The sequence below is a fragment of the Acromyrmex echinatior genome, chromosome 19 (genome assembly GCF_024713525.1).
Source record: "Acromyrmex echinatior isolate Ae372 chromosome 19, ASM2471352v2, whole genome shotgun sequence".
Classification (NCBI taxonomy): domain Eukaryota; kingdom Metazoa; phylum Arthropoda; class Insecta; order Hymenoptera; family Formicidae; genus Acromyrmex; species Acromyrmex echinatior.
The window spans coordinates 7660682-7732770 of NC_141870.1; the positions used below are offsets into that span (position 1 = coordinate 7660682).

At 36.7% G+C, this 72089-nt stretch overlaps 4 protein-coding genes, 2 long non-coding RNA genes and 1 pseudogene across 6 annotated transcripts in view; 3 read left to right on the forward strand and 4 right to left on the reverse strand.

Annotated features, from left to right (window-relative positions):
* The window catches only part of LOC147906719 (uncharacterized), a 3786-nt gene extending 2636 nt beyond the window's left edge, over window positions 1-1150 (forward strand). Inside the window, exons 1-2 of the mRNA XM_087415976.1 lie at window positions 1-568; window positions 925-1150. The exon at window positions 1-568 is cut by the window's left edge and continues 2636 nt beyond it. Of these exons, the coding sequence (XP_087272102.1) occupies window positions 1-568; window positions 925-936 (580 nt within the window). The 3' untranslated portion in view covers window positions 937-1150. The remainder of the gene's footprint in view (window positions 569-924) is intronic.
* A 5680-nt stretch (window positions 1151-6830) lies between these two features.
* On the forward strand, window positions 6831-8529 carry LOC147906720 (uncharacterized). Its single transcript, XR_015548301.1, has 2 exons — window positions 6831-8328; window positions 8390-8529. It is a non-coding gene; the product is annotated as an uncharacterized LOC147906720 (long non-coding RNA).
* A 1049-nt stretch (window positions 8530-9578) lies between these two features.
* On the reverse strand, window positions 9579-14631 carry LOC147906721 (uncharacterized; annotated as a pseudogene).
* A 571-nt stretch (window positions 14632-15202) lies between these two features.
* On the reverse strand, window positions 15203-19450 carry LOC105144697 (uncharacterized). The gene is made up of 3 exons (XR_015548297.1): window positions 19301-19450; window positions 18376-18611; window positions 15203-16486 (listed from the first exon to the last, which is right to left on the reverse strand). It is a non-coding gene; the product is annotated as an uncharacterized LOC105144697 (long non-coding RNA).
* Window positions 19451-31664: 12214 nt separating this feature from the next.
* Window positions 31665-47825, forward strand: LOC147906722 (uncharacterized). The gene is made up of 5 exons (XM_087415924.1): window positions 31665-32350; window positions 32930-34775; window positions 34856-35043; window positions 42231-42476; window positions 46855-47825. Exons 3-5 carry the CDS (start codon window positions 34998-35000, stop codon window positions 46893-46895), a joined length of 333 nt encoding a protein of 110 aa, XP_087272050.1. The 5' UTR covers window positions 31665-32350; window positions 32930-34775; window positions 34856-34997; the 3' UTR covers window positions 46896-47825.
* A 6934-nt stretch (window positions 47826-54759) lies between these two features.
* On the reverse strand, window positions 54760-57580 carry LOC147906723 (uncharacterized). The gene is made up of 4 exons (XM_087416251.1): window positions 57365-57580; window positions 56470-57152; window positions 55532-56419; window positions 54760-55291 (listed from the first exon to the last, which is right to left on the reverse strand). The coding sequence occupies exons 1-4, from the start codon at window positions 57578-57580 to the stop codon at window positions 54760-54762; spliced, it is 2319 nt and encodes a 772-aa protein (XP_087272377.1).
* A 3661-nt stretch (window positions 57581-61241) lies between these two features.
* LOC147906724 (uncharacterized) lies at window positions 61242-64197 on the reverse strand. Its single transcript, XM_087416162.1, has 2 exons — window positions 62020-64197; window positions 61242-61960 (listed from the first exon to the last, which is right to left on the reverse strand). Exons 1-2 carry the CDS (start codon window positions 62115-62117, stop codon window positions 61456-61458), a joined length of 603 nt encoding a protein of 200 aa, XP_087272288.1. The 5' UTR covers window positions 62118-64197; the 3' UTR covers window positions 61242-61455.
* Between the last annotated feature and the right edge of the window lie 7892 nt (window positions 64198-72089).

Here is a 72089-nt window from a genome sequence, read left to right on the forward strand (position 1 = left end):
ATTAAGTGAATTGTCAAATCTAAAAATGAATAAGGACGAAAGTGTAGATGCGTACGTTAATAGAGCGGAGGCTTTGAGAAACCAATGCAGACAACTCGGTAAAAACATAGAGGATTACGAATTGAGGATGTATATTATACGAGGACTAAAATCTGAATTCGATCAGAATGTACGAGTGTTTGAAACACAGAGAGAGCTAACCATAAATGACATAAGATATGCGTTAAAACAAGAGGAAATACGAAGAGACAAACATAAAGATGAAAAAACATCGAAAGAAGAATATGTAAGAAAAGTCAGAGATAAATCAAGAAATAACTATACATGCTACAATTGCGGAATGAGTGGTCACAAATCAAGCGAATGTCGTAACAGGAAGAAGTGCTTTAATTGCCAGGGATACAATCACATCGCGTTTGATCGCAGAGAACAGAAGAGAAACGTTTCACGTGGAAGAGGATTTAAAGGAATCTCAAGAGGAAGAGGAAGAGGACGTAGTCAAGGATATAATAAAAGTACATTAAAAACTACAGATGAAGCGGTATTAACTGTAAGAGATCGATCACACGTGAGTACAACAAAAATAAATAAAGAGCCTGAGCATGAAATAAAAAAAAAGGGGACAGAAGGTTATATATGGCTATTAGATTCAGGTGCAACAAGTCATATGGTAAGCAATAAAGTCGTATTAGATAATATAGAGGACGATACAAGAGACGTTACCTTGGCTGACAAAGAAGGAAAAAAACTAACCTCAGATGGTCGAGGTGAAATAGTAATAAAACAGAATTTTAATAAAGATAGGATACGGTTAAAAAATGTATTATGTGTACCAGACATTAATATAAATTTATTATCGGTAGCAAAAATCACCGATCATGGTTACAAAGTAGAATTTGATAAATATGGAGCCATTGTTTACAGGAACAAGGATGAGATAAAAATGACAGCCGTCAGGGAGGAGAATGCGTACTATGTCAAATCGTCTGTGATAAAAAATGAAACAGCAGCGAGAACTGAAGAAATGGACATTTGGCATAAGAGATTCGGACACACAAGCAAGAAGATCATCGAAGAAAAGAAGATCTAGTGACAGGATTAAAAGAAACAGACAAGGAGATAAGTCAATGTGAGACATGCGTGGAAGGAAAAATGTGCCGTAAAGCGCATCCCAGATTAACACGTAGAAAAACCAACAAAATAATGGAACTATGGCATATAGATCTAGTAGGTCCCATAAATCCGTCGTCATATGGCGGTAAGAGATACATATTTACCATTATCGACGACTATTCGAGAGTAATATTTATCGATTTTTTAAAGGAAAAAAATGAAGCTGGTGAAAAATTAAAGAAGCTAATTTTACTGAAAGAGAATCAAACTGGAATGAAGTTAAAGGCTATCAGATCTGATAATGGAGGAGAATTCGTAGGAAAGAACAAGAGTGATTCAGCCAGAAAGGAATAAAACACGAATTAAGCCCGGCAAGAACACCCCAGTGTAATGGTGTGATAGAAAGAGCTAACAAGTCAATAATAGAAATGACAAGAACAATGATGACAGACTCACAAATGCCGCTAGTTTTTTGGGCTGAAGCAGCGTGTACAGCAGTGCATATAAAAAATAGAAGCAAGACATCAGTGCATGGGAAGACACCCTATGAAATTTGGAATGGTAGGAGACCGAATGTAAAATATATGAGGAGATTCGGATGCGTAGCATATTTATTAAACAAGGAACCACAAAGAAAGAAGTTTGATCCCAAAGCTATTAAAGGAATATTTATTGGATATGCAATGAACAATACGTACAGAATATACATTCCCGAAAATGGAAAAGTAAAAGCTGATTGTGATGTAAGGTTTGATGAAACTAGGAACGGATGTGAGTTATTAAATACTGAAAATTCTAAAGAAATTAAGAAAGAAGAATTAATAGTTATAGGATTAGAGTACAAAGATGAAAAAGAAACTAGAGAAGAAGAAGGGATCGAAGAAAATGAAGAAAATGCAAGAACAGAAGATGAAAGCAGTGAATATGAAGACGCAGTTGTAGGAGACTCTTCAGAAAATGAGAGCGATGACATCACATCAGAGAATGAAGATATGGAAACAGAAATATAACAGATGGAAAAGAAAAATAGAGGAAGACCAAAAGGGACTACAAAAGAAATGATAGAAGCTCGAAAACAACAAATAAGAGAGGAACAAAGGGAAGAAGGGGAATACAGAAATCTTAGAAGGTCTGAGAGAATCAAAGGGCAGCAGATGGCATTGATGACAATGGAGAATGAAGTACCGAAGAATATTCAAGAAGCGAAACAATCAAGTGAATGGGTACATTGGAAACAGGCAATATTTGAAGAATTAAAATCAATGGAAAAACATGAAGTATGGAACACTGTAACTAGACCTAAAAATAAGAAAGTGATCAAGAGCAAATGGGTATTCAACATCAAGGAAGATCCAAATGGACAGCGACGATATAAAGCGCGATTGGTGGCCCAAGGGTGCGGACAACGTCCTGGAGTGGATTATGATGAGACGTTCGCTCCTGTGGTAAAAACTGAAACAATGAGATTGCTATTCAGTATATCTGCCCAAAAACAGAGAAAAATGAAGACTTACGATGTAAAGACCGCATATTTACACGGGAAGTTAAAGGAAAAGATTTACATGGAACTGACCAGATGGGATCCAAGAAAATCACGAAAAAGTGTGTAAATTAAAAAGAAGCATTTATGGTCTCAAACAGGCCGGAAAATGTTGGAACGAATTTCTAACAGAGATTATGATTAAATGCGGAATGAAATATTCTAAAGAAGATCCGTGTTTATTCTATGCAATAGAAAAAAATAGATTCGTATATTGCGGTATTCACGTTGATGATATGATAACAGTATCGCGATAATGAATTCGAAAGAGGATTCATGAAAAAGATTGAACAGTATATGGAAATTAAAGATCTCGGAGAAGCAAAAACTGTACTCGGAATGGAAGTGACCCAAGAAGAAGGCAAGCTGTATGTAGATCAGAAGAATTATATAAAAAGATTACTTGAATTATACGGGATGGAAGAATGTAACATCGTAAGATCTCCAATGGATTTAAACGTAAAAATGCAAGAGTACAAAGAGAGCGAAAGAGTTGACGTCCGAATTTATCAAGAATTAATGGGACGACTGATGTATTTAAGCGTCCATACCAGACCAGATCTGTCTTTCGCATTAAGTTGCTTATCACAATTCAATACTGACCCAAGAGCAATACACATGACAGAACTGAAGAGGATCCTTCGATATTTGAAAGGAACTATCAATTATCAACTACAGTTTGGGAAGCAAGGAAAAATTAAAAAATTAGAATGCGAAACCGATGCGTCGTGGGACAGAACAGAAGATGCCAAATCGTTCAATGGAATCTTACTTTATTGGAATCGAGATTTAGTACATTGGAGATGCAGGAAACAAAAGAGAGTTGCATTATCTTCCACAGAAAGTGAATTAGAGGCAATGTTAGAAGGAGTAAACGAGCTTACATGGACTGCCAAACTATTGCAAGAGATTGGATTATCGAATGAGATAAAGTGTAAACTGAAATGCGACAATTTGAACGCCGTTAGACTAGCTAATGGTGGAAATTTTAAAACAAAATCTAAACTAATGAATAGAAGATGCCATTACATCCGAGAGACAGTGAAAGAACAGAACATTCTCGTTAGACATGAGCCAAAAGATAACATGAGAGCAGATTGTTTGACTAAACCTTTAAGTGGCCCCACTTTACTGAAAAATGTAAAGAGATTTATGTCAACCATGGATCAATAAAACCAAGGCGGCTGATTGTGAGAGGTTGTTTTTATTATTTACATGTAAGATTTTTATGTTAATAGGTGTAGATAAGCAGACATAAAATTCACTAGGATTCAGAGACCAATAGGAAACGATCTTAAGGATAGGTAGATGGCAGTACGAGATCGTGACTCGATATTCTATGTTGGCAACTCTGGACACGCCTTACTATATATATATTCCTTGTATTTACACACGAGAGCGTTGTATCGTACATCCAAAGCCATTAAAGAGTTTACTATATTAAGTGGTTAATTAAAAGACAATTATTTATCGATAGCCTCCTATCCTCACATATATTAAGTGTATGTCAGTGTAGTATTAAACATGAAATATCGAATACAACAACTGAACGTCCCTGAACTTCTAATCTCTTGTAATATATGCTATGAATTGAATTTTTTATTTATTGCTCCATTAGAAGTAGAAACATATAAATCTTAGTGTCTTAGATGATTCACTCAATTTATTATAATATTAAGAATTCACAGAGATAAAAATCCCTCTTAATCGATTGTTAACAGTAATGGCAACACATATATACACAATATCTTGAAAAGATCAAACATGTTTTTAATGATAGATGTTTTAGTTGATTTGTAGATATCTCTTTCATTCTTAGAGACAGATGTTGCCGTTTCGAGATGTAAAAGTCGTACAAGATTACATTACGTTCTGATTTTAAAGATTGATGTTTCTTCTATAAACGCAAATTATGTAAAAATCTCTCCCCTCCAAAATAATCCGACATAGTAAAGGTAATCGGAAAATCTGAAGAAATTTTTACAAATTAGGAACTTATATAAAAAATATACAAATTCTTTACACGCCTTTAAATATGAATGTCATAAGTTTATATTGTTAGAAAGGCACATATATTTTCATTAAGCCATTTATAACAATTTAATTTAACACATATAAAAAATAAGAGCATAAAAAACCACAGCACAAGTTATAGTTTGTGATATTTAATTATTATTACATTCATTAAAACATTAAACGTTTCGGCCACAATCTGGCCATCTTCAGTAATTCAATAATATTCTTAAAACGCAGAGTTACATCTAGTTGACATTAAATTCAACAGTCGAGAGTTGTAATTAAATAAACATGTTCTTTTGTATGTGAAGATGCTTCATGCAGTAATGTTACACGGTCAATTGTCATATCAAGAAAAGTGTAGAACAAGAATTTCCTGATTCTAAATGAAATTATATATATTAAAATCTCCTAGTCAGAATATAAAGAAAAAGAATCATTACCTGTTTTACAGCAAAAAAACCAAACGATGAATCTCGAATATTTCTTTTACACAGTTAGAATTTTGTCGTGACATTATGTGTTGTTATTTGTCCTATCATATATTTTACCACTATTTATATATCTGAGTCAAAATTTTTAGAAAGTTCTAGAATTGTTTATTAACAGAAAGAGACATCCTATTTTTTAGAAGAGGAAAATAAACCTCAGGCAAACCTTCCGTGTCACTTTGCTTATTGATACCACTTGATTGTTTTTTTATATGTATCATTTCCGAAATTCTTCTTTTCGCTAAAGATTGTTCTCTATCTAAAATTCTTATATTATCCCAATCTAATTCATGCATCTCATTCATACGGTGGCGTGAGACCACAGAAATTTCGGAAGAAGATTTTCTTATATCAGCCTTATGTTCTTTAATCCGAGTTTTTAATTTCCTTTTGGTTTGGCCAACATAAGAAGATTCACAGTTTAAGCAATTAATTTTATAAACTACTCCGCATTGGTCATCCTTAGGCAAAGCATCCTTTCCTGTCTTAATAAATGTATTCAATTTATTCATTGGTTTATAAGCTATATTAAAACCGTACATATGTGAAAGTTTTTAAAATTTTTCCGAAACTTTGCCCAAATATGGTAACGTGAAAAATTTTTAGAAGTAACCTTAGAGTCACATTCATTATTAATTTCTTTAAGATTTTTATCTAAATTAGTTCTTTTTTCCAACGTTTTAATTCTATTATTTATTGTAGAAAATATAAACTTTAAAGGATAACCATTACTCAGAAACGTGTGAATTAATTCAGAGATGTTTTTTTCATGAAATATAGGATGGGATAAGAATAGAATTCTATCAAATTGCCCAATAATAACTCCCCTTTTATGTTCTAACGGATGATTCGAAAAATAATTCAGATATCTCCCAGAATTGGTAGGTTTTTTATAAATATCGAAGAAGATATTTCCTTCCTGTCTCATTAATTTAACATCTAGGAAATGTATGCCGTTATCATCGCCAAAGTCCACAGTAAATTTAAGCCTTTCGTGATATGAGTTAAACAATTCTAGAACTCCTTCAACTTTTTCTTTGTGTATAGCTAATAAAATATCGTCCACATAACGAAAATAAAACGATAAACTAATGTTATTCTTGGTAATGATTTCTTGTTCAAAATCTTGTAAAACAATGTTCGCCAGTATGGAGGACAAAGGAGAACCCATTGGCATGCCAAAAATCTGTTTAAATATTTTATTATCAAAACTAAAAAATGTAGAATTAATTATAATCATAATAGCTTTGATAAATTCATGTAAAGGAATCGAAGTCTTATTCTCCATAAGATTCCACCTGCGTTCAATGCTTTTTGATACTAATTCGGTCGGAATATTCGTGTACATGGAGACCACGTCAAATGATATAATACTAAAATTTGTATCAATTGCTTTTCCATTGAGTTTATTTACTAAATCAAAGCTGTTTTTAACGAAACTGAAATTATTTATATTATTATTGTCAATGATTTCCTTTAAGAAAGTCGCCAGTGGATAAAAAGCACTATTAATGCAACTGACAATCAATCTCAAAGGGTGACCTTCTTTGTGAATTTTTGGCAAACCGTAAGATCTCGGAAGTTCGCCGTCCGAAACGTACAATTTTTTATATAAATTAGAATCAATGTACCCCTTATTTTTCCAATCAGTCATTGACAATAATAATATAAATAATTTCAGTTTCGTTAAAAACAGCTTTGATTTAGTAAATAAACTCAATGGAAAAGCAATTGATACAAATTTTAGTATTATATCATTTGACGTGGTCTCCATGTACACGAATATTCCGACCGAATTAGTATCAAAAAGCATTGAACGCAGGTGGAATCTTATGGAGAATAAGACTTCGATTCCTTTACATGAATTTATCAAAGCTATTATGATTATAATTAATTCTACATTTTTTAGTTTTGATAATAAAATATTTAAACAGATTTTTGGCATGCCAATGGGTTCTCCTTTGTCCTCCATACTGGCGAACATTGTTTTACAAGATTTTGAACAAGAAATCATTACCAAGAATAACATTAGTTTATCGTTTTATTTTCGTTATGTGGACGATATTTTATTAGCTATACACAAAGAAAAAGTTGAAGGAGTTCTAGAATTGTTTAACTCATATCACGAAAGGCTTAAATTTACTGTGGACTTTGGCGATGATAACGGCATACATTTCCTAGATGTTAAATTAATGAGACAGGAAGGAAATATCTTCTTCGATATTTATAAAAAACCTACCAATTCTGGGAGATATCTGAATTATTTTTCGAATCATCCGTTAGAACATAAAAGGGGAGTTATTATTGGGCAATTTGATAGAATTCTATTCTTATCCCATCCTATATTTCATGAAAAAAACATCTCTGAATTAATTCACACGTTTCTGAGTAATGATTATCCTTTAAAGTTTATATTTTCTACAATAAATAATAGAATTAAAACGTTGGAAAAAAGAACTAATTTAGATAAAAATCTTAAAGAAATTAATAATGAATGTGACTCTAAGGTTACTTCTAAAAAATTTTTCACGTTACCATATTTGGGCAAAGTTTCGGAAAAATTTTAAAAACTTTCACATATGTACGGTTTTAATATAGCTTATAAACCAATGAATAAATTGAATACATTTATTAAGACAGGAAAGGATGCTTTGCCTAAGGATGACCAATGCGGAGTAGTTTATAAAATTAATTGCTTAAACTGTGAATCTTCTTATGTTGGCCAAACCAAAAGGAAATTAAAAACTCGGATTAAAGAACATAAGGCTGATATAAGAAAATCTTCTTCCGAAATTTCTGTGGTCTCACGCCACCGTATGAATGAGATGCATGAATTAGATTGGGATAATATAAGAATTTTAGATAGAGAACAATCTTTAGCGAAAAGAAGAATTTCGGAAATGATACATATAAAAAAACAATCAAGTGGTATCAATAAGCAAAGTGACACGGAAGGTTTGCCTGAGGTTTATTTTCCTCTTCTAAAAAATAGGATGTCTCTTTCTGTTAATAAACAATTCTAGAACTTTCTAAAATTTTGACTCAGATATATAAATAGTGGTAAAATATATGATAGGACAAATAACAACACATAATGTCACGACAAAATTCTAACTGTGTAAAAGAAATATTCGAGATTCATCGTTTGGTTTTTTTGCTGTAAAACAGGTAATGATTCTTTTTCTTTATATTCTGACTAGGAGATTTTAATATATATAATTTCATTTAGAATCAGGAAATTCTTGTTCTACACTTTTCTTGATATGACAATTGACCGTGTAACATTACTGCATGAAGCATCTTCACATACAAAAGAACATGTTTATTTAATTACAACTCTCGACTGTTGAATTTAATGTCAACTAGATGTAACTCTGCGTTTTAAGAATATTATTGAATTACTGAAGATGGCCAGATTGTGGCCGAAACGTTTAATGTTTTAATGAATGTAATAATAATTAAATATCACAAACTATAACTTGTGCTGTGGTTTTTTATGCTCTTATTTTTTATATGTGTTAATATTATAACCACGTTAGTTTTAAGATAAATTTAATTTAAATTAAGTGTTTATTTATCTAGCAACTTTGAAAAGAAAAAAATGATAATTTCTTGAGACTATTAGAATCTCTGGCTATAAACGACTACGCGGTTTTATTTTAATAAGAAAAAAACATATACTTCAGAAATGAATAAATTTAAATGAATAAGAACTGCAAAAATTTGTAATTTTTATTTACAATTCTAACTTTAGACTCATAATTAATAATTTTAAAACTTTTAAATATCAACTTGTACGTATTTAAAAAAAAACTGATAAAAATCTGTAAACTTTCAAGAATGGTCACTTCTATTGTCAATATTCAGAATTTTCTTGACTGCAGAATCTTTAGCCTGCTTGAAAATCGGAATATACAAAAAATGTTACGAGTTTCAGGTAAACCGCGGAATTCTTTTCAGCTCGAAAACCGTACAAGGCATTCATTCTGTCCTGCGAGAATTGTACTCTGCGAATCTCACTTTTCCGACCTGACTTCCTCGCAACTCCGACCATCTTTTGTCTTTATTCAATATTCGGTGACCAACAAGGATAAATGATACTCGAGGCATAAAGTTTGAGAATTTTGAAAGGCAACTCGCCTTGTTTCCAGGGTTGCCAAATTCTATCGACTCGAGTAGAGATCCGCAAGAAAAGAAAATAATTATTATTTTATATAATAAAATAGTTTTATTTATATTTTATAATTTATAGTTTTATATATAATTAGTTATATATAATTTATGGTATTTATTTCTTTATATATTTTTTATAATATAATATATATTATATATTTTATTTATATTTTATATTTTATATAATAAAAAACGTGATTAAAATAGATTGAAATTTTTTTCTATCCGAATGTGTATTTTGAATAGCGAATACTTTCTTTGGATTTAATTGGATTCAAATGGATTCAATTAGATTCAATTGGATGCAATTGGATTGTAAAACTGCATTTTCTATTCCAAATTATGAATTGAACAATATTCACAATGCACGGAAAAAGGTAATATTATTTTTAGATTGAAAAGCATAGAGATATGCTCCATGCAATTCTTATAAATGAATAAAAATGCATTCAGGATTGAAAAGCATTCATTTTAACATTCGTGAATCAATATTTCTGAAAATCTGAATCCATTTCAATTCACTTCATTCTCGTTTGCTAGGAGATTATACTGTATATATGAGTTCTTTACTTCTCTTGGCGTCTGCGTAGTAACGTCTGATGCCATGTTGCACGATTGAACGTGTTGAGGCCACGCCTTTTCTCTCTCGGTTAGAAGAAGATCAATAGCGAGTGCGGTATAAATATGGCGTGCTTCAAAGTCTACTCTACGTTAAAATATCCAAATGCCAAAGCATGATGCAAGCATTTAACATATTCAGTGTGCATCCCATTAAAAATATAATGGGTTTATTTATAATATGGATTTATCGCTTGAAATTCTCAAAAAAATTTGCATTTAAAACAAGATATATATATATTGTACACACACACACACACACACACACACACACACACGCACGCACGCACGCACGCACGCACGCACGCACGCACGCACGCACGCATATACTTGCTGGAATATACTGCCATCCCTTCGCCTTTCTTAATTGCCAATATCTACTACTATAAAACGATAATTGGCATTTGCAAGTGCCATGAGCACAATACTGTGCATATTTTTGTCATTATAAAATGTTGAACCATTATGTGGCGGAGCCTATAATATAAATAAAACAGTGTAATTTACAAAGGCAAAAAATCGTTTGCTGTAGTACATCAATTATATATACCTGAAATCCAATATGCTTTCCATCAATTGCGCCTATATAAAATCCTATATATCCTGATATTCTTTAGTTTTTTCTATCTATATTTCTTCTGTACTGTTCTTCAGGGGAAATTATTTCTTTTAAGCTATTCCATATAGCTTGACAAGTTTCTGCCACAATTTTAGATACCGTACTTATTCCAATTCGAAACGCAAAAGAAAGGGAAGGCATAATATCACCCGAAGCCAAATAGCGTAAACATATCTCTAATCGAGTAATAGCTGGTATTGGAGTTCTAACAACATTTTTGTTTCGTAATATTTGATTCAATTAACTTTAGTAATTCATTAAATGAATCTTTGTCCATTCGTAAATATTGAATAAATTTCTCAAGATCTATATTTTTCATTTCTTTAATTAGATTGTTGCTTACCCCTTATTTACGTCTTCTTTCTTCTATATATTGGTGGTAACCATACTTTTCATAAATTTGCCTCCTTTTTTTCTCTCTTTTTTAAAATTTTATATAAGAAAGGTTTTAATTAATTTTTCTCTTTTCATTTCTTTCAGCAATCGTAATTGTGGAATTCTTTTCCATATATAATCCGTATATATTTTGTGTAACAACAATTTCCTCGTTCTTTCTTGTAATTAATTTTTCCTATTAACAAACATATGTATGCATTAATTGTTAAAATATCTCCAATATTTTGCATATATACTACAATAAATACTTTACCATACTGACGGATCGATGTAATATGCTATCCACTTTTGTCATTGAGGTTATTCCGGTCCGTTCAGTTCCGTTCAGTAAATATATTGTATTTCTCATTATGTGAAACCCAGCTATGAAAAAATGTAACGAAATTCGTTCTGATTGGTTAATCCCCACCATTTGTCTTTTTCATTGTTGTTTCGTTCCGCTATTTCTGATTCCTTGTGATTGCATCCTTTAAAGATCATCTAATGAGTTTTGCGACGAATTTTGACAAAGTGAAAAAAGGATGAAAAGAGAAAGAAGTTTAGATGCGCTAGATAACTTACTTACTCCATGAACGCACATTCCATTTTGGCCAACACTAACAAAGGTGCCGACAGAAAGTAGCGGTATTGTATATACTGTGTTTCTAAATTTTTTTTTATTGCCGTATAACAAATCAAACTAATCAAACTCTTTATAAATTAAATAACTGGAAAGGATACAGTAGGAATCAAGCGCAGAAGACGTCGCGCAAATAATATAAAGTGTGAAACTTCTTTATTTAAACGCGCTTACATGTTTCGGTTCACTTTTGAACACTTCTTCAGAGACAACATAAACTAACATATAAAAACTGTGAATAAAAGTTACCGTCTTGGTGAGGTTCCCTTACATCGAGAATTTAAATGTCGGAATTAAAACCAAAAAGAGAGAAAAAGGAAAAAGAAAAAAAGAAAGTAGGAAATATCGTAAAATAGAATATGAAAAACTAATTTATCGAACAACTTTAAAATTATAATTAATTATGCAACAAATATAAGGAGTCAGTGTCGTTCGTATACACAAAAAATATCATTTTAGTGCTAAGAAAAATAATTACTCAATTTATTTTTCTTTTTTCAAGTAACGGTTAGAAATAAAAATATTTTCTTATTAGTAATTTTAAAATATACTCGTCACAAGTTTTAGGAAAACTCATTACTATATATTTAAAATAAGAATTTTTTTTTTTGAAATATATTATAAATTTTATCCAAGAAAAGTCATATTTGATTAATTTGAATATTTAATAATATATTGATTTAAGAAAATTTATTAAATCAGAAAAATTCGATATATTTCATTTTTAAGAAGCATCCCATATAAGAATTTGCACAATATGCAGTATAAATCTTTTATATCGAAAGAACAATAACATATAGTATTTCTGGCACAATTTCGTCCAAATAGTAGTTCTGAAATGAGAATTTAAAATCTACAAGAAGAGAATTTATATTCTACAAATATACATCAAGACTTTAAATTACGCATAATTCAAGAGAGAGAGAATTATGTGTATTATTTCTATTTCTATAACATATATGTTATTTTATTATTTCTGTATAAAGATTTCATGATGGTGAAAGGTTTCAAATGCGTGATATTTACTTTAATAAACTTTATGTAAATGTGTATATTTGAGATATAAGTAAATTTTTTACTTAACTTTTTTTACTGAAAACGTGAAAAATAAAGCGAAAACGGTTTGAATAAAATTGACAGAGATTTTTTAATTAGATATATTACGTATTATAAATAATATAATTAACATTTCTTATTTCTTTTTCTACACTTTAAGAAAAATATACTTCCTCAAATCTTTAAAATGAAATCTAATTCTAAAGAGTGCGAAATAACACGTTTAAAAATTGACAATTGAGCTACACTTTTTTAACAATAGCTTAGTTATCACTCTGTAGAATTAAATTTTACTCTAAAGATTTTAGGAATACTAATTAAGAATTAGGAGGTTTTCTATATACATTCTCTCTGTTAAATCAATCATGATTTCTTTTCTATCGGAAATTTGTCTTGCTAAAGAAAGTTATCATACTCAAGAAGAATCTTTTACAATTAGCCGTAATATGAATAAATACGTTTATAGAAATAGAAGATCTCTGCGCGTTGAGTACATCATTTTAAAAATTTAATTGGCTCTTTCAAAAATTATATGTGTTTAGAATAGTGGATAAAATTTTTTCTTGTTGAATAAATTGTATTTAAAACTGACATTTAAACAATTGTGCGTAATATATTCAGCGTACGTGTATCATTAATTCATGCGTAATTTATAAAATTATTATTTAGTAATTTTTAATTGCTCTCCACTAATTACTATTTGGATTCACAATCCTCAATCTTTCATGCACAGTGTAACACGGATTGAAAGCTCGTGACAGCGGTATGTCTGTATGATTGCGAAATTTCGATCAGCGTAGGCTTTCGTACAACAAATTAATAGTACATCAGTAGTATTCTATTAAATCGTGGAATCTTTCTAAGAAATTTTCTCATCAAAGAGAATAATACGTCGCGATCTTCTTAATCAAGATCGTTAATTAAGATATATCAACAATTAAATCGCAAATATATCAAATCATGCATGTACGGGTCATATGTCCTAGTTATGCAAATTGTTAAAATCGACAGTTCGTATTCAAAGCGCATCGTCCGTTATTAGCAACAGTGCACGATTCCCTATTGTAGTTGTCTTCGAGTGGAGTTTGGAGCACAATGGGATGTTGAAATAAGAGATTCAGGTAATAAATCATTGTCAAATGTCAATTGGATCTTAAGTCTTTATAATCATACAATCCAAATTCAGATCATGTAGAGAGCAATAACGAGAGCAATTCAGACAATGACATGATAGCAAATGAGGATATAACTAAAAAGACAGATTTTATTCCAGCTCGTCTTTACATACGTAAACATTACACAAAATTACCAAAGAATAATGCTGCAAGATGCAACTATTGTAATACAAAATTCACTACGCAAAGTAAGTTTTTAAAGTAAGTTAATTTACATGAACACTTGGTGAAGAGACATCCCGACATATTATCAGAAGAAGAGAAGAGAGAAGATAAATTCGATTGGTGTTGGGATTATTTTATCGCAAAAAGCGATAGAGACGCAACATGCGAAATATGTAACTCAACAATTAAGTACCATACAGTAAATGAACTCAAGAGTCATTTAAAACATATTCACAAGTAGGTGTACTCGAAGTATTATAAATTAAAAAATTTATTTACGTACTGGAGAACGTAAAATTAATAATAGTAAAATGATCAACGTCAACCAAAGAAAATGTAACGCAAACAAATATACTCAAATAAAGCTAGAAAAATTTATTAAACAGATTTTTGATACATGTCAAATATGATTTTTAATCAAATATTCAATATATGTGTAGTGATACTGCGCGCAATCTAAGTAATAGGGAACGGGGAATAAGAATTTTAATCTATCAGACACTATGTAATCCAACAAGACATGATTTCCGAAAGGTTAAAATTTCTATTTTCTGTTTCTTAGTTCCTATTTCTTTGATTGAGCAATTCCTTATAAAACCTTAATATAACTCTAATCGGTATTCATTTATGTTACACGACTTCATTGAATGCAAACTGAATTCCATGTTTGAAATTTATGCATATATATATTATCTCTGTTTAGTATAAAAAAAAAGTAATATTATATAAAATAATCTTATTATTATCAGACAATTATCAAATTTACAAAATAATTGAATCTGCTTTATCGCTAAATTTTTGGTCGCTCCTAAATGTTCAAATAATATGTTCTAAAAAATTTATAATTCATTCCGTACAGCGAAAAATATACATAATTGAATATAATATATCTATTGTACATTTAATTGCTTTTTTAATAATATGTTATGTAAATGTAGGATATTATGTCCAAATTCAAATCGTGTAGATAACGAGAGTAATCCAGATAATGATATAAGTGCAAATGAGGATATATAACTCCAAAGACAGACAATTTTATCCCTGATCTCGTTTTTGAATACGTAGACGTTACACAAAATTGACAAGTAGAAATGAGACAAAATGCAAGATTATTGTAATGCAAGATTTAATATACGTATTAGATCCTTAGCTATTTTACATAAGCACTTCGTGAAGGCACATCCAGACATATTATCAGAAGAAAAGAAAAAAGAAGATAAATTTTATTGGACTTGGGATTATTTTATTGCAAAAAGCGATACAGAGACAACATGTATACTATGTAATGCAACAATTGGGTCTAAACTTACAAGTCGTTTAATACTACACTAAAAACAATGTCTTATGTAAGTATATTCCAAGTAAATTAAAGACATTAATTAACGTTCTGCAAGAATGATAATAGTTAAATAATCAGTATCAGATAAAAAATGTGTTACGCAAATACCCATATATACTCAACAAAAAAATTGTTAGATAAATTAGTGTAATACGTGTCGATAAATATGATTTATAAATGCATCTATTCATATACATATGTATATGCACATATTTATATTATATACAAGGTTTAACTGAAATAACGCTCACTAAGCGTACAGTACTATTCCTTTTATTTATATAAAAATCTGAATCAAAGTGTCCTCTAATATTTTGCAATTTTCGCAATAGTTGACGAGATATTAATTTCTAAAGATTACTAAATCCGATAAAATCGATGAATAAAACAATTTTAAGATATCTTTTAGTATTCTTTGTAAAATATTTTGGAGATGTTTCTTGAAGAATTCTTCAAAAAATATTTTTAAGTTGTCTCGTATACGTTAATTTTAAACATTTTGCTCATTAGATAACTAAAAAAAGTTTTACAAAAATTGTAAAATGGTAAAAGACTTTTCCATTCAGTTTTAAATTAGTAATAATACCATATGAATAATGGGCGTTTTTATTTTCAAAAACACTCTGTATGTATATCTTTATTAAAATTTTAGTTTTATTATATTATGCACATATTTGTGTATTCTTGAATGTGTGCCTACATGGGCGTTCGTGCGTACGTGCGTGCGTGCATGCGCATGTACATATGTAGGCATAAATTATACAATTACATGCATAATTTATACAACTTCCTCTATAAATATCATTTTCCTTTCAACGTTACAACGTTTTTAACATCAATATTTTTCTATAGACAATTACTAAAAGAAATATAATTGAATAGCATATAAATAGAAGGGTTTAAATTTGTTTTCTCATTTAAAAGTCATAAATAATATTTTCATGTGCCGTCGTATAATATTGTCGAGTATTTAATATATAATTATAATAATAAATGCCAAATATTTTATCACTTTATCAAATTTTTGTCACATTTTATCTCAACACAGATTCGCACAGAGCTTCAAATTCTATGGATTATGAAGAGTTTCCGATGCAGACTTGGCAGAATGTGTAAAATTATCTAATTTGGATGACGATTTATTATTTGATGAAATCTTCGATCTCCTGGAATAAGAATAATTTATTATTATGTATATAATAATTAGCGATTATATTTAAAACATATACATTTATTGACAACTGAATTGATGGTTTCGAAACTAAATTAACCTTACGCAAATGTAAACTTTTAGATAATAGTAGGTTAGTAGTTTTGCAAATTTAGTATGACACATATAACATAATATAAGGTATAATTTTAAGCGTTTTCCTAATATTGTAACGGTTAATATTAGGCGATTTTTTAATAAAAATTTTGTTAAAGTCACACGAGTGCACCAATTGTAATTTTTTAAATTTGTCTTTTGTTTTAGTATGATTTTGTATTTCTGAGATATAATACTTTAAATATAGATCTTTTCCCATGTAATACATGAAGAAGGTATTTTATTCCATCATTCTGTATTATATGGAAGTAAATTCATTTGTACTTGCATTCATTGATTTATTGTACTGTACCGATTATATATATATATATATATATATATATACATATAATCAGATCAAAATAAATCAAAATGAAATATGAAATAGACAACATATAATATAGCTATTTTTAAATTAAACGCATTTCGAAAAAGCAAAATTTTACTGAATAAAAACAAAATGCAATTTAAAGCTAAAAATAGCCGTTTGATTCTTTAACATAAATGTAAGTATACTATAAAAAAAGATGGAAATTACAAAAAGGAATAAATACATTAAATAACTACGTTTATATTGATTAGTATAAAACACTATATGAAGAACTTATTAACTTAGTTATTACAAATAAATGTAACTTAAGTAAGTTACAGAGATATAAATGGAAGAAAAGGAGTTAGATACGCTTATTGAAAATTGACTCTAACTGTATTTCATTACAGATAATGAATTACCTCTCAACCTTGATAGAAATATAATTTGTGTTTCTTAGGCCCAGTTGCATCAATGTTACTTTAACTTTAAACAAGGCTTAAAATTCTCTGTGTCTCTGTCTCTCTTTTGCTTTAAAGCGAGACAGGAAGCGTATTAAGCCTCGCTAAAAGTTAAAGGAACATTGATGCAATCGGGCCTTATACAAACTTCTATAATTAAACTGTTGACTCAGTGTAATAGAGAGAAATGAACCTGATTCTGAGCTGTCCTCGTCATAGTTCACATATGCGTATGTATGCGTCCTGTCTGTGAGTATCGTATAAATTTATATGTGAAAACACTATGTTAATCATAATAGAAATTATCACAAATGCGAAATTTCATTTCAAACTTATCATTCATCAGCTTTTTAATGTAATTATATTATAGAAAATAATATAAATAAGAATAATTTGCAGTATAATAGATATCTTTTTAAAAAAAAGATAAAAAAAAGGCGCCAAATTTACGTGTATCTCCTGTAAACCCAAACCAAAAAAGTGTTATATAAACTAAAAAAAAAACGTTACATAAATCATAAAATTCAAGTAATAATATTGTTAATATTTTATTATAAATTATCCCTCAGTAACTTAAAAAAAAATGCAATTTGCAATGAAATACGACATTTAATCTATTGAAAAAAAATTAAAGATATTAAGCATCACAAAATGAGAAAATTTTATTGAAATAACATAATTTTTTATGTAAAAAAATTTGCCGCGCGCGCTGTTTGACCTCGAAATATAATAAGTAAATGTTACATAAAAGAATTGAACAATGTTTATTACTTAATTGACATTAATCAACATTAAAATTATTAGGTGTTGGAATTAATTCGTAGCGTTTTTTAATGAAAGAATGTTATTTATTTCACATGAGCATTAAAAAATACATTAATGAAAGTACTTCCCATCACTTGTAAAACGCTACGAATTAATTCCAACACCTAATACTATCACAATTACATTTAAGATTATAATTAATTTTAAATCTACTTTTAAATCTAATTTAAATCGCATGTCTTATCGGCATCGCTCGGCGTCGTCGTCGTCAGTTGCCGTCGTCCAGTACCATCGTCGTCGTTGCCATCATTGACGTCTAACGACAACGACGAAGTTGAATCGTCATCCTTATTTATCGTCTTTCTCACTCTCTCTCTCTCTCTCTCTCTCTCTCTCTCTCTATCTTTCTCTCTCTCTCGCTCGTTCCCTGTCGTCATCTCCCTGTTTGCCTAGTATACATAAATTACACCCGTTTTCGCATTAAGAATCACTTTCATTGCTAATTTTACTTTAATTTTATATTAAAATCAAAATTCTATGAAAGCATTATAAACAGCAGTTTAATAGACAAAACACTTTATAGTGTATATGCACTCGTGTCACACGTATGTCTAAAAAATTTGAAAAGCTGTATGGTCCTTTTTGGGGAACGATCTCTAGATCTCGGTATCGGCTTCACTAATCTTATTATTTGGAGTGGTCGCAATCGAAAGATACCGATATATAACATTATATTATAAAAGTGTTTTCAGATTTTTGATTGCGAATTCAGTTTCTGAGTAATTTTAATTTAAAGTTGTTGATATCAAAACTATATCAGATAAAGCTAGTGATAGCCTTGCGAATTTGATAACGATATGAATATCTACGCAACAACGTTTACATATCAAACCGTCAAGCGATCCGTTTTATATTTTAATTTAAAAATAACTTATTAAAGTAACTATACAGGGAAATTTCGATATATTGTATTAAAAATATATTATTATTATTATCCATAAATAAAGTTAAAAAATAATTAATAATTGCTATTTTTTGTTTTTCTAATTTCTACTAAATAAAATATCTTCTTGCAAAAAGCAATCGTTATCTTAATTCGTTTATGGAACTTTAATTACGCGAGTTAGCAATCACTTACTCTAATAAGCGTGAAGTATTATTACGATGTATATCTTCTAGCACTTGTCGAGACCACGTTTCAAGAGGTAATGCACGACGATACACGGAACAGTTTGCGCTACGCCTGTCAACTCGAATTTCATTGAACGAATGAAAGCAGTAGTAGCACGAACTTGCTTATGCACAGCGCTAAGCACAACGAAGACATCGTAATAATAAATGCTAAAGCGTCTATAAAATGTCGGTAAATTATTTCAAAATAAGTATTCAATATTTAATAAAAATTAAATTGCTAAATATACTGTTTAAATTTTTTGGAGTTAAATTTTACAAGAAGATTAAAAAGTGAGCCAATCTTGAAAAAAAATGAGAACATTTTCATTCTTTAAGAGAAGTGAGAATTCATTCTCTTTAAGTAAGATTTTATTCTTTTGAAATTCAAATTAAAGAATAAAGTCTCCAATTCCAAAAAAAAGAAGTAAGAATTTGTTCCTTTGGAATAAATCTCGCTCCAAAAGAAATATTACTTCAAAAGAATGAAAATCTGCTACTTTTTGTTTAATCAAGAATAAAAAGTTTTAATTCATATTTTTTCAAGATTGAGTTTCCACCTCAAAAGATGTAGAGAGTATATTATGCTTTTTGTGCATCAATAAATGAATTGCTAAGTTATATTTTACATTTCGTTGTGTTTTGTGGATTAATTAGCGTTGTCTAGAATAAGGAAATATAAAAATTCGATTGATAAAGCATTTCAGAATTAAAATGTTGTTACTTAATATAATATTTATAATATAATATAAGATCTAGATACTGTAATATATAATATAAGAGCTATATAAATAGATCTATTAAATCTCGTTATCAAACAAATTCAAAAATACAAACATCAATATTTATATGTATTCCATCAAAGAATCATATCTCTGTCTGTAAACAGTTTAGCGACAGTTTCTGCAAACGATTCTTTACATCGTTGCTGTACCTTTCGTGATTAGTTATCAATAATCCTTACAAAACGTTATAATGGCAGAACAAGAAGTAGACGATATTCTAATCCCAGTCGTTGGATACGTGGCCATTATACAAAATTAACAAGTAGTAATGAGGCAAAATGTAATCATTGTAATGTAAAAGTGATTATATATAAGACTAGATTAGTTAATTTACATGAACATGTGGTGAAGAGACATCTAGACATATTATCAGAAGAAGAGAAGAAAGAAGATAAATTTCATTGGACTTGGGACTATTTTATCGCATAAAGCGATAGAGAGGCAACATGCAAAATATGTGACTCATCAATTAAGTACTACAAAATAAATGAACTCAAGAGTCATTTAAAACGTATTCACAAGTAGGTGTACTCGAAGTATTATAAATTAAAAAATTTATTTACGTACTGGAGAACGTAAAATTAATAATAGTAAAATGATCAATGTCAACCAAAGAAAATGTAACGCAAACAAATATACTCAAATAAAGCTAGAAAAATTTATTAAACAGATTTTTGATACATGTCGTCAAATATTATTTGCGCTTTTAAGCATTATAAACGTACAATAAAAAAAAATTCAAAATTTATTGAAATCACATACACAAATTAGAAATTTTAATCAAATATTTAATATATGTGTAGTAATACTGCGCGCAATCAAAAGAATATGGAACACAGAACAAGAATTTTAATCTATTAGGAACTGTGTATTTCACAACACATGATTTCTGAAGGTTGAAATTTCTATTTTTTTAATACCTATTTCTTTGATTGCGCAATTCTTTATAAAACTAATCAGTATTCATTTCTGTTACACAGCCTTATTAAACACAAACTGAATTCCATGTTTCAAATTTACTATTACTGTGTTTAGTATAAAAAATTAGTAATAATGTGAAAAATTCCAATTTTTACCCGATAATTATCAAATTTACAGAATATTTCAATCTGCTTGATCGCTACATTTTTGATCACTATTAAATGTTCAAATAATAGATTTTTTAAAAATTATAATTTAGTTCGCATAACAGAGGATGAGCATAATTGAAAATAATAGCTTTAACGTACTTTTTATTGCTTCTTTAATAATTTCTTATGTAAATGTAGGATATTCAATCCAAATTCAGATCGTGTAGAGAGCAATAGCGAGAGCAATTCAGACAATGAAATGATTGCAGACAATGAAATGAGGATATAACTAAAAAGACAGACAATTTTATCCCTGTTCATCTTTGGATACGTAAACATTACACAAAATTACCAAGGAATAATTTGACAAGATGCAACTATTGTAATGCAATATTCACTATGCAAAATAAGTCTTTAGCTAATTTACATGAACACTTGATGAAGACACATCTAGACAAATTATCAGAGGAAGAGAAGAAAGAAGACAAATTTCATTGGACTTGGAATTATTTTATCGCAGAAAGTGATACAAAGGCAACATGTACAAAATGTGACATAACAATTACGTACTATTCAGTAACTGATCTCAAGATGCATTTGAAACATATTCACAAGTAGGTATATTCCAAATGAATTAAAAATTAATTACCGTAATAAAGAATATAAAATTAATACAAGTAAAATGATCAAAATCAGCTTAAGAAAATGTAACGCAAATAAATATATCCAAATAAAGCTAGAAAAATTAATTAAACATATTTTTGATGCATGTCGTCAAATATTAGGTGTTGGAATTAATTCGTAGCGTTTTTAATGAAAGAATGTTATTTATTTCACATGAGCATTAAAAAATACATTAATGAAAGTACTTCCCATCACTTGTAAAACGCTACGAATTAATTCCAACACCTAATATGATTTGCACTTTTAATCATTATAAACGTACAATAAAAAAAAATTCAAAATTTATTGATATAACATACACACAAATTAAAAATTTTAATCAAATATTTAATATACGAGATATTTCCCAAAAGTATCCGACCTACCTCCATTTTTCGGCGCTTGGCTTATTCTTCGTCATCCGGTTGGTGGCATCCTTCGAAGTAGTCCCCATTTGATTGAATAACACGCTCATATCGATGCTTCCACTTCCCAAAGCAGTCTTGAAAGTCAGTTATTGGAATCGCCTTTAGTGCATTCTTCGAATTGGTTTCAACAGTCTTCTTGTCGTCGAATCGGTGTCCTTTAAGCGGCATTTTCAATCGAGAAAATAGTCAAAAGTCGCAGGGAGCTACGTCGGGACTGTACGGAGGCTGGAGAAGCTGTACAACACTGTGTTTTGATAAATACTGCTGCACAAGATTTGATGCATTGTAAAGGACACCGATTCGACGACAAGAAGACTGTTGAAACCAATGTGACGAATGCACTAAAGGCGATTCCAATAACTGACTTTCAAGACTGCTTTGGGAAGTGGAAGCATCGATATGAGCGTGTTGTTCAATTAAATGGGGACTACTTCGAAGGATGCCACCAACCGGATGACGAAGAATAAGCCAAGTGCCGAAAAATGGAGGTAGATCGGATACTTTTGGGACATACCTCGTATGTGTATTGATACTGAGCGCAATCTAAGGAATAAGGAACGGGGAATAAGAATTTTAATCAGACATTATCTAATCCAACAAGCCATGATTTTCGAAAGGTTAAAATTTCTATTTTCTGTTTCTTAGTTCCTATTTCTTTGATTACGCAATTCCTTATAAAACCTTGATATAACTCTATAATTCCTAATCGGTATTCATTTATGTTACACGACCTCATTGAATGCAAACTGAATTCCATGTTTGAAATTTATGCATATATATTATTTCTGTTTAGTATAAAAAAAAAGTAATATTATATAAAATATTCTTATTTTTATCAGACAATTATCAAATTTACAATATATTTGAATCTGCTTCGTCGCTAAATTTTTGATCCCTCCTAAATGTTCAAATAATATGTTCTAAAAAATTTATAATTCATTTCGTACAGAGAAAAATTTACATAATTGAATATAATATATCTATTGTACTTTTAATTGCTTTTTTAATAACTTGTTATGCAAATGTAGGATATTTGGTCCAAATTCAAATCGTGTAGATAATTAGAGCAATCCAGATAATGATATGAGTGCAAATGAGGATACATAACTCCAAAGACAGACAATTTTATCTTAGATCTCGTCTTTGAATACGTAGACGTTACACAAAATTGACAAGTAGAAATGAGGCAAGATGCAAGATTATTGTAATGCAAGATTTAATATACGTATTAGATCCTTAGCTATTTTACATAAGCACTTCGTGAAGGCACATCCAGACATATTATCAGAAGAAGAGAAAAAAGAAGATAAATTTTATTGGACTTGGGATTATTTTATTGCAAAAAGCGATACAGAGACAACATGTATACTATGTAATGCAACAATTGGGTCTAAACTTACAAGTCGTTTAATACTACACTAAAAACAATGTCTTATGTAAGTATATTCCAAGTAAATTAAAGACATTAATTAACGTTCTGCAAGAATGATAATAGTTAAATAATCAGTATCAGATAAAAAATGTATTACGCAAATACCCATATATACTCAACAAAAAAATTGTTAGATAAATTAGTGTAATATGTGTCGATAAATATGATTTATAAATGCATCTATTCATATACATATGTATATGCACATATTTATATTATATACAAGGTTTAACTGAAATAACGCTCACTAAGCGTACAGTACTATTCCTTTTATTTATATAAAAATCTGAATCAAAGTGTCCTCTAATATTTTGCAATTTTCGTAATAGTTGACGAGATATTAGTTTCTAAAGATTACTAAAACAGATAAAATCGATGAATAAAACATTTTAAGATATCTTTTAGTATTCTTTGTGAAATATTTTGGAGATGTTTCTTGAAAAACTCTTCAAAAAATATTTTAAAGTTGTCTTGTATACGTTAATTTTAAACATTTTGCTCATTAGATAACTAAAAAAAGTATTACAAAAATTGTAAAATGGTAGAAGGCTTTTCCATTCTGTTTTGTATTAGTAATAATACTATATGATTAATGGGCGTTTTTTTTTCAAAAACACTCTGTATGTATATCTTTATTAAAATTTTAGTTTTATTATATTATGCACATATTTGTGAATTCTTGAATGTGTGCGTATGGGCGTTCGTTCGTACGTGCGTAGGTGCGTGCGTGCATTCGCATGTACACATGTAGGCATAAATTATACAATTACATACATAATTTATACAACTTCCTCTATAAACATCATTTTCCTTTCAACGTTACAACATTTTTAACATCAATATTTTTCTATAGACAATTACTAAAAGAAAAATTGAATAGCATATAAATAGAAGGTTTTAAATTTGTTTTCTCATTTAAAAGTCGTAAATTATATTTTCATGTGCCGTCGTATAATATTGTCGAGTATTTAATATATAATTATAATAATAAATGCCAAATATTTTATCATTTTATCAAATTTTTGTCACATTTTATCACATTTTATCTCAACACAGATTCGCATAGAGCTTCAAATTCTATGGATTATGAAGAGTTTCCGATGCAGACTTGGCAGAATGTGTAAAATTATCTAATTTGACGATTTATTATTTGATGAAATCTTCGATCTCCTGGAATAAGGATAATTTATTATTATGTATATAATAATTAGCGATTATATTTAAAACATATACATTTATTGACAACTGAATTGATGGTTTCGAAACTAAATTAACCTTACGCAAATGTAAACTTTTAGGTAACGGTAGATTAGTAGTTTTGCAAATCTCAAATTTTGTATGACGCATACAACATAATATAAGGTATAATTTTAAGCGTTTTCCTAATATTGTAACGGTTAATATTCGGCGATTTTTTAATCAAAATTTTGTTAACGTCACACTAATGCATCAACTGTAATTTTTTAAATTTGTCTTTTGTTTTAGTATGATTTTGTATTTCTGAAATATAATATTTTAAATATAGATCTTTTCCCATATAATACATGAAGAAGTTATTTTATTTCATCTTCATTCTGTATTATATGGAAGTAAATTCATTTGTTCTTGCATTCACTGATTTATTGTACTGTACCGATTATATATATATATATATGTATATAGTATATATATATAATATATATACATATAATTAGATCACAATAAATCAAAATGAAATATGAAATAGACAATATATAATATAGCTATTTTTAAATTAAATGCATTTCGAAAAAGCAAAATTTTACTGAATAAAAACAAAATGCAATTTAAAGCTAAAAATAGCCGTTTGATTCTTTAACATAAATGTAAGTATACTGTAAAAAAAGATGGAAATTACAAAAAGAAATAAATACATTAAATAACTACGTTTATATTGATTATTATAAGACACTATATGAAGTACTTATTAACTTAGTTATTACAAATAAATGTAACTTAAGTAAGTTACAGAGATATAAGTGGAAAAAAAGAAGTTAGATACGCTTACTGAAAAATGACTCTAACTGTATTTCATTACAGATAATGAATTACCTCTCAACCTTGATAGAAATATAATTTGTGTTTCTTAGGCCCAGTTGCATCAATGTTACTTTAACTTTAAACAAGGCTTAAAATTCTCTGTGTCTCTGTCTCTCTTTTGCTTTAAAGCGAGACAGGAAGCGTTTTAAGCCTCGCTTAAAGTTAAAGGAACATTGGTGCAATCTGGCCTTATACAAACTTCTATAATTAAACTGTTGACTCAGTGTAATAGAGAGAAATGAACCTGATTCTGAGCTGTCCTCGTCATAGTTCACATATGCGTATGTATGCGTCCTGTCTGTGAGTATCGTATAAATTTATATGTAAAAACACTATGTTAATCATAGCAGAAATTATCACAAATGCGAAATTTTATTGCAAACTTTTCATTCATCAGCGTTTTAATATAATTATATTCTAGAAAATAATATAAATGACACTAATTTGCAGTGTAATAAAAAAAGATAAAAAAAAAGGCGCCAAATTTACGTGTATCTCCTGTAAACCCATAAAAAAGTGTTATATAAACTACTTTATCCTGTCATATAAGCTGGTGTTGTAATATTGCCGCACGATCATCGTCACACTAATAAGAACACTTTTAATCTATTTTAACATACGACCGATGTACTTATTTCGACTGAATGTGAAAAATTTTTGCGACAAAAAAAAACAATCGTTACATAAATCATATAATTTAAGTGATAATATTGTTAATATTTTATAAATTATTCCTCAGCTAAAGCTGAGGTAGTAACTAAAAGAAAAAAATGCTATTTGCAATGAAATACAACATATAATCTAAACAAATTAAAGACATTAAGCATCACAAAATGGGAAAATTTTATTAAAATAACAAAATTTTTTATGTAAAAAAATTTGCCGCGCGCGCTGCTAAACCTCGAAATATAATAAGTAAATGTTACATAAAAGAATTGAACGATATTTATTGCTTAACTGACATTAATCGACATTAAAATTACAATCACTATTACAATTAAGATTATTATAAATTTAAATCTAATTTAAATCGCATGTCTTACCGGCATCTCCTGGCGTCGTCGTCGTCGTCCTATACCGTCGTCGTTGTCGCCGTCGTCCAATATCATCATCATTGCCTACGTCTAACGACAACGATGTAGTTGTATCATCATCCTCATTCATCGTCTCTCTCTCTCTCTCTCTCTCTCTCTCTCTCTCTCTCTCTCTCTCTCTCTCTGTCTCTCTCACTTTCTCTCTCGCTCGCTCGCTCTCGTTCTCTCCCTGTTTGCCTAATATACATAAATTATATCCGTATTCGCATTAAGAATCACTTTCATGCTAATTTTACTTTAATTTTATATTAGATGTAGTAAAAAGAAATCCATTATTTTTCTAATAGATGGCTTTAGTAATTTGTATCTCGTCTACGCGTGATACAGATTACTAAAGCCATCTATTGGAAAAATAATGGATTTCTTTTTACTACACCTAATATTAAAATTAAAATTCTATGAAAGCATTGTAAACAACAGTTTAATGGACAAAACGCTTTATAGTGTATATGTACTCGTGTTACACGTACGTCTAAAAAAATTTGAAAAGTTGTATGATCCCTTCTGGGAAACGATCTCTAGATCTCGGTATCGGCTTCACCAATTTTATTATTCGGATTGGTCGCAATCGAAAGATACCGATATATAACATTATATAATAAAAGTGTTTTCAGATTTTTGATTGCGATTTTAGTTTCTGAATAATTTTAATTTAAAATTATTGATATCAAAACTCTATCAGATAAAGCTAGTGATAGCGTTGTGAATTTGATAACGGTATGAATATATACGCAATGACGTTTACACATCAAACCGTCAAGCGATCCGTTTTATATTTTAATTTAAAAATAACTTATTATATAAAGTAACTATACAGTGAAATGTCGATATATAATATAGTGCTAATGAAACTATGGATAAATAAATCGATAAATAAATGAGTAACAAACAAGTGCCATCTATCGTCGGAAATATGAAAAGGAGATTTTTTGAAAAGATGACTTTTTGAGATAATTTCGGATACTCTTAACTCGCTGACTCGCTTAAAAAACATGGGGTGCCTCTTAATAATATTTATAATGACATGAAAATACATTTTTTTTTTATTAAATACTTTCCTTTTATTAAATATGATTAGAATTTGAATGAAATATTTTGCAAGGTATATCAAAATTTTCCTTCGTATATCTTCGTTTCCGCAACCAATCGCGCTTTTCTCCAGAGAAAAGATATCTCTCAGATATCTTTGCTCGAAACATCTCTAGATTCGCCAAAATCGCGGAAGAGGCCCACGTGGATTTGAAAAAGAGGTGACGCGCAATCTAAAAGTTTTCTCAGGATGTCAGCAGCCATGCCAGCTAGTCCAGGCACGTAGAAGTGGTTTTTATGTTGCTTCTTTGAGATTCAAAACCGTTGTTTTCCACGTAGCATAGAATTCACGTTATGTTTGAAAAAGCAGGATACTTTTTCAAAATTGCTCCAACGGCAACAAGTGCAGTGTACGGGGAGACTCAAATTCCTCTCGTATCCTTTTTTGCTCGCGTTTGGCCACTTTCTTCTCGCAAAATTCAATTCTGCAGAACCGTCGAAAGTGGGGTAAATCCTGAGAAGCAAGCGACTGAAAATCCGACTGTGGCGCATTATATTCAATTCGTTCACGGATTCGAGACGAGGATTCGCCGTAATAACTGGCGAAGTGAAAAATTCCAGAATGCTATCTCGTCGTAGAAAATCCGTATGCACGGCACGGAAGAGACAAGTTCCTGGAACTTTTAATTGACTCCTTTTCGAAACTTAACAGACGTGACTTTGATCGTCCTCCTCTCATTTCTGCTGTCCCGCGATCTGTTTGGAAACTTTCAGTTTCGACAGTTACGAAGAATACTTCCTGGCGTGACGTCAGATGATTCTTATTCGAGAGATCGGTAGACAGGAGTAGCCAAGAAAATCGCTGGCAGATCCTCGATTATGACAATATTATGCTGTTGATGCAACTTGCAACTTATCTTTCCTAGCTGTACGAGCTTACGTTTAGCAATCGTACAATCGACGTTGCATATTATTCCTGATGCAATCTCTGATCAAAATACCTCGAACAAAATTGCTCAGTCTATTTTCCATCGTGTTATATCTGGAATTTCATCGATTGCTCGATATCGAATAAAAGCTCTGGCTATTGTATCGGTTTATTCGATGGCTTAACGTTTAAAAATAATTTCGCGGGAAAATAAAATATACTATTTGTCATAACATTTTAGAGAAACTTAATCTATCGTGTAAATAGATTTCATTTAATTTCTCTGTCTCATTACTATAGCTTAAATACATACATAAATTCCGTAAACACATTATACATTATACGAATTGTTTATTATCCAATGTTCTATTTTATATCACTTGCAATCCTATAAAATCCTATTAAATTCTTCTCTGAGTAGCGCGGAAATACAATGATATATTTTCTATTTCTTGCTATGTATATGTGCGCGCCTTTTAAATACTTGAGGATCAATGTATAGATGATTGTGAGAGATTCTTTCATTTACTCGTCCTATAAAAAGATTCTCGTTGTAGCGTATATTACTTCGTTAAAATTCCGATATTGTCGAACGTTTAAAAATAATGAAGAAAAGGTTGGCGTGACATGAATAAAACTGCCAAGAAAATTCTATGAAAAAACACATTGAATGAGAAAAATAGAAAATATTCAAAAGAGATAATGGAAAGCATATGAATTTAATATGAAAGAGCTTTGTCTGCCTATCCTTTTTTTTATAATTGTCTGGCTGCATTTGTGTTACACGGTGTAAATTTTATACAAAATTTTTTGAATATTATTAGAGTTTTTACACTCATAATTTATAATTCTTAAATAATATTCATCTTTGACTGATAATATTCATTTACTGACGTAATCACTTATGAATAATTTTACGAGTATAATTTTACTAATTGTAGTAGAAATCGAAGAAATGTGAAACGAAATCGGAGATACCCTTCAGGTCGCTAGAAGAGCGATGCGGAATAAATAAAGGAAAGATTAAGGGATAGAGATACCCAAAAGTGTGGTTAAGATATCTTCTTTGGGTACATTATTACAGTACGATTCGACGTACAAGTTTAGTAGCCACGAACGCACACAAATAACGACCAACATAACGGCACGAAAGTTAGCGTTGGTGAAATATACGAGCGAGTCGTGTGCATGATCTCCCCGTACTTGCGCTTGCATGCTAAGAGCATACTACGCGAATTCGGGCTCATGCCACGAACCCGTAAGGACGTTTCGCTTTTACGCGAAAGTCGGTACCGTACTCACGCACCTTAACCCATATACGAACGAGAATTGCGTTAACAAGCCGCTTACCGGCAACTCGTGCTGCATTTGCGAAGCAGGGCGAGGTAAGGCAAGGCAAGGCAAGGCAAGGCAAGGCTCAGCAAGGCTCAGCGTCGACGATAAATACGGGTTCACCAAACGGCTCTCCCCGTGGATGGGCGGTATTGAATTTTGCTCATAGCAACATACGTTCGCGGTTTCGCGGCGACATCGATACACACGCGCGGCAGTAAATTTGATCGGGCCAATGACGAGTTATTGGAATACGCGGGATATCGCATTCTCTCTCGTTCCTTTCCTATTTGCGTAATTAAATCGGCGCGTTGTGCGCCGGAAATATTGTAAGTTGTTCTTTCGCCGTTAGAATATTAATTTAACTCCCCTGCGCTCTTAAAATTATTTCCATTTCGCAACAGACGACAATGAATGATCTCGTAAAAACTAATTTCATCGACATCACTGATTAGAGTTTTGTTTTGTTTTTTGTGACGACGGGACGCGTTTAAGTTCTATTGCGAAACGATGTAATGAGACTGGAAGATCCATGGAAGTGATAAAAGGGAGTTCCGCGTGTGAAGATTGTAAGAACGTTAAGACGCTGAGAAAGAAAAAAGTTGCTAACACCGTCATGGGTGCGATAATGCCCAGTTAGGAATGATTACGCCGACGACCTAGAACGAGACATATATATATGTATATATATGTATATATATATATATATATATATATATATATATATATATATATATACGCGAGCCGTATGCATGTAAGATACTATAGAGTTAAATGAACATGATATTAAATTTCATGTAATAATTACACATCATAAAACTGGAACACGATCTCACTATATATGATGGATATAAATTAAGGAAATGTTATATGAAACCTTAAAAACTATTTAAATAAAAAAAAACAATATTCTGAATAAATTGTTCGCTCCGTGCACTAAACTCACGAGTAATTAAAGTGAAATTTTTTTCATACTGATTAATTCAGTAGCAATAAATGTCCATGACGAATTAAAAAGAATAACTCTGATAAAGCAGTTGTTACATTGTAAGCAATAAATTTTACTTTTGGTACATTTGAATTAATATTTTCCATGACATTTGTCGCAGTGTGGCTGTGAATCGAGTGGCGGGAGTGCAACCGAGTTTCCGACAATATTGTCATCGGAATGAGTTTCGATCGGGGAAGAGGGGACATGCATTTTAACGACTTTTGATATTGAATCTACGTCCAAAGCAATAAATATTATTTCGCTTGTTCATTACTCGGCAATATTTTGCGTGAATAAATGATTAACGTATATGGGAAATCCAATTCTTCTTCAATTTACATTTAACATCGATTTGTTTTGAAACGCGATTGGGATATAGCGAGCGTTCGCCATTGCGTTCATCTTCACTTGATTCCCGTTTTCATTAGGAACCAAGTATTAATCTCGCTGATAGTGCAGCCATTGAATCGAGTTATTCTGCGCTCAGTTATAGCACGATCCGGCGAAACAATTCGCTTATCAGGAGACGGCAACTAGAGGGGATTGGTAGACCGTCGGTGCCTGTCCGCGTCGCGTCGCGTCACGACGAATCTATTCGGTTGTTACAGCTGTCGAAACTATGAAATTCAATGCGGCGAATTTGCATGCTAATCCGCGCGGCATAAACCCGGCATCCATGTACCTTGCATCCGGATGTGTCTAAGTTGTAATTCAATAAAGACGGCAGTGCCGCCGGTTGTAACGCTGTGACTCGATTAACTCGCTAACGATTTTAACAACGCACACACAATCAATCTCCGGGCGTGTGGGCGTGTGCGTATTTGTGTTCGTGTGCGTGTGCGTGCATCCCATCCCCTTGTGAGCGTGACGAAAATTTTCAGCCAGGAATGTTAGGCACTTGGAAACTATGCTGGAAATTGTTTCACTGCTGCAGCATCCGCCGCTCGGATGAGCGGATAAAATCTCCTTGTCTAATGGCTTCGAAGAACAACGAGCGTTTTCAGCGCTATAAAATGTGAACGTAACGATCCGTGATGTTAGAGCGATGATTTACGCACGGGCACTGTTGTCACAACTTGTACCGTCGCAAAATCCATATCATCGCGATGAATAGTTTTCGATAATGTCGACTAATAATTGAGCTATTTAAAAACACCGTACAATATCTTAACAGCGTAACTCGAAGTGCAAAACTTTACTCGCAGAGTGTATATTAAATAATTTATATAATTTTGATCATATCGTGCAGTTATATTTTATGTATCCAAATGAAACATATATTTATTCATCTTTTTACTTGTATAGCAAGCATTCCACAAACACCCATAATGCTATTAAAAAAAAGACTCAAGAATTTGCAATTAAAATTTATTATATATATATATATATATATATATATATATATATCAGCAATTTAAATTTATCTATATTAATTTGCGGAAGATTGCTAGAGTGTACTGCACGCAAAAAATCAAAATCTTTAATTAGAAGCTTAGAAATCTTAATACAAATTTCGGAATTGCAGTTACAATTATTGAATTATATAATTCTCGAAATCGTATAAAAAAACTACGCTTAAATATATGTATCTATCGCTCTGTCAATTAAAAAATTTCCATATCGATATTAATTTTTAATATTTGCTTCATTTTTTTATTGTTTGCTTGTAGTACATTCTAGCAATCTAATTGATATGGATAAATTAATTAATAACAAATTTTAATTGCAAATTCGTGAATCTTTCCTTCAATGTCAAACATTGACATTTGCGAAATACTCGTATATAGGTGATATAGAAGCAAATAAATGGATAAATATATTTCATTCGCACACGTAAATTCATATATAATTGCATGATATTATTAAAGTCATATGCTACAAGTGAAGTTTGCACTCCCGTGTGGTTTTGGAATGCTTGATCGATAGCCGCGTCGACGTCCAAGTCGAATTTCTCACGCCGCGAATCGCGCGCTCGTCGGCGTTCGTAGGTATATATATTCTGGAAACGAGGCAACGATTGCGATGATTCATCTATCACGCCAAGCTCGTATTATAACTCGTACGGTACGATAAAGCTCATCCCGGTAGTCCGCCTTATGGCATACCGACAGAATTCCATTTAACGTTAAAGGTTTGGCGGAGGGAAAACATTGCCGTGGCGCGCGCGGAGAAGCGAGATAGTCTGAGTTATGCTTTCCACCACGGCAACGGGAGGTCGAGCGATAAGCAATTGTAAGAATTATAATAGCGGTTAATAAATAAATTTAGATAACGCTCAATACTTCGACTCATGTACTCGCGATGTATTCGAGAAGGGTCCATTGACTATCTCCGAGAAATGAATGTCTAGCGTATTTTTCCTTTTGCGAAGCTGTATTCAGGATCTAATAAATGAATTTGTGCACTGCGATATTTTACCACCGCGTGGTTGACGTATCACGAAATATAAGTTTTCTGCAAATTAATTCTGCATGCGAGATATTTTTTTTAAATATGTACGCCGTACTAATTACTTTTAATTTAAGAGCACGCTCCTTGCATTACACAACCGATAAGAGGCTATAAATTATATAAATATCTTATTGTTATTTAAACTTGGACCGTATAATAAAATTATATTTTTAACTATTACAAACTTAAATATCGATAAAAGCAGAAAAAGACGTTGGACCTGTTTTCGTATGCTCTGCCCAAAATTAGGAAACCTGATTTAAATGCAAACGTTTAATTCTTATCTTCTAGGTAATTGCAGGAAACGTTTAAGAAAGATTTAATAGTTACTCTAATATATAACTTCGTTAAGATTCTCGTTGTTTTTGCGTCATCAGCGTTTCGAAGTTTCGGAATGATTTACCAAGCTAAATTATTTCGGATTTTTATCACGGGATATAAAGTCTCCGCGAGGACGACGTTTGCTCATGTACGAGGATCAGCTTGGTATCAACCTCACGCAACTTGCTCCAGGAAATTTGAGATAGGATGACAGTAAAACGGCAATGAAATGTCTTTGAAATAAAAGCCAGGGAATACGCGTTTGGTGGCGGTTTACGAGTGAACGCGAGCGTATCGGAGACGCGTTCCCGTCACTGGCGACCTCGTCGTCCATCCAATGTAATTTCCGAAGGCTTCGATCTTCGATTTTTCCAGCGAGAGTAACTGCGTGAGAATTGACTCTGCGCTGTTCGCCTTTTGTACACACATACCGAGCATAGCACCAGCGAATAATTTCAATCGCGTGTCTATTAAGGATAGTGTTAATCAAGCGAAAGAGAGAATGTTTCGCGAGATGGAAAAGTTCTGTTGAAACCATCTCTTGTGATACCAAAAAGTGATTTTCTTCTGTGGTCTTATACTATTTGCGACAAGGAAACTTTCGAATGATTGGTTTGTTTATATTTTAAGCAACATTTCGTTTTATAATCGATCTCGATTACGACTACACATATAAATATTATAGAATATACGAACTTAACCTAGGTTAAGAAAGTAGTGGTACAGTGGTCGAACAGTAGTGGTACACAATATAAGAAATGTATACAAAGGTTTTTAGGTACGACGGTCTACCTGTCGGCGAAGTTGCTGATTTGAAGTAATCCGTATTTGCCAGTCGTTTTGAAAAGACGAATCATTCAGGTATTGCACGTGAACTAATCTGATTCAAAAATTTTGTATATATATATATATATATATATATATATATATATCTTCTTCAGAATTATTAAATATTGGTTACATATCCAACAGTAAACGAAGTGCCTTATAAAACTGTCTTCTAAAAAGAATTCAAATACAATCATATTCTGTATGCAGTAATCTTTATTTAATGATATAAACATTTGAGGATATAAACTTTTAATGATGGAAAAAAAAATAAAAAATTGGGCACAAAAATACAAGACAGGTAAATATAATAAAATTTACATATTTATTCCAAATATATATACATATAAATGCTTAAGGCATGCGCGAAAATTCGGAAATCTTGTTATAAAATATTTTTTCGTTTCTTTTTCAATTTTTTTCTTCTACTGAATTAAAAAAATAAGACTAAATGTATTTACTTGGCATTGCATAATATGTAATTGTGCGAGAGCGAACCAGAGCGAGAGCGCTGATCGTGAAATTTTTAAAGTGATGCGGCGTTTGTCTTACTGTCTTTCTCGCTAGTTTAAATCCGGCTCGAAGGACCAGAAAATGTGCGAGAGCGCACCGCGCGGACAGATTCGAGTGAGAAAACGGCACAAGGTTGATATGATGCACGACAGTGAAGAGAACTCCGTTTCATTTAATTTAACAAAAGAATTTATTTAATGTATTCAGTTACAAAGTCAAAAGATATAATTAATTAAAGATCAGATTAACAGAATATTAAATGCGGTCACCTTTTCCAAATTGAGCTAGGAATCGCGGTGATGGAAAATCTCGGCGATTTTCCTCGAAGCTTCTCGAAAGATTCGGTTATAGCGATTTCACTAAACGGTTAGCACGGCGATTTTACGAAGCGCGACTATGACTCTAAGAACTCTAAGAACCTTTTGGAAGTAAGTAGGAGGACGGCGAGATCGAAGCATTTATTGCTTTCGGCCTGAGCTTTCCCTTTTGGGAAAAATCCAATAAAAATTTGCCACAATCGTAATTATTACGTGGCATTAGGTGTACAAAATTGATTGGCGCTTTGGATTCTTTTCTAGCGACGTTCAACGTAACAGTCATGCGCGACAGAAAATCCGTGCGTGGGATTGGTGACAGCGCGTGACGTATTCGTCGGAGCGCGGCGCTCGCGTGCGCGAATTGAATCGTTCTAGAACTTTCGATTGTCCGTTGCCGGTAACGACAACTTGTTTGCGTGTAACGAATTGTTTTTAAAAAGAACAAAGAACGACGAATTTGATGATTTTAACGAGGATTAAAAATCATGTTTGAGATGAAATCACGAGCTCAATTTGTGCATGCGTTCAATGACAATTAATGTCGATCGACTGAAAGAATTCTTGCTTTTCTTTCGAATTACCGATCTCGAACATCCCGCCCGCCTCGTCATCTCCGTGACGATATGTGTATGAGGTTACGTATAGAGATTACAAAAACTGTAAACGCGAAAACATAACAAGCGATACAATACAATGAATTCGTGGAAGAACTTGAACCGTAAACGAGAGTTATATGACAAATAACATTGAAAGAATGATTCACGAAAATACGCGCGATCACTTCACGCTCTTCTTTACATTTGTCGCATTAGCGTGCAAGATAAACGCGTTAGCCTCTTCTGGCAATAAAACTAATTTGACCAAAGGACGAGTTAATTCAGATGAGGCGGTTTTGACTGTGACCACCCGCACTACGCCGTCGTCTCCAGGATGTAGCTGCGTGACTCGCACCAAAGGCCACTTATTTGGCGGCGAGAGTTCGGAGCGAATGATGCATAGCGATCCAAGGCGTGGTGGCAAAGCATCCTTGGTCCATTTCGGTCTGGTAGCCAGAGTATTTAAGTACTCGCGTGACGAGGAGGCTCGGAGCATCTCACGAAGTTGCCGGTCGGCGCCCGAAAAATTGGTGCCGCAATCGGAGTAGATGTCCGTGCACAGTCCTCGGCGAGATGTAAATCGACGGAGAGCAGTCTGAAAGGCGTTGGTGGTGTCAGCTGAAACAGCCTCGAGAGGAACGGCCTTGGAGCTAAAACAGATAAAGACAGCGATGAACGCCCTGTGAGCGCTGTGCCCACGCCCTTTGCTCGTCCTGATGAAGATAGGCTCGACGTAGTCGCTGCCCACGTGAGGAAATGGTCGTGCGGGAGTCACTCTTCCTGGAGGAAGGTTTCCCATCTTTGGTTGCGGAGTGGCAGCCCTCCACCGTGTGCATGTCACGCACTGATGCAGCCATCGCTTGACCACTGCTTGGACTTGTGGAATCCAGCGGGAGACGTGACCTCGAATTCCGTGGAGCGTGACCTTGGATTCGGACCACAAGATCACTGGCGTTGCAACTAGTTTTAGCACAGAGCGCGTGTGCACGAGTACACTTGACAGTACGGTGGCGGCGCAGAGTTCAAGTCGCGGGAGAGAAACAGGTTTGATCGGCGCGACCTTGCTTTTGGCTGTCAACAATAGAGTCTTCGTTTGGTGGTTTGCGGTGATGCGGAGATACTTCACAGCGGCGTAACCTCTTTCGGATGCGTCTGCGAAGTCACACTGGTGCCTTGGTGGAAGCGATCCCGGAGGGGCCCCCACAAAAAATGTGCGAGAGCGAACCAGAGCGAGAGCGCTGATCGTGAAATTTTTAAAGTGATGCGGCGTTTGTCTTACTGTCTTTCTCGCTAGTTTAAATCCGGCTCGAAGGACCAGAAAATGTGCGAGAGCGCACCGCGCGGAAAGAGGTTCGAGAAAACGGCACAAGGTTGATATGATGCACGACAGTGAAGAGAACTCCGTTTCATTTAATTTAACAAAAGAATTTCTTTAATGTATTCAGTTACAAAGTCAAAAGATATAATTAATTAAAGATCAAATTAACAGAATATTAAATGCGGTCACCTTTTCCAAATTGAGCTTGGAATCGCGGTGATGGAAAATCTCGGCGATTTTCCTCGAAGCTTCTCGAAAGATTCGGTTATAGCGATTTCACTAAACGGTTAGCACGGCGATTTTACGAAGCGCGACTATGACTCTAAGAACTCTAAGAACTTTTTGGAAGTAAGTAGGAGGACGGCGAGATCGAAGCATTTATTGCTTTCGGCCTGAGCTTTCCCTTTTGGGAAAAATCCAATAAAAATTTGCCACAATCGTAATTATTACGTGGCATTAGGTGTACAAAATTGATTGGCGCTTTGGATTCTTTTCTAGCGACGTTCAACGTAACAGTCATGCGCGACAGAAAATCCGTGCGTGGGATTGGTGACAGCGCGTGACGTATTCGTCGGAGCGCGGCGCTCGCGTGCGCGAATTGAATCGTTCTAGAACTTTCGATTGTCCGTTGCCGGTAACGACAACTTGTTTGCGTGTAACGAATTGTTTTTAAAAAGAACAAAGAACGACGAATTTGATGATTTTAACGAGGATTAAAAATCATGTTTGAGATGAAATCACGAGCTCAATTTGTGCATGCGTTCAATGACAATTAATGTCGATCGACTGAAAGAATTCTTGCTTTTCTTTCGAATTACCGATCTCGAACATCCCGCCCGCCTCGTCATCTCCGTGACGATATGTGTATGAGGTTACGTATAGAGATTACAAAAACTGTAAACGCGAAAACATAACAAGCGATACAATACAATGAATTCGTGGAAGAACTTGAACCGTAAACGAGAGTTATATGACAAATAACATTGAAAGAATGATTCACGAAAATACGCGCGATCACTTCACGCTCTTCTTTACATTTGTCGCATTAGCGTGCAAGATAAACGCGTTAGCCTCTTCTGGCAATAAAACTAATTTGACCAAAGGACGAATTAATTCAGATGAGACGGTTTTGATTGTGATCACTCGCACTACGCTGTCGTCCCCAGGATGTAGTTGCGTGATCCGTGCCAGTGGCCACTTATTTGGCGGCGAGAGCTCGGAGCGAATGATGCATAGCGATCCAAGGCGTGGTGGCAAAGCATCCTTGGTCCATTTCGGTCTGGTAGCCAGAGTATTTAAGTACTCGCGTGACGAGGAGGCTCGGAGCATCTCACGAAGTTGCCGGTCGGCGCCCGAAAAATTGGTGCCGCACTCGGAGTAGATGTCCGTGCACAGTCCTCGGCGAGATGTAAATCGACGGAGAGCAGTCTGAAAGGCGTTGGTGGTGTCAGCTGAAACAGCCTCGAGAGGAACGGCCTTGGAGCTAAAACAGATAAAGACAGCGATGAACGCCCTGTGAGCGCTGTGCCCACGCCCTTTGCTCGTCCTGATGAAGATAGGCTCGACGTAGTCGCTGCCCACGTGAGGAAATGGTCGTGCGGGAGTCACTCTTCCTGGAGGAAGGTTTCCCATCTTTGGTTGCGGAGTGGCAGCCCTCCACCGTGTGCATGTCACGCACTGATGCAGCCATCGCTTGACCACTGCTTGGACTTGTGGAATCCAGCGGGAGACGTGACCTCGAATCCAGTGGAGCGTGATCTTGGAATCGGACCACAAGATCACTGGCGTTGCAACTAGTTTTAGCACAGAGCGCGTGTGCACGAGTACACTTGACAGTACGGTGGCGGCGCAGAGTTCAAGTCGCGGGAGAGAAACAGGTTTGATCGGCGCGACCTTGCTTTTGGCTGTCAACAATAGAGTCTTCGTTTGGTGGTTTGCGGTGATGCGGAGATACTTCACAGCGGCGTAACCTCTTTCGGATGCGTCTGCGAAGTCGTGCAATTCGAATTGAGAGCTCGTGTCGCCGGTGCCGAGCCAGCGGCCGACTCTGAGCTTCTCAAGCAGTGGAAGTTCTTCCCAGAGCCGCTTCCACTTTCCAGCGATGGTTGACGGCAATGGTGTGTCCCACTCTAGCTGCTGCAGCCAGGCCGACTGCATGAGAATTTTTGCTTGAATGGTCACTGGAGCCAGCCATCCGAGCGGGTCGAAGAATCGAGCGGTCTCTGACAGCAGACTTCTTCTGGTGAACGCGACGACGGTGCGAGGAGGAACAGAGAAGGCGAGTTCGTCCCTGGTTGGATACCAGCGCAATCCCAGCGTTGAGTAGTTCTCTAGTTCCCACGACCTCGAGTCTCTGGTGAGACTGTACTCGGACGGAATGTCGCGAAGAAGCTCCTGGCAGTTGGCGGCCCACTTTCGGAGAGAGAACCCGCCCGCCGTGCAGAGGTTGCGGAGCTCTTCTTCGAGAGCGATAGCGTCCTTTTCATGCGCTCCGGTTGCGACATCGTCGACGCAGCAGTCGTGTCGTAACGGATCTGCGCCTCGAGGGAAACGTGGTCCATCGTCATCGGCGAGTTGACCATCGGCGTGATCGGCGGTTGAGCGGTGTACAAGGTCGGCTGACTCATGATCTGAGATGCACTGAAGCGAGTGGCGCTGTGCTGAGTTGGTTACTTGGTCGCAACCTCCCGATAGGATCCAGCCGAGCTGTGTCTTTTGAGCGATAGGCGCTTGGGGGCCTCCCTTGCGGAGACCACCCTGGAGAATGATTGCGCATACCTCCGCTCCAAAAGGTAGCTCAATCGAGTCGTTCGCTGCGTAGTCCGGATCAACCAATTGGAGCCCCTTTAGATGTGGCCCCTCCATTCTGATCCTGGCGTGAGAGCCGTGGTAAAGCGAAAGACGTGGCGGAATAAAGGCTCCGACTTTGAAGTCGGTCCCTGTGGTTAACGAGGTCACCTTGAGAGTCATCTTTCCCCTGCTGGGCCCGGAGCTTTTGCCGTTGATGCCGATGACTTCGATTGCGGATCGAGAGCGTGGCAAGCGTAGGCGCTGGACCAGAGCCTCGGATTTTAATGAGGTTTCCGAATCTTGGTCGATGAGCCCGCGTGTGGTATGCTGATTGCCGTGACGATCAGCGACGGAAACTCGCGCCGTTGCGAGCAAGGTAGCCTTGTGGTCGTCGTCGCGGCGCACCGCCGACAGTGAGCTGACCTCGTGAGGTTTCGATGAAACGTACGCGTCGTGTAACATTGAGTGATGACGAGACTGGCACGTAGCACACGTCCTCGTCGACTGGCACTTCGCGAATTTATGAGAGCCGAGACAGTTGAAGCACAGCTTGTGAGTTTTGGCGACGGCCTTGCGGTCGGCCGCGGATTTTTTCTTGAATTCTTCACACATCATCACGTGGTGCTTACCCTTGCATAGGACGCATTGGAAAGACTCGGTGTGTTTCTTGACGTGATGCGACTTGGCGGATCGCGACGGGTTGTCGGAGACCTTGAGCGATTTTGGTTTGGCGGCTTTGAGAGTTAGCGTTCTCCTTGTGATAAAGTCCAGCAACGTGTCATGGTTTGGCAAGTCCGTTGAATTGCTCACAAACGATCGGAATTTTAAGCGCGGCAGCGCCGACTTGGTAGAACAATCGGTTCCCGGTTCACTTGGAGGAGTTGTACTCGAATTTTCAGCTTTGAGCTTTGCCAGCGCTCTCGCTCTGGTTCGCTCTCGCACATTTTTTGGTCCTTCGAGCCGGATTTTCGCCGGCATCCGCAGTGTGAGGCACCAGCGGTATGTAATTATGTCCTAAATATTATCGTATCAAATCACACACACATTTTTTGTAAAAATAAGTACTAACTTATCTGCAATATATACTTTAATTAATTAAGTTTATTTGAAATATATTAAGTCATATTATTATTTTTCTTAAAGCGATTGTTATTGTAAATGTAAATATGATATTTCATTATAAAAAATAAATTATGTTATATATCGTTATAAATATATATATCTGTATTTTATCAGTTTTAACATATAATATAGATCTTAAAAATATGTATTGCATATTTTTTGTATATATAAATTACTGAGTTTTTTAAAAACAATATCTTTCTATACATAACAGCAAAGACAATTTTAATCGTCCAAGTATATGTATATGTATTTATAATTTATTTTTATGTAAAGTGAGCAAAGATTACATATTATTTATTAACTTTTCTAAGATCTTACGAATTTATTTAAAAATGACAACTAGGTATAACATAAAATTAGAAAATCAATGAAAATTATAAATGTGAAATCTATATAATAAACTTTATCTAACGTACCATTTAGTACTACATTTAACTATATTTTATATATATTATCATAATTCATATACTTTTTATATTACAAAGAAAAAGAAAAATTAAAAATTTAATCCACTTTGCAGTATATTCATAAAATTGAGTATAAAATATTTTTTTCATAATACTGTTAATCAGTAATAAATTGTCAATTTTTATAAAAATTATTAAACATGGTATAGATATGTGTAATAAATATATTAAATACATTAAACGATATTTTTTTATTTACAATTTTGATAGCATCTTTATTATAAATTTTATAGTCACTATGTGCATTTTATAATCACTATATGCATGGGTTTTAACATTAATAAAAAAATTTCAAAATTTTTCAATTTATAAAAATAATTATTAAGAGTATCAATTGTTTACAAACTCAATAAATATTACAGAGCCCATACAAAACGAGAATAGATCATTGACGAAGCACGTACTTCATCATAGTCGAACAAAGTGCTGGATAAAAATGATTAATTTTGTATGGAGTATTACAAATTTTTGGAATATATGCAACTTTATGGATACTTTGACATCTAGTAACGTTAAAGAAGAGTCTTACAAGATTGATATGTGCATTAATAGAGAAACAAATAAACTATACTTTTTTATTCGTAATACCAATCTTAAAGAACAAATAAGTATTCACAGATATAATATTTATATCCAAGGTACTGAGGGAGCAGTTTTATGCACAGACTGGAAAAGATTTTATTTTAATACTGATCCGTTATACGAAGTATGTCTCCAAACCCTTCGACTAAACGAGACAAAATACTTGCCTAATAACACACTTTCGGTACATTTTTCGTTTGAATCATACGAAAATATAGTACATGTTAATATGTATGAAAATGTAATAGATGAATTAGAAGCGAATGATTTTGTTTTCGATGAATCCAATTCAATTGTTACATTTTTAATAGAAGGAGAGCGTCTTCAAGTAAATAAATCATTAGCATGTGCGATCAGCCCTGTCTTTAATGAAATGTTAAAAAAACGTAATGCTGAAGGGGAAGTAGATAACGAAATAGAAATTAATGATATAGCATTCGATGTTTTTCAAATTATAATACATTATATAAAAAAAAAAGGTATTATGAAATTCGATTTTGGTGCACCTAATGATAACATAAACAAATTTTTGCTTGCCCTTCTTGCAGGAGCTCAAAGATTTGAAATAAATGGTCTTAAAGTAAAATGTGAAAAACATTTAATAGAATTCATAACAAAAGAGAATGCTATAACATATTTAGATATTGCAATTAATAACAATGCATTATATTTAGCGAATTATGTAAAAAGATTCATCAAACTGCACTTAGATGACTTTCGATTCACATTACAAAATTCTTAGAAAAAATTCAAATTAGTCCTAAGATACTTTATAATATTCATGAACAAGAATTATCCGAAGAAAGTGCATTCTACATTAAATATAATGGTGACTGATTGCAATATCCATAGAAAATTGAATTAAATCTTAATTATAAATTAAATTTTTGATATAAGATTAACTATCCGGTAAAGAAAGTTTCTGTAATCAAATATAAACGTGTACATATAATTATATATAAAATATATCCGCAGAGATATATGTGTTTCTCCTTTCTTATATATTCTCTTTTATACATATATGAGTATAAAAAATAACTTTTAAAAAGGATCAAAAAATCATTAGAAAAATAATTTTTTGTTGTTTTTCTAAAAATTAAGAATAAAGTTTGTGTGAATAAAATTGTCTATAAAAAATTGCTTAAACGTAACTATGGACATGTCTATAATGAGGCGGAAAAAAATTTTTACAAAAAAGTACAGAAAAAACTACATAGATTGGGGGACAAAACTACAAGATCTTAGAAATTCTTTTTCGTAGATGTATATAGTAGGAGGATGTAGAGTGGCGTTATTTGAGGGAAGATTGAGGATTTCTTAGTTTTTCAAACAAACGATGCTACTCCACGTCTCATTACGAATATCTATGAAAAATTAAGAATGTGAAAAATCTTGTCTCAATCTATGTAATTTTTCGTAAAAATTTTTCCGTCAGGATAAGTGTATAAATTTTTATATGTATTTATACGTAGAATATTATACATGACGTAATAACAATTTTATTTTTATAAATATGCACAATGAAAAAGTTATTTTACTGATTATCTTTCATAATTGTCCTTAATATTCTTTCCATATATAAGAGCAGAGATTATAAAGAAAAAAAAACATATATATTATATATTATATATATATATATATATATATATATATAAAATATATATATATAAGTATATTTTACTTAAAAATAATCACTTATTTTCATATATAATTATATATAATTATTTCTTACCAATTCCATAATAATTTAATGATCCTAATATAACAGTTATTTTAATTAGTTATATTAGGTGTAGTAAAAAGAAATCCATTATTTTTCCAATAGATGGCTTTAGTAATCACGCGTAGACGAGATACAGATTACTAAAATTACACCTAATATTACTCATGTAAATTTGACTTGGCAAATATGTGTATCTATCACATTTTTATATTAGCACAAATGAAATCTTTATTATACATATATGTATGAAACAATCAAACAAAAAATATTAAGTATTACTTAATACACATATTCATGCCTTTAAAAATGCAATATTTTTGTGTGGAAGAAATTTCCTTAATCTATAATTTAATGTCTTAATCTTAATCAATAATATTCGTACTGTAGTAATATTATTTTATGTATCAAAATTTTATGTATCAAAAAATAATTTCTAATAGTGCTTTATTTTAGAAACATTTTAAAGAGAATAAAATTGTAAAAAAAGTTTCCCTATACAGATGACTATATTATTTTATATTACAACCACTATATATTTATAAAAAATGTCAATAATTTTATTGTAAAGGAAACATTTTACGAACATTTGACAAATCCTAACAAAATTGATGCCTTCTACATAGAATTCAAATTGAGTTGAATTCAAATCTGAGTCGTTTTCTCGCTTTTTCCTTCCATGAAGATGAATTATATTCTTTAATGCTAGTTAAATAAATGTTACAAAATTCAACTGCATTCTGTAACAGGGTATGCGCGCGCGTGTGCGTGTGTAATATATAATTATGTTTTTAAATATTATGATATCAAATCACATATTATTTAAATCGCAAAAATAAATTTTCCCTTATGTATTTTAATTATTATAATTAACTTTGCTCATAACACATTAAGTCATATTGTCATTTTTTAAAAGCGCTTCTTATTATAAATGTAAATGTGATATTTCATTACGTTTCAAAAAAATAAGTGATAATTATGTTATTATATGTCGTTATAAATTATGTTATTATATGTCGTTATAACTATAAATTGTGCGAGAGCGAATCAAAGCGAGAGAACTGACGTGAAATTTTAGAGTGATGCGGCGTTTGTCTAACTGTCTTTCTCGCTAGTTCAAATCCGGCTCGAAGGACCAGAAAATGTGCGAGAATGCACCGCGCGGAAAGATTCGAGTGAGAGAACGGCACAAGGTTGATATGATGCACGACAGTAAAGAGAACTCCGTTTCTTTGTAATTCAACAAAAGAATTTTTTTTAATATGCACAGTTACAAAGTCAAAAAATATAATTAATTAAATATTAGATTAACAGAATATTAAATGCGGTCACCTTTTCCAAATGATATTTTGGAATCGCGGTAATGGAAAATCTCGGCGATTTTCTCGGCACTTCTCGAAAGATTCGTGTTATAGCGGATTCACTAAGCGGTTAGCACGGCGATTTTACGAAGCGAGATTATGACTCTAAGAACTCTAAGAACTTTTAGACTCTCAGAACTACAGACTCTAAGAACTTTTTAGACTCTAAGAAGGAGGCCGGCGAGATCGAAGCATTTATTGCTTTCGGCCTGAGCTTTCTTCTTGGGAAAAATCCAATAAAATTTTGCCACAATTGTAATTATTACGTGGCATTAGGTGTATAAAATTGATTGGCGCTTTGGATTCTTTTCTGAACGACGTTCAACGTAACAGTCATGCGCGACAGAAAATCCGTGCGTGGGATTGGTGACAGCGCGTGACGTATTCGTCGGAACGCGGCGCTCGCGTGCGCGAATTGAATCGTTCTAGAACTTTCGATTATCCGTTGCCGGTAACGACAACTTGTTTGCGTGTAACGACTTGTTTTTAAAAAGAACAAAGAACGCCAAATCGCTGCTTTTTATCGAGGATTTAGATCATGCTCGAGATGAAATCACGAGCTCACTTTATGCGTGCGTTCAATGACAATTACTGTCGGTCGCCTGAAAGAATTCTTGCTTTTCTTTCGAATTACCGATCTCAAACATAAATGTTTATATGTATTTCGTCAGTTTTAACATATAATGTTGATCATAAAAATATACATTGTGTATCTTTTTTGTATATATATATATATAAATCACTGTACAACCTTGTTTCTTCAAAAACAATAATATTTTTTTATGCATAAAGGGCAAAGATTGTTAAAAAGATTATTTTAACTATTTTCGTCCAAATATATACATTTGTAATTGATACGAAGTAAGCAAAGTTTATACATATTTAATTAACTTTTATATGATTTTACTAATTTATTTAAACAATAATAATTATAATATGACATTTAAAAATAAAGAAAATTATACACTTAAAATTTATTTTATAATAAATTTGATCTATATAATGTACAATGTCATTTAATAATGCATTTTTCATATTACCATAATTTATATAATACTTTCTCTATTACATAAAATAAAAAGAAAATATTCAACCCAGTATATTTAATTAGAAAAAAACAAACTATACTTTTTTATTCATGATATCAAATCGAATTACAAAAAAAGGACTTTACAAATGTAATGTTTATGTACAAATTGAAGAATCCTCCCTTAAATACGGATTGGAAAATTTTCCTATCTTTTTCAGTCTGTGTTTAAAGCTGGTCCCTCAGCAGTGTGTTCATAAACATTATATCTGTAGAGCCTTTCTTTGGTTTTACAGATACCACTGAGATGACCGCAGATGGAACTATATTTCCTTAATGTGAAAATATAGTTTATGTAGATGAGATTGGATCCGGATCTACAGATCGCGAGTCAATTGCACTGAACGACAAGTCACTCGAGGCCCAGACATTCGTATTACATATAAAATATATCCGTATAGGTATATGTTTCCCCTCTCTTATATGTTCTTTGTCCGTATATACAGAAAATAATAAAAAAAAGAATAAAAAAATCATTGAAAGAAGACTTTTTATTGTTTTTCTAAAAATTAAGAATAAAGATTGTAGAAATAAAATTGTCTATAAAAAATTACCTATACGTAATTATGAACATACAAATAATAATACATAAAATTTTATATGGACTTATATATAGAATATTATATATCACGCAATAGCAATTTTACTTTTTATAGACAAATACAATAGAAAAGTTACTTTACTCATTATCTTTCATAATTTTTTTTAATATTGTTTTCATATATATGGACAAAGATTATGTAAGAAAAAAAATATGGACATTTGAGAGAGAGAGATATATAATTACATATTTTTATATATAGTTATATACAGATATTATTTCTTACTCTCACTTCTCTTAGATATTCCGCATTAGTTTAATAATTCTAATATGACAATTGTTTTAATTACATTACGCGTATAGATTTAACTTGGCAAATACTGTATGGATATGTCACAGCCTTACATTACATTAACACAAATGGAATTTTTATTATACATATGTGTATAAAGCAACCAAACAAAAAATATTAAAAATACTGCTTAAAATACATATTTATATATGCAATACTTATATACGATATTTGGAAGAAACTTCCTTAATATTAATGTTTTAATCTTAATTTGTAATATTGTAATAATATTTTATGTATCAAAAACAATTTCTAATATTGTTTTATTTTAGTAACATTTTAGTGAATAAAATTATTTCTCTATTATACAAGTATCTGTATTACTTAATATTATAACCATTGTATATGTAAAAATGTTAATAATTTCAATTATTTCAATTTCATTTCTAATTGATGTGCAGAGAGTGCAGAGATGAATATATCGAGCGTTGATGTTAAGTGCACGATGATTTGACTATTATCAAATCGCCAATGGATAGTGTCCATGTGATTTTGTGATTCTCTTCTATACTTATTAGATAGATTCTACAAAGATGTATAATTATTCATCTTTGTCTCATGTCTAATCCATATGATAGCATCGCGGGATTGTGGAAGTTGTCTGTAGAATTTGAGCTAATTCGCGGTTATGACCGCTCTCAAATTTTTTTCTGGTGTATAAAACTTTTCATCATGAACTCATATATCAGTTGTGCATGTTCAATTAAACACCAGCCAATTACAACGTTAAAAAAAAAATAAATAAAAAACTCTCTAGAGATGCAAAAATCACTGTGATTGGCACACACAGAAAAATACACAAGTAATAATTACTTATTTCAAGTATTTCAAAAGTTCATATATCCGCAAATCTATCAGAAGTTTATCAGAAGCATTAAATTTATTCAAAATATATTCTGAATTTTAGTAAGTTTAATATTTCAATCAAGTTTATTCAATTAAAACAAATTCGATTTTCTTATGAAAAGTTCGTTTCTTCGATCAATTTTATAATATTTTTCAAAAGAAAATAAATTCTTCTTTTAAATACATAATAATGAGTTCTTCTAAAATTTTATAATAAGTATATTTTAGATTATTATCAAGAAAATATTCTTTGTTAAAGATAAAACTTAAAAGAAAGAAAATAAATTGAATAATCACTTTTAGCAATAAATTGATATTTTTCTGTATGCAGTGGACAATTCCAATATTGTGTAAGTAAACCGCTCTGTCTATCATGTGATATACGCCATCTAATATATTGTGCTCCTTTTGTGAGATATAAGTATAAAAAAAAAACAATCTGCTGTGTGTACATTATTAATATTTCATAAGCGGAATTATTCATATAAGTTAATGCTTGATTTGTATCAATTATTAATATGTATAAAAATATGTAGGCATTGTATGTGCGGTCAATTTGAAGAAATGAAAATTGGATTAAGTTAAAAGTCATTTCAAATTTTACTCTGTTCATTCTGTAAGAATGTTAAAGTAAAGATCATTATATTTTTACTTTTGTAAGGGTTGGGAAAAATTGCTTGCTTTTTCCAGTGTATGAGAAGAAGAGATCGGCAATAGGATATTTTGTACAATGAGTGCAAGTTTTAGAAAATGTCTAAATAATTTTATTGTAAAAGAATTATTATAATATTAAAATAGACACTTCCTATGGCAGTGTTGCAAAATTTACTATCAGTACAGAGAATCTAGCGTAAACTAACAACATAAACTTTGTTTGTTAAAAATTGTTTGAACTGATCATTAATTGTGAAATACAGTCTAAATATACTCCATTGATTTAATTTATTCAATGTGATTGCAATTATTTTCCAAGCGATATTTTATTTTATGACCATATCGATTATAAGGACATATTGACTGCGTTCAGCAGAGAAAATTAATCAGTTAGCGCTTAGTGATTTTTAATATAATTGGTTCTTGTCTTTAGTTCTTCGTTGGATCTAAGTGTAGGAACCAATCATATTAAAGAATCACTTCACGCTAACTGATTAGTTTTCTTTGCTAAACGCAGCTATTCATATACAATATATAGAATCTAAACTAAGAAAGTCAAATGGTAATAATACACAATATAAGAAATGTATACAAAGACTTTTAAGTATGATGGTGATTTGGTGAGTCTGCCAATTTAAAGTAGTTTAAATTTAACATTCGTTCTGAAAACATAAAGACATTGATATCGATATCGTGTTGTATTATATTGCACATAAATTTCATCGTAAACTAATGATAACTGATACAAATTTCTTGTATATCTCGTCTTCGTTAGAAAAGTTATTAACTATTTAGTTATCATAAATCGAATATATAGGTTATTATAAATCAAAACAAATCCTTAAAAAATTGGTGCTTTCAGAAAAAAAATTCAAATTCAATTGTAGTTTGTAACATCCATTTGACCGATGAGGACATAATTTTCCGTTTTTAGTATGGGACGAAAAAACAAAAAAAAGACTGGGGTACAGGAATCTAATCATACAGGTAAGATATAGTAAGTAAAATTTGCATATTTACTCCAAATAAATGCTTTAAGCATTTGCGAAAATTCTATATGGAAGTCTAGTTATGAAATATTTCATTGTTTGAATTTTTTTCTTTTACTCAATTAAAAAATAAGATTAAAAATGTATTTACTTGGCAATGTGTAATATGTAATTATGTTCTAAACATTAGCATGCCAAATCACTTATTCTTTGAAAAATAAATTCTAATCTGCACTATATTTTAATTAGTTATAATTAATATAAAATTATAATTAATATATTATATATATAATTATAATTACTATAGAATTATAATTAATATAATTAATAAAATAAAATTTTATTAAATTATATAGTTACTTCTTTATAGCGATTTTTATATTGTAAGTGTAAATATAATATTTCATTATTGTTCCAAAAATAAATAATAATTATATTATATATCATGATGAATACACATGTACGAGGGCGGTCCGATAAGTACTTAGCCTCAACGCCCGATGGAGCCACTATCGCAAGAGAAATTTACTAACGTGTAGTACATTCTCGTAGACGGCTACTGTCAAAATTTCAGCCGAATCGGACTCGTAGTTTTGTTTTGACCGCGTGTGGAAGCGGGCGTGTCCGCGGATTTTAGAAAAATGGAAAAAGAACAATATCGGTCGGTGATTCGACAAATTGGTCGAATTGGGCTACGAGCTGCTGCCCCATCCACCGTATTCTCCAGATTTGGCCCCGTGCGACTTCTTTTTGTTTCCAAACTTGAAAAAGTCACTCGCCGGGCAGAAATTTCAGTCGAACGAGGAGGTCATCGCTGCCACGGAGGCCTACTTTGCAGACCTCGAGAAAACGTACTTTTTAGGGTTAAAGAAGTTGGAGCATCGCTGGGTCAAGTGTATTGAGCTAAAAGGAGACTATGTTGAGAAATAAATCGCCACTTTTCGTTTTTCTTTTGTAGGCTAAGTTATCGGACCGCCCTCGTATCTCTGTATTTTGTCAATTTCAATACATAATATTGACCATAAAAATATATATTGCATACTTTTTGTATATGTAATAACTGTACATTGCATTTTTTCAAAAATAATAACTTCTTTTATATAATACATTAACGGCTACAATTATTTTAAGTCTTCCAAATATATGCATTTGTAATTAATTTCAAGTAAGCAAAGATTAAATCATGTTTCACATTATTCATTAACTTTTCTATTATTTTAAGAATTTATTAAAAAAAAAATTTTAAACATTCGAAAATTAAAGGAAATTATAAACGTAGAACTTATTTTATTAAACTTCATACATATATATATATATATATATATATATATTACATACATAATGTATCATTTAAAATATGCATTTTTAATATTATCATAATTTATATACAATATATTTTCTGTATTGCAAAAAATATAAAAAAATTTATTATATTATAACTTATGTAGTACATTTACAAATTAAACATAAATATTCTTTTCAAAAGTGTTAAGTATTAATTAATGTTTTGTTAAATAATGTTTTTTTATTTACAACTTTGATTGTATTTTTAATAATACGTAAATTCTAAAGTTAGAAAGAGTTATTACAATATGTGCATAAATTTTAGCATATTGATAAAAATTTTTAGAATATTTCAATCATATTGTAAGAATAATTATTAAGTCTATTGTTCACACATGTAGTACACACTTCAGAGGCGCCACAGAACATAAGGATGAATTATTATCGAAGTACGATCTTCAGCTTTGTCGAACAAAGTGTCTTACAAGAAAGACTAATTTTCAATGGACAATCGAAAATTTTTGGAATATATGCGACTTCATGGACACTTTAATATCTAGTGAGATTGAAGGGGAGTTTTACAAGATTAATATGTTCATTAATAGAGAAAACGATAAACTATGTTTTTTTATTAATAGTACCATACCTGATCCTCAAAAACACATAAGTATTCACAGATATAAAGTTTATATCCAAGTTTATATCCATATATTGAGGGAGCAATTTTATATAAAGATTGGAAAAGATTTTATTTCAATGCTGATCCGTTATATGAAGTATGTCTCGAAACTCTTTTCCTAAACAAGACAATATATTTACCTAACAACACACTTTCGATACATTTTATTTTTGAAATACTCGAATCTGTGTACCATATCAATGTGTATGAAAATATATTAGATATAGAAAACTTTACACCTAAATATAAATAATTTTGCTTCCGATAATTCAATCATTACATTTGTAATAGAAGGACATCGTTTTCGTGTAAATAAATCATTAGCATGTGCGGCCAGCCCTGTCTTTAATGAAATGTTAAAAAATTGTAATGAAGAAGAAGGGCAAGCAAAAGGGGAAATAGAAATAAGTGACGTAACATATGATATTTTCGACATTATAGTATTTTATATAAACGGTAGGAATGTTTTTCAATTAAAATTTGATGTAAATAATGATACCATAAGTCAAACAAATATCTTGATTCATCTTCTTGCAGCATCTCATACATATCGTGTAAATAATCTTAAAGTAATATGTGAAAAACGTTTAATAGCGTATATAACAAAAGATAATGTTTTATCATATTTAGATATTGCAATTATGTACAATGCAGTGTATTGGAAGAATTATACAAAAAAATTCATCAAAATACATATAGATGACATGAAACGCACCACACAATTAATAGACTATATTAAAATTAATCCTACAATATTAGCTGATATCCATGAATCGGAATTGTCTGTCGAATATGCTTTTTGCATTAAATATAACGATGTTTGATTGCAATATCCATAGAAAATTAAACTAATTAAACTAAATTTTAACTATAAATTAAATTTTTGCTGTAAGAACTACCCAGTAAAAGAAGTTGTATGATCAGATAAATATATGTAGTTGTATATAGAATATATATATATATATTCGTATATATATTTCCTTTCTCTTATATGATTTTTCGTATGTAGAAAATAATAAGAAAAGAAATAAAAAAATTATTAAAAAATAATTTTTTATTGTTTTCCTAAAAATGAATAAATTTTGTAGGAATGAGATAAAAACAGCCTATATGTAATCATGTACATATAACTACATATCAAGTTTTATATGTATTAATACATATACATATAACAATATATCAAGTTTTATATGTATTAATACATAGAATATTATATATAACGTAATAGAAATTTTATTTTTTATTACAAAAAACATGGAAAATTATTTTACCAATTCATCTTTAATAATTCTCATTGTTTTTTCCATATATATATATGAACAAAGAAAAAGGAAATGTATATATGAAAATACATTATATATAATTACATATATTTACATATGATTATTATGATATAATCATTTCTTATCAGGTATTCTGCATTAATTTAATAATACTAATTTGTGCGAGAATGCACCGCACGGAAAGGTTCGAGTGAGAGAACGGTACACGGTTGATATGATACACGACAGTAAAGAGAACTTCGTTTCCTTTCAATTTAACAAAAGAATTTTCTTTAATATGATCAGTTACAGAATCAAAAAATATAATTAATTAAATATTAGATTAACAAAATATCAAATGCGGTCACCTTTTCCAAAATTGTATTTGGAATCGCGGTGATGGAAAATCTCGGCGATTTTCTCGGCACTTTTGAAAAGATTCGTTTTATAGCGGCTTTCACTAAGCGGTTGGCACGGCGGTTTTACGAAGCGATATAGTAGCGAGACTATAACTCTAAGAACTCGAAGAACTCTAAGAAGTCTAAGAATTCTAAGCGGTGTAAACGGTTTAAGCGGTGTAAACTATCTAAGCAATCTGCCCGGGAGGAACGGTGAGATCGAAGCATTTATTGCTTTCGGTCTGGGCTTTCTTCTTGGGAGAAATCCAATTAAATTTTGCCACAATCGTAATTATCACGTGGCATTGATTGTACAAAATTGATTGGCGCTTTCGATTCTTTTCTAGCGACTTTCAACGTAACAGTCATACGCGACAGAAAATCCGTACGCGGGATTGGTGACAGCGCGTGACGTATTCGTCGGAGCGCGGCGCTCGCGTGCGCGAATTGAATTGTTCTAGAACTTTCGATGGTCCGTTGCCGGTGCCTGTTTGCGTGAACCGAATTGTTTTGAAAAGACTAAAGAACAATGAATCCCTGACTTTGACGAGGCTTAATGTCAGGCTCGAGATGAAATCACGAGCTCGCCTTGTGCGTGCGTTCAATAACAATTACTGTCGGTCGACCGAAAGAATTCTTACCTTTTTTTTTCGAATTACCTCAAACATTCCCGCCCGCCTCGTCATCTCCGTGACGATATATGTATAAGATTACGCATAGAGATTACAATAAAAAAACAGTAAACGCGTAAATAAAACAAGCGTGTTATCTGATAAATGACATTGAAGAAATGATTCACGAAAGTACACGCGATCAATTCAAGCTCTCCTTTACATTTGATGCATTTGCGTGCGAGATAAACGCGGTAGCATCTTCTGGCAATAGAACTAATTTGACTAGAGGACGAATTAATTCGGATGAGACGGTTTTGACTGTGATCACTCGCACTACGCCGTCGTCCCCAGGATGTAGCTGCGTGATCCGTGTCAGTGGCCACTTATTTGGCGGTGAGAGCTCGGAACGAAGGATGCATAGCGATCCAAGCGTGGTGGCAAAGCGTCCTTGGTCCATTTCGGTCTGGTAGCCAGAGTGTGTAAGTATTCGCATGACCATCTCTGCCAGAAGTGGTCTCGCATTCACTGAATAAGTTGCCACCTGGAAAGCAAATTCTCCTTCTCGTCCGACAAGGACGGTTCAGGAATGGCCAGCAGTGGTGCCCCGATGAGCAGGTGACCTGGTGTCAGAGCCGTGAGGTCGTCGGAGTCGTCTGAGAGGGCATTCATGGGCCGGGAGTTCAAGCATGCCTCCACTTGTGCGAGCAGGGTGCTCATTTCCTCGAAGGTGAGCCTGGTTTCGCCGATGGTTCGGCGCAGGTGATACTTAGCCGATTTCACGGCCGCCTCCCAGAGTCCACCAAAATGAGGTGCCGAAGGGGGATTGAAATGCCAATGGATCCCCTCCGATGTAGCTACGTGTGCCATCTTTCGTCCTTCGGCCGAGGAGGCTCGGAGCATCTCTCGAAGTTGCCGGTCGGCGCCCAAAAAATTGGTGCCGCAATCAGAGTAGATGTCCGTGCACAGTCCTCGGCGAGATGTGAATCGACGGAGAGCAGCCAGGAAGGCGTCGGTGGAGTAAGCTGAAACAGTCTCAAGGTGAACGGCCTTGGAGCTAAAACAAACAAAAACTGCGATGAATGGCTTTGTGAGCGCTGTGCCCACGCCCTTTGCTCGTCCTGATGAAAATAGGCCCGGCGTAGTCGATGCCCACGTGAAGAAATGGGCGTGCAGGAGTCACTCTCCCTGGAGGAAGGTTCCCCATTTTTGGTTGCGGAGTGGCAGCCCTCCACCGAGTGCACGTCACGCATTGATGCAGCCATCGCTTGACCACCGACCTTGTGGAATCCAGAACCGGAGGCGAAGCAATCCCAGGGTCATCTGAACTCCTCCGTGGAGAGTACGGCGATGGTAGGCTTCCACCAGCAGGCGAGTGAGCCATGACTTTGGAGGCACGATGATCGGATGTCGCTCGTCGAACGACAGCGCGGCGTGCTTGAGGCGTCCTCTAACTCGCAGAACTCCGTGTTCGTCCATGTACGGGCTGAGGATTCGCAGATGGCTGGATCTGGCAAGGTCGCGTTTGTTTTCGAGAGCTGCCCTCTCCTCTTGATAATGCCGTGACTGCACTATGCATATCCACTGGAGGAGCGCCGCGTCGAGTTCGGCTGGGAGAAGCGCCGACCCGTTGTGCTGAGCGTCCACAGAACCGACCGAGCGACCGCGGTGACGCCAACGCAAGCACCAGGAAGTCACTCTGAGCAGCCGGTGAAGCGACGAGAATCTGCGGAGCTCCTCCGGCTCGCGGCTGCTCCCGATGACTGTCGCGAATGCTGCGGCCCGCCGCTCTGGTACGTCCTTGATGGGCTCCAGGTTGACGCTTGGCCATTGCGTCGGATTCCCGCACAACCAGGCGGGGCCCGTCCACCACAAGGAATGGCTGAGGAGCTCGCGTGGTGTTAGTCCCCGGGAGGCACAGTCGGCAGGGTTGTCCTTGCCCGGGACGTGACGCCATTGAGCCTCTGGAAGCTGCTGCTGGATTCGTGACACTCTGTTGGCCACGTAAGTTTTCCACCTCGAATCCAGTGGAGCGTGACCTTGGAGTCTGACCACAGGATCACTGGCGTTGTCGCTAGGTTTAGCACAGAGCGCGTGTGCACGAGTACGCGTGAAAGCAAGGCGGCGGCGCAGAGTTCGAGTCGCGGGAGAGAAACGAGCTTGATCGGCGCGACCTTGCTTTTGGCTGTCAACAATAGAGTCTTCGTTTGGTTGTTTGCGGTTATACGGAGGTACACCACGGCGGCGTAACCTCTTTCGGACGCGTCTGCGAAGCCGTGCAGTTCGAGTTGAGAGCTCGTGTCGCCGGTGCCGAGCCAGCGGCCGACTCTGAGCTTCTCAAGCAGTGGAAGTTCTTCCCAGAGCCGCTTCCACTTTCCAGCGATGGTTGACGGCAATGGTGTGTCCCACTCTAGCTGCTGCAGCCAGGCCGACTGTATAAGAATTTTAGCTTGAATGGTCACTGGAGCCAGCCATCCGAGCGGGTCGAAGAGTCGAGCGGTCTCCGACAGCAGGCTTCTCTTGGTGAACGCGACGACGGTGCGAGGAGGAACTGAGAAGGCGAATTCGTCCTTGGTTAGATACCAGCGCAATCCCAGCGTTGAGTGATTCTCTTGTTCCCACGACCGCGAGTCTCTGGTGAGGCAGTACTCAGACGGAATGTCGCAAAGCAGCTCCTGGCAGTTGGCGGCCCACTTTCGCAGAGAGAACCCCCCCGCCATGCAGAGGTCGTTGCGGAGCTCGACTTGGAGCGCGATAGCGTCGTCTTTATAATGCGCTCCGGTTACGACATCGTCGACGTAGCAGTCGTGTCGTAAAGCATTCGCGCCGCGAGGGAAACGCGGTCCGTCGTCATCGGCGAGTTGACGCAGCGTGCGAATGGCGAGAAATGGCGCGCAAGCGAGACCGTAAGTAACGGTCTTCAACGTAAACTCGCGTATAGGTTCATCGATGCTGTGGCGCCAAAGTATGCATTGATGCCGATGATCGTCGGGGTGCACAAGAATTTGCCGATACATTTTCTCAATGTCGGCCACTAGCGCGTACCGATGCCACCGCCACCGCAGAAGTACGTTCGCGAGGGATGGCAGCAGGTTAGCCCCCACTAGCAGATGAGTGTTAAGTGACTCACCTGACCTTGTACGCTGCGATCCTCTTTGAAGACGACCCTCAGCTTAGTCGTGGTGCTGGATTCACGAAGGACGCCGTGATGCGGAAGGTAGCACCGATCTTCGCTGGAATTCGGAGGTTCTGGCGCCAATTCCATGTGACCTTGGTCCTCGTAGTCCTTCAGGAAGGCTCGGTAGAGATCGCCGAATCGTGCGTCTCTTTCACAGCGTCGCTCCATGGCGACTAAAAGTCGTTGAGCAAATCTTCGCGTCTCAGCCAGCGTCGTCGGCGGAGATGCAAAAGGTAGTCGCACTACGTATCATTCTTCGGCAGTGCGTTGGTGCTGCAGCGCGAAGATGTCTTCGCATTGCTGCTCTTTTGGCGTGAGTGCGACGGGAGCAGGCACTTCTCGTTCCTGTTCCCAGAAGCGATGCACAAGGTCGGCTAGCTCATGATCTACGGTGCACTGAAGCGAGTGGCGCTGTGCTGAGTTGGTTACTTGGTCGCAACCTCCCGATAAGATCCAGCCGAGCAGTGTCTTTTGAGCGATAGGCGCTTGGGGGCCTCCCTTGCGGACATCTTGGAGAATGATTGAGCACTTCCGCTCCAAAAAGTAGCTCAATGGGGTCGTTTGCTGCGTAGTCTGGATCAGCCAATTGGAGCCCCTTTAGGTGTGGCCACTCCATTCTGATCCTTGCTTGAGGGCCTTGGTAAAGCGAAAGACGTGGCAGAATAAATGCTCCGACGGTGAAGTCGGTCCCTGTTGTTAACGAGGTCACCTTGAGCGTTACCCTTCCCCTGCTGAGCCCGGAGCTTTTGCCGCTGATGCCGATGACTTCGATTGCGGATCGAGAGCGTGGCAGGCGTAGGCGCTGGACCAGAGCCTCGGAAATCAAAGAAATTTCCGAACCTTGGTCGATGAGCACGCGTGTGGTATGCCGATTGCCGTGACGATCAGCGATGGAAACTCGCGCAGTTGCGAGCAAAATAGCCTTGTGGTCGTTGTTGCGGCGCACTGCCGACAGTGAGCTGACCTTTTGAGGTTTCGGTGAAGCGTACGCATCGTGTAACATTGAGTGGTGACGAGACTTGCACGTAGCACACGTCCTCGTCGACTGGCACTTCGCGAATGTACGAGAGCCGAGGCAGTTGAAGAACAGCCTGTGAGTTTCGGCGACGGCCTTGCGGTCGACAGCGGATTTCTTCTTGAATTCTTCACACACCATCACGTGGTGCTTACCCTTGCATAGGACGCATTGAGAAGACTCGGTGTGTTTTTTGACGTGATGCGACTTGGCAGATCGCGACGGGTTATCGGAGACCTTGAGCGATTTTGGTTTGGCGGCTTTGAGAGTACGTGCCCTTTGGTTTATGAAGTTCATTAGCTCTTTAAGAGTGAGCATGTCGCTCGAGGCGCTTGAGAATGACTCCCACTCCAGGCAAATTCTTGGATCGAAGAGCTCGACGACAAGATGATTTAGTAGATCGTAGCCATGAGAGTCGATAGGCCTGTCAATGCTCTGCTGGCCGTTGACTACCCTGGTCACGGCGTTGAAGACGCGGTTGAGCTCCTCCTCAGTTTCGTTCTTCATCTTAGCCACGGCGGTAAACTTGGAGAAATTGGAGCGTGATAACTCTCTCTTATTTTCGTACTGCTCGCTCAGCAACTCCCATGCGCGTGGATAGTTGTCTTCGGTCATTGCTAACGGTTGAATCAGTTCCTTAGCAGGACCCTCCAGACAAGTTTTCAGGTAATGAAATTTCTCGATTGCTGAGATTGATGAATTGTTTCCGACAATGGATTGGAAGAGATCTCGGAATGTAGGCCAGTCTTCGAATGCGCCAGAGAAAGAACTAATCTTGAGGCGAGGCAGCGATGGTTTTCCGGAAGACACATTACCTTCTGTTTTGGAAGCTGAACTCGGTTCCTTCGCCATGAGTTTCGTCCGGTACTCGTCCAGCAGGCTTTGCTGCTGCACGTACGTGATTTCGGCGGAATCGGCAAATTGAGACGTATTGTACTCACTCTGATCGAAGGCTTCCTTGTAATGTGCTCGAATAAGCTCGTGGTGCCTTTCAAATTTCGTCCACAGCTGGTCGAGAAGCGTCGAGCGGATTTCGACAGCGCGGAGGGTGATGTTGGCTGTCCCCATTTTCTTTAAATTGTTCACTGACCTGGCCATGCGACTATGGATGTCCCTCTGGGCGCTCAGCAAGGCGTCTATTTCGTCACTCATGATTTCACCTGCGAATTCTTCTTCCTCTGATTTTCTTGATAATGCGCGCACTGGACGCGATGCACTCGACACTGCGGATCCCGGCGAGAATCCGGCTCGAAGGACCAGAAAATGTGCGAGAATGCACCGCGCGGAAAGGTTCGAGTGAGAGAACGGCACACGGTTGATATGATACACGACAGTAAAGAGAACTTCGTTTCCTTTTAATTTAACAAAAGAATTTTCTTTAATATGATCAGTTACAGAGTCAAAAAATATAATTAATTAAATATTAGATTAACAAAATATCAAATGCGGTCACCTTTTCCAAAATTGTATTTGGAATCGCGGTGATGGAAAATCTCAGCGATTTTCTCGGCACTTTTGAAAAGATTCGTTTTATAGCGGCTTTCACTAAGCGGTTGGCACGGCGGTTTTACGAAGCGATATAGTAGCGAGACTATCACTCTAAGAACTCGAAGAACTTTTAAAAGTGAGAATTCTAAGAAGTCTAAGAATTCTAAGCGGTGTAAACGCTTTAAGCGATGTAAACTATCTAAGCAATCTGCCCGGGAGGAACGGTGAGATCGAAGCATTTATTGCTTTCGGTCTGGGCTTTCTTCTTGGGAGAAATCCAATTAAATTTTGCCACAATCGTAATTATCACGTGGCATTGATTGTACAAAATTGATTGGCGCTTTCGATTCTTTTCTAGCGACGTTCAACGTAACAGTCATGCGCGACAGAAAATCCGTACGCGGGATTGGTGACAGCGCGTGACGTATTCGTCGGAGCGCGGCGCTCGCGTGCGCGAATTGAATTGTTCTAGAACTTTCGATGGTCCGTTGCCGGTGCCTGTTTGCGTGAACCGAATTGTTTTGAAAAGACTAAAGAACAATGAATCCCTGACTTTGACGAGGCTTAATGTCAGGCTCGAGATGAAATCACGAGCTCGCCTTGTGCATGCGTTCAATAACAATTACTGTCGGTCGACCGAAAGAATTCTTACCTTTTTTTTCGAATTACTGATCTCAAACATAATTTAACAGTTATTTTATTTATATTATTATTTCAATTATTTTAGTTATATTACATATATTGATTTGACTTGGTAAATATGTGTATCCATATATTACTGTCTTACATTATATTAGCACAATTGGAATTTTTATTATACGTACATGTGTGAAATAACCAAACAAAAAATATTATGTACTGCTTAAAACACATATTCATGCTTTTAGAAATGTAATGCGACATTTATGTATGACATTTGGAGAAATTTCCTTAATTTAATCCAATATCTTAATCTTAATCTGTAATATAAATTTATATATAATACATTGCATTATTATTATTATTTTATGTAGTAGAAACAGTTTCTAATGTTTTACTTTAGTAGGTATATAAGGCGGGTTCTAACCCATGGGGCTAGAGGGGAATGCGGGGTGCGGGGAAGTACTTGTTGACGCGGGGGATACCTAACGCGGGGGAAAGAAGGGGAAAGGTCTAGGCTCCTACACAATAGGGTTCCTACACAATAAGGCTCCTTTTTTTGTTATCAAAATTTGATTATGTTTTTCTTTAAAAATGCATTGATAATAAAGGTTTGAATTTGACCATGACATATTTTTCTTTAAAAATGCATCGATAATAAAAGCTTGCATGTTAGAGAAAGATAGAGCGCGCGTGCTATGAGTGAAGAAAGGATGGAAGAATTAATAGAGTACGAGTTTCTTTTGTATGATACAGTTTTTTCAATTTTTATGGTTTTTCCTGGCGCGTCGAGGCAAAGGATGGGAAGTAAAAGACAATACACATGAAATAAGGCTAACAAAAAATGTTTTATTTACATATTATTACACCGGTTTTCATACTTATTAAAAACTAAAGCTAATCAATGAGCACAATCAATGAGCTGCTGTCCATTGAAGATGTCGCTATCATATATAATGTTCTCAGATGCGTTGTTGGAGAATCGCGTATACTTGGTATCTACCGTATCGACGAGTCGAGCTAATCGTTCGAACGTTACATTGACACACCCGTTAAAGTCAAACATACGGCGTAGCGTCGTTTCGGTCATCATAATGCGTACCGATGAAGAATCGAGACGTACGACCGTAGCATAGTTCAGCATGAAAACACTAATGATTAGCGGTCCAACGCTTATAAAATTATTCTTGTATTCGTTTCGAAACAGCTTGTAAATATTTCCTCGCTGCTCGTAGAGGCTCTTCCACGTTTCGAGAGACAGCGATAGTTCGTGTCCGCGATGATCTCCAAGGGCGATCTCCACGTAACTCGGTGGGCCAACGTTGATTCCAATTTCCAAAAATTTGTAGCCCGTATTCGTCAGATCGTAACGTCTGCTCAGTAAACGCACCGCACGATGCTCCGTACTGTGTACATACATAATGTTAAAAAACGTTTCTTTTGTGTATAGAACGTTGAAACTTACATGTTATATTCCTTCTTCACATCGTACGATGCACTGCTCTCTTTAGCGTACATTTTTTCAGTCGTTCGTACAAGCGGGTATTGTAAAACTGATTGCATCCGTGTAAATGGTAATACTTCTGGAATCGATGAGAGAAGACAGGTCCTCCCCCCTCTTTCCAAGAATTTCGAACATGTTGCGACACATTTTATCAAGTCTTTCTATGTATTTTCTTTGTCATGAATTTATACATATGTTTATACATACGTTTATACACACGTACATACGTACATACGTTTATACATACGTACATACGTTTATACATACGTACATACGTTTATACATACGTTTATACATACGTTTATACATACGTACATACGTTTATACATACGTTTATACACGCATACATACGTTTATACATACGTTTATACATACGTTTATACATACGTTTATACATACGTTTATACACACATACGTTTATACATACATACATACGTTTATACATATGTTTATACATACATACATACATACGTTTATACATACGTTTATACACACATACGTACGTTTATACATACGTTTATACATACGTTTATACATTACAAAGGAAGGGAAAAGAAATATATAATAAATACGTTAACGTATTTTTATTTAAAAAATTCTTTTGCAACCACCAGTTATAAATTTTCAATACATTTTGTAACTCGCATAACGCTTAACATGTTGTCCACATCGTATAATATTAGTAACATCTAGATTAGATAAAGATTCCATGTGTTCTGTCGTAAACTGCATCCAAGGTCTCAATGTACATGTGTTCTCGCTCATCATCCAGAAGCAAGTTCCGCAGCCACGTTCGTTTCTCGTGTCCCTTGATATACACGACAGCATCAATAAATTTTAATTTCATCAATTAAGTAAAAAAATCCTATATTCAATCAAAGCTGATCTTATTCCCTAAATATTTCGGTTTGAATTTATATACATACGTACATAGACAATTCTATAAGCCACGCAATAAAGTCCTTTTCAATCTTGAAACGCAATCATGGATGGAACTACAGTGGTATTATAAAATTATGTATTACAATTTTGTGTTCTTACATGTTCCCTTAAAAATGATATTCATTAGTTGTTAATCACGATTCATTAGTTGTTGATCAAACGGATGTTCACTTATTTATAATCATTGGCGACAAGTATTGCTGAAGTCGGCACGCTTGATTTATGCGAAACTGCAAAATTGTGTTTCTACGTATCCAACAGAGTAATCTTACCGCAAAACATGTTGAGATTCATCGATTTTCCGTAGAAAAAAATTTTTATATTACACTTATGCAAAATCGTATCTATCGTGGTCACAACTGCCGTACATCGACGTTTCACCGAGAGGAATTTATGCACTTTCATATGTTAAATCTAACTTAAATTATCAACCGAAAAAATGCTTTACTATTATATCGTATACCCACTAACACATGTTGATAGTATTAGTGAACTACAATCAAAACATTTATGATAATTATCAAACAGATATTAAACCATAGTCAAACGTCTATCGAATCACTGTTAAAAATCATCTTTCGAATAAATGTCAAACATTTATCGAACCGTTATCGAATGTCTATCGCACCACTTTTAATCCTAACTATACACACTGAGTTCCCAGAAACCTCAACTTCAATTTCTAAATTGAGATCTTTTCGTATTTCTTTTCTTTTTCTTTGAACCAACAGTCGTCGAACGGTACCGTCATGTATCGTGTTCAACGAATAAAATCATATCAACGTCGAGATGTCCGAAATTGACCCGAGTATGATTAAACATCGCGTATGTAAAACGTATGCACGTACATACTACACATAGCGTACATTCTTCATTTTAAGGACTTACAAAATTAGCAGAAATATGACAGTGGTCTGTCAGACTGACGTAACCTTTGGTGTATTTTTTAACATTACAGTTCAAAGTTATATAACTGACACACTAATATCAATGGAGCAATTTATTACAAACGTCTGGATTTTAATCGAGTCACTTTGCAAATTTCCTTTCACAAAGATTTGTGAATTAATTTTCACGCTGCGGGCCTTGTACAGATTTTCTTTATTATTAGGTATTTATATTTTCTCAGCTATATATTTTAGTATTTTTATTATTATTATTAAATCCTCACTTCTAATAAGCTATGCTTTAATAATGTTTATTATTTCCAAATCTGTGCAGTTCTGAATATTTTTGTTAAATCATACAGTGTCATCTTAAAATATATTAGATATCATATTAGATTTATTATTGTGTATAAATGCTGCTTTATGTATATTTTATATTATTAATATTTTAACTGTTTTATACGATTTTAGACATTTGCTCATTGGGTAACTAAAAAAGATATTGAAAAAATTGCAAAATGATAGAGGACTCAGTTTTTTATAGAAATAACACTATATGATTAATAGGGCGTTATTTCAGTTTTATAACCTGTATATGTACATATACATACATATACCCATATATAAGGTGTTCTGAAATTCGAATCAAAGTATTATATAGCAAGAAAGATCTCGAAAAATTAAGTTAAAAAGTTATTTGTAAATTTTTATTTTAAGCAGAAATTTTTGAAATATGAGGATTCAAATATAACGAGTTACAGCCTATATTTAGATGATCACTTGAATTAGTGAGTGCGCTGAAATATACGCTTACTTACTCTATAATACATATTACTGCATATGCAACTCATCGGCAGGTAGCCCTCTAAGCATAGTCTGTAATTAACCATATTTAAACCTTCATTATTACAAAAATTACTGTTAAAAATAAATAATTACAAGTAACTTTTTCACTTAATCTTTCGAGAACTTTCTTGCTGTAGTACGTAGGCTGCTGGCAAAGTTTCTGCAAACAATATGAAAAAAAACATGTAAAATTCGGTAAATGGTTTTTAGTAGTATTGTTTTTAGAAGTATTCGCCTTTAAGATCGACATTTTTGCATACGCTCGAACCAATTTTCAAAACATTTTTTCCACTCTGAGACTATAACCTCAGAAATCAGTGTACAAAATGTTTCAACAGCTGCTTCAGGCACTGGTGACTCAAATCGCTCACCACGCATCTTCTTTTTAATGTTTGGAAACAAAAAGAAATCATAGGTGATAAATAAAGTGAATACGGACAATAAGTCATCAATTCGACATTTTTACTGGATAAAAAATCAACAGTTTGACGTGCTGTGTGACAACTGGCATTGTCATGATGAAGGATGATGTGATGATTTCGGTTTGTTCTACGCAATTCATTTATGATTTCTGGCAAACAAATTGTTGTATACTAATCTGTATTTACAGTCCTTCGATCCTCTAAAGTCACGATTACCACATGTCCGGTATAACTGAAGAAACAAGCAACCATTTGCTGCACTGCGTGAACAAACAACTTTGGTTGGTTTCGATTCATTTTGTGATACCCCAACAGTGGATTGTTGTTTACTTTCGGGCTCATACGAATCCATAGATCCATATTTCGTCTCCAGTAACGATATTGTAGACCAAATTTGAACGACCTCAGTTGAATTTCTTGAGCATTTCTTTGCTCCATTTAACACGAGCCTGTTTTTGAGCTTCGGTCAAATTGTGTGGGATCCAACGATTGCAAAGTTTTCGTACGCTCATGCAAGTGATCATGCAAAATATGTATTGCTCATGTCAATGCCTAAGGGTGCCTGAATCTCGCGGTATGTTATATGCCGGTCTCGCTCAATCATTTCACCCACAGCATCAACATTAGTGGCAACAACAGACGTGGATGGACGACCTTCACGGAATTCGTTACAAAGAAAGGTTCACGCTGGAATTCGGCAATTTTAAACAGTCCTTGGATGGTGCTTCACTCCTAAAAGCCAAATGAAGTCGATCGATGCATTGTTTCGGAGTTAGATTACATTTGTAAAAAATCATTGCCCGAAAATTTTTACGCGAAATTTCCATTTTCTCACAAAAGTAACTTATTTTAAAATATTATGCAAACAAAACTAGTTGGCTTGGGTACAAAGTGTCAACTGAATTATAAGTTTAAAACGTCTAATGCCTTCGCATATGTAGGGCATACAGGACGGTGTCGTATGCGGCCGTCATGGTCCTCGCGGGGATCCCCCCTGCCGAGTACGTGGCCGACGCCCTAGCGGAAACCTTCGCCAGGGTGAAGGCCATTCGGCTTCGGGGGAGGGGGATCGTAACCCCGGGGACCGCTGACCGGCTTAGAAGGAACGCCCGTCGCCCGAGTGGCGTGCCACTCTCGAAAACGACCCGCCGACAACGGGCGCTCGGACCGTGGAGGCCATCCTCCCCTGCCTCGAAGAATGGGTAGGCAGAGGATGGGGCGGACTGTCGTTCCACGCGACACAGGTGCTCACCGGACATGGATGTTTCGGGGAGTACCTGTGTCGCATAGGCAAGGAGCCGACCACTGGTTGTCGCCACTGCGACGAGGACCGGGACACCGTGCAGCACACGCTAGAGACCTGCCCGGCGTGGTCGGGCGAGCGCGATGTCCGGGAAATTGGGGGGGACCACTCCCTGCCGGCTGTCGTGAGGGCGATAGTCGGCAGGGAGAGTGCATGGACGGCCTTCTCCTCCTTCTGCGATCGGGTGATGTCGCAGAAGGAGGAGGCAGAAAGGTGGAGGGAGCGGGCCTCGGGAGGCCGGAGTCCTCTCCATCCCCCGCCGCCTCCGGGTGGCGGGGATTACGAGAGGGAAGGGGATGCGCGGGGTGGTGGCGTTGGGGATCAACGCGGGCGCCAGCTCCAGCCGGGTCGCTCGCGCCTCGGGTCACCCCTCGCGCGTACGCGCCGCCGGGACCGCCCTACGAGGCGAGAACGGCGGCCGCCTCCTCCCCCCATCGCTGAGATAACGGAGGAAGAGGACGGCGGGGATGTTTGTGGGGGGGGGGGCCGGTGGTCCCTCGTCCCTCTCCGCCCCCGTCGTCTACGACGGCCCCGCGTCTCGGACGCGGGGCGCTAAGAGCCGGCGGCGAATTGCCGACCCGAGGGTCGCACCGCCGCCGGACAATAGATAACCCTCCGCGCGCGCGGGGTGTAGTGGCCCATTATCCCCCGGCCGTGTCGTATGCGCGACCGGGCCGGGAGCCCTGCACCGCCGCGCGCGGGGGGTGCGCCTATCTTAAAGATTGGTGCATTCAATGGCAATTTCCAGTGGCAATCCATTGGCAATTTCAATGGACAATACTCTTAATCAACAAATCGTGGAGGGAGAACGCTCGCTTCAGAGCGTAGAGGCGGACGCTCGCTCAATCAAGAGTGACAGTTCGCGCAGACAACGTCCCGGCCCTGTATGCAGGAAGGCCGGGACGCGCGCTGAGGCGGCCATCTCCGAGGGAGCGCTTTCGAGGGCCGGTTCTACGGCCTCGCTTAGCTCCCTCGAGGGGGAAAGCCGCAACAGAGGGGCCGACTTCGTGGTCTCCACCTCAGACTCTGAGGGGGTGGCCATGAAGCGGTCAAGGGGACGACCGGCTCTTAATCCGGAGCATGCCGGCCAATTCACGGCTGAGGCGAGGGCCAAAAAAGCCGAAAATCCAAGGCCCGGCAGCTCCGGAAAGACCACCGGACTATTTTAGACCCGGAGATAGAGCCGACCTCCACGTCGGCCAAGAGGGCTCAAGGGAGGGCAGCAGAGCTCGCCCTCGAGTTCGACTCTCAACCGGTTTGCGCGGTTGCCGCGGTGGCAATCCGCGAATTGGCAACGATCGCCAAATCGGTTGAGAGGTCCAAGAACCTAAAGGGCGACATCGTGAGGGATTTGTGGGCAGCTTATTCCAAGCTGTCCGCAGCCCTCACATCGGTCCTTTCGAGGGCGAGCGACGGTAGCCTGGCCATAGACAGCGGCCAAAGGGACGAGTGCTCCGGGCCGGCGGCCTGGGCGGAGGAAAGGCGTAAGCTCAACAACGAGCTGGTGCTCCTCCGCTCCAGGGTCGCGGTCCTGGAGCACGATAAGAGCAGAGGGAGGTCAACCTCCCGATGCACCTCCGGGAGGGACGGGGCGACCGGCCTAGAGTGGGACTCGACCATGGAGTGGTCGGGTTCCAAGAGCCTGGCCGGCGCCTGAAGCCCCATAAGGACGAGGGGGGTACGACGAAAGCTCCTGCGGAGGGGGAGGAGCCGCGACCGTCACGCGCGTGACGGTCACGGAGGAGGACTTGAAGTCTCCATACTTCAGGCCTCCTCTCCAGGGGGGTGGCCAAACAACTCAACCCTCTGGCGACCGTCGCGGATAAGGTCGCGTCGTCCGACGGCGCGAAGAAATCCCCTTCTAAAAAGAAGGGGAAGGCTGACGGACGGGACGAAGAGGACGCCCGGTTAGAGAGGGTTCTTGAGAGGCTCCTCCCCCGCATATTGAGGGGGATGGGGGTGGTCCCGGTGATGGCGACGTCACCAATGGGACCACTCACCAAGCAGGGAGGCCAACCCCCCGCCAAGGAGAGCGGCCAGCCCCCTGCCAGGCGGGATGGGCAGCCCCCTGCCAAGAAAGGAGCTAAGGCTGCTGCCAAGCCTGGAGGCGGCGCGCCTAATGTGCCCCCTCCCGCCGCGAGGAGTGGCCCACCGCCCTCTGAGATCCTCCCAACAACCGGGGTCGGAGGGCGCGTGGCGGACGCGAACGAGGCGATCTGGGCGCAGGTCGTCTCGAGGGGGGCGAAAAGGGCGGCCGCCAAGGCGAAGAAGGCGGAGGCGGAGCCGCCCCGGCCACGTGAAGAGCGCCAAGCCGCCCGCGGCCCCCGCTCCCAACAAAAAGGGGAGCGGTGGGAAAGCGGGCGGGATATCAAGAAAGGGGAACAATGCCGCGGGGCCTAAAGCCTCCGGCAAGAAGGCTCCCCTTCCTAAACTGAGGTCGCCCAGCTCGGCGGCCATAACTATGACGTGTGCCGACCCCACCAACTATCAAGAGGTGGTGGGGAAGGCGAGATCCTCAATCTACTTCAAAGATGTGGGGATTGAGGATCTCCGTCCCAGGAGGGCCGTAACGGGGGCCCTAATTTGGGAGGTCCGGGGTCCGGAGTGCCGCGCCAAAGCCGACAAGCTAGCCGAAAAGCTGTCGGCTGTCTTCGCGGACAGAGATGACGTCAAGGTCTCCCGTCCGTCGAAGACGGCCGAGGTGCGGGTCTCCGGACTTGACGACTCGGCAACCCCCACGGAGGTTGCCGAGGAGTTGGCCCGGGCCTGTGAACGGCTCCCACCTGAGTTCAAGGTGGGAGCCGTCAACAGGGCCCCCAATGGGCTGGGCACGTGCTGGGTGCGGTGCCCAGTAGAGGCGGCCAAGAAATTGGTGGCCGCCTCAAAGATCCGAGTGGGATGGTCGAGCTGCAGGGTAGCTCTTTTGCCGGCCCGGAACATGCAGTGTTTCCGGTGCTTGGAGGTTGGACAAAGGTGTCCAGCAAAAGTGTCCAAGCACCGTGGACCGTTCCGGGCTGTGCTACCGGTGTGGGGGCATCGGTCACGCGGCGCGTGACTGCCGCGGCAAGGCCGATTGCCCCGCATGCCGTGCGCTCGGCCGTCCCTCGGGGCACCGCATCGGCAGTGCCGGCTGCAACGCCGGCAAAGCCAAGGGGAGGAAGGGGGGACAGAAGCCCAGTAGCCCCCTCACAACCGTCGTCGCGGGGCAGATTCCCGTGGCGGCGGTGGCCACCACCGCAAAACCGTCGGTCACAGAAGTGGTCGACGTTGAAATGGCCGTCGTGGGGGAGTCACCCCCCGCGGCGGCCACAGTTGTGGCCGACGCTAAGGTCGGCAAGGGCGAGGAACGAGGGACCGAGTAAATGTCCCTCGTCCTCGCCCAGGTGAACCTCAACCACTCGGCCGGGGCACAAAGCATGCTCATGCAGTGCCTCGCCGAGTGGGGGGGTGGGCTGGCCATCGCTGCAGACCCCTACCGAATCCCGGAGGGTCACCCCAACTGGGCGGGGGACTCTCTGGGACGGGTGGCGATGGTCAGCCGGCACGCGCGCGACACCCCGCCGATGATTCCCGTATCGGCGGGGGAGGGGTTCACTCTAGTAGAGTGGGAGCCCATCGACGTGACAGGGTGCTACTTCCCTCCTCGTTTAACGAGGAGGGAATATGAAGACGCCCTGGAGTCTCTGGGAGAGCATATTCGACGACGCTCCCCCAGACCCGTACTGGTGGGTGGGGACTTCAACGCTCACGCGTTGGAATGGGGGTCCCCATCCACCGACTCCAGGGGCGACAGCACCCTGCTGTGGGCGGCGCGGCACGACCTAGTCCTTCTGAACAGAGGCCGTGCCAGCACCTTCGTGGGGGCCCGGGGGGAGTCCATAGTCGACTTGACGTGGGCGACCCCCGTGGCGGCTACCAGGATACGTGGTTGGCACGTGGACGCCAGCTCCTTAGGCGAAATGTCGGATCACCGCCTGATCCGCATGGAGCTGGTATCCATCCCCGCGGAGGTGTCGATAAGACGCCGCCTACACAAGAAGGAACGTCGATGGGCCCTGCGCAAGTTGGACCTCGGCGCCCTCGAGGTGAGCCTCCTCTCCTCCACCTGGCCGGAACCCAATCCGGCCCGCTCGGTGGAGGAGGAGGCCGAATGGCTCGAGGACGCTATGTCGCGCGCGTGCGACGCGTCGATGGCCCGCTGCCGACCTGTGGCGAGGAAGGCAACCTACTGGTGGTCCGAGGAGCTAGCTCAGCTACGACGGGCCACCGTGGCTGCCCGAAGGGGCTACACTCGCCGCAGGAGGCGGGGCACCGACGCCGAGGTGAAAGTGGCCGCCGGGGCGCTCCGTGAGGCAAGGAGCGCCCTTAGGGCGGCTATCAGGAGGGCGAAGGCCGACGCTTGGCATGACTTCGTCTCCTCCCTGGACAGGGATCCGTGGGGGAGGCCCTATAAAATTGTGACGAAGCAATTTCGTCCGTGGGCCCCCCCAATTACGGAAACCCTGGACGCTCAGTTCCTGGAGGACGTGGTGACCGCCCTCTTTCCCAACAGGGAAAGAGATATCCCTGAGAGGGCCGGTCACCCGTCCGGATGGACGGAGGAACTGAGCGTCACCGGGGAGGAGATGGAGAAGGCCTTCGCCCGCCTCAAGGGGAGGCCGCGGGCGCCCGGACCCTCCGGTGTACACGGGAGGGTCTGGCTCGCCGCGGCCCCCATAGTGGGCGGCCGTCTGAGGTAGCTCTTCACGAGCTGCCTCAGAGACGGCATATTTCCCAGGTCGTGGAAAAGGGCCAAGATTGTCCTCCTCCACAAGGAGGGCAAGCCAGCGGAGAGCCCCTCCACTTATAGGCCGATATGCCTGCTGGACGATGCGGGCAAATTGCTGGAGCGAGTCATCGCTGCCCGCATCGTCCAGCACCTGTCCCGGGATGGTCCCAACTTATCCCGCGGTCAGTACGGCTTCCGGGAGGGCTTGTCGACGGTAGACGCCGTCAGGCAAGTTCGAGCCCTCTCGGAGCAGCTGACCGCGGGAGGGCAGGTGGCGTTGGCGGTGTCCCTGGACATCGCCAACGCCTTTAACAGCGTCCCGTGGGGCCAGGTAGTGGGGTCGTTAAGAGGACACCACCTCTTGCCCCCCTACCTAGTGGCCATCATCGGGGACTATGTCCGGGACAGGAAGCTGGAGTTCCTCGACAAAGAGGGACTCCAGCAGCGGAGGGACGTGTCGTGCGACGTTCCACAGGGGTCCGTGTTGGGCCCCCTACTTTGGAACATCGCATACGACCACGTTCTCCGCGCGGCCCTACCCCCCGGCTGCCACGTCATCTGTTACGCAGACGACACGTTGGTGGTGGCCGGGGGCACGACTTGGGAAAGAACCGTCGGGACGGCAAACGTTGCAGTGGCGTGTGTGGTCGGCTCCATTAAGGAGTTGGGCCTGAGGGTGGCCCCCGCTAAATCGGAAGCGTTGTTCTTCCACAACGGGAAGAGCAGGGTGCCCTCTCAGGCACACATAGAGGTGGACGACGTCCGCGTCCCGGTGAGGCCAACGATTAAATACCTGGGCCTCACCGTGGATGGTCGCTGGAGCTTCGTCGAACATTTCGATGAGTTAGCCCCGCGATTGGGCC

What these genes read in the sequence shown, in the direction of transcription:
- LOC147906722 (XM_087415924.1), top strand. Translation starts at nt 34,998, where the DNA reads ATGATGGAAAAAAAAATAAAAAATTGGGCACAAAAATACAAGACAG. An exon ending in GGCACAAAAATACAAGACAG is followed by an intron (nt 35,044 to 42,230) that starts GTAAATATAATA and finishes TAAATATTACAG; the next exon opens with AGCCCATACAAAACGAGAAT. An exon ending in CAATCTTAAAGAACAAATAA is followed by an intron (nt 42,477 to 46,854) that starts GTATTCACAGAT and finishes TTGGTTTTACAG; the next exon opens with ATACCACTGAGATGACCGCA.
- LOC147906723 (XM_087416251.1), bottom strand. Translation starts at nt 57,580, where the DNA reads ATGGAGCGACGCTGTGAAAGAGACGCACGATTCGGCGATCTCTACCGA. An exon ending in AGAGGTTACGCCGCCGTGGT is followed by an intron (nt 56,420 to 56,469) that starts GTACCTCCGTAT and finishes TATTGTTGACAG; the next exon opens with CCAAAAGCAAGGTCGCGCCG. An exon ending in CTGGGATTGCTTCGCCTCCG is followed by an intron (nt 55,292 to 55,531) that starts GTTCTGGATTCC and finishes TGTTTGTTTTAG; the next exon opens with CTCCAAGGCCGTTCACCTTG.
- LOC147906724 (XM_087416162.1), bottom strand. Translation starts at nt 62,117, where the DNA reads ATGCAATCAGTTTTACAATACCCGCTTGTACGAACGACTGAAAAAATG. An exon ending in GTGAAGAAGGAATATAACAT is followed by an intron (nt 61,961 to 62,019) that starts GTAAGTTTCAAC and finishes GTATGTACACAG; the next exon opens with TACGGAGCATCGTGCGGTGC.